At 38.4% G+C, this 59791-nt stretch overlaps 2 protein-coding genes across 5 annotated transcripts; one reads left to right on the top strand and one right to left on the bottom strand.

Moving 5' to 3' along the window:
- Positions 1 to 9749: 9749 nt before the first annotated feature.
- Positions 9750 to 37082, bottom strand: CUTC (cutC copper transporter). 4 transcript variants are annotated; one of them, XM_047702373.1, is made up of 10 exons: positions 36880 to 37028; positions 35677 to 36032; positions 33355 to 33426; positions 29976 to 30035; positions 25378 to 25587; positions 24428 to 24463; positions 21298 to 21431; positions 13024 to 13051; positions 11037 to 11142; positions 9750 to 10247 (listed from the first exon to the last, which is right to left on the bottom strand). In XM_047702373.1, the coding sequence occupies exons 3-10, from the start codon at positions 33404 to 33406 to the stop codon at positions 10133 to 10135; spliced, it is 741 nt and encodes a 246-aa protein (XP_047558329.1). In that variant the 5' UTR covers positions 33407 to 33426; positions 35677 to 36032; positions 36880 to 37028; the 3' UTR covers positions 9750 to 10132. The 4 variants fall into 4 exon arrangements, with proteins under 4 accessions (XP_047558329.1, XP_047558326.1, XP_047558327.1 ...); XM_047702370.1 differs by lacking the exon at positions 35677 to 36032 and adding an exon at positions 36457 to 36589 and having other exon boundaries at positions 36880 to 37021; XM_047702371.1 differs by lacking the exon at positions 35677 to 36032 and having other exon boundaries at positions 36880 to 37082.
- LOC125084702 (cytochrome c oxidase assembly protein COX15 homolog) lies at positions 37078 to 51088 on the top strand. The gene is made up of 9 exons (XM_047702369.1): positions 37078 to 37320; positions 38521 to 38711; positions 40372 to 40494; positions 40990 to 41176; positions 43302 to 43469; positions 46328 to 46409; positions 47900 to 48054; positions 49540 to 49653; positions 50680 to 51088. Exons 1-9 carry the CDS (start codon positions 37231 to 37233, stop codon positions 50809 to 50811), a joined length of 1242 nt encoding a protein of 413 aa, XP_047558325.1. The 5' UTR covers positions 37078 to 37230; the 3' UTR covers positions 50812 to 51088.
- Positions 51089 to 59791: the final 8703 nt, after the last annotated feature.

The following is a 59791-nucleotide window of genomic DNA, read 5'->3' as shown; positions in this document are numbered from 1 at the left end:
TTATGAGGTAGGGAACACTGGAAAAAAGATATATGTTCTGGCAAGCAGGTCTGACTAGAAGATTTCCAAGATTTTATGATACAATGTATATGCAATTTACCATCAAAGAAAAAGGAGTGTGATGATTCCCTTTACCTGAGGATATACTGTAGGATTTCTTTAAATCAAGCTGTCTTAGTGCCCTGAAGATGTGATCTGCATATGTCAATACATGCAAGTTTGCAGGGATGCTCCTATTCTATCAGACGAGTGTTCTGTGGACTCTCCTTTCGTGTTATCATTGATGTGTAAAGACTGTACTAAGAATTATTGCAGGATGGAAAGCAGTCAGGAAACCTGGATCCTGGCCTTCCCTCTGCTGGTCTTATGTAAAATGATCTCTCCTGAATCTCTTCTTAATAGTCTGTAAATGTCTCTTTTTTTTCTCTTCTTTTTCCAAAATTTAATTAAATTAATTAATTTATTTCAGTTTTTCAGTGTTCTAAGATTCATTGATTATGTACCACACCCAGTGTTCCATGCAATACGTGCCCTCCTTAATACTGGTGCAAGGTGTGTACACTAAATTCGTTGCATAGAGATACTTCAGTTGGAGAGAACGTTTGACCACAATGACCTGGCAAAAAAAAAGAGAAATGCTGTATCATTTTTATTTAGTAAGTAGATGTTAAGTTATAAATGATTACATTACATAATTTCGAAATATATGCAAAAGTTCAATGTTCAGGATAAGCAAAGAGTCATATACTTTAATTAATGATTACAGATGAACTTTAGAAAGGTTTTAAAACAGATACTGGTATTTAAGTGGTAACAGTAAAAAGATTGCTTTTTCCTTCATATTTTAAAATGTGGTCTAGGAATTCATGTTCCTATAGCAAAAACTAAAAACTATAATTATAAAGTAATAGGATGATTACTCCCCAATTCTCCCACCAAAGGTAATCTGTATATTTTTGTACTGCTAAAACAAAAATCTTTTTAGAATAACCAGAGACCAAATAGGATGTACAGAAGATTAAATTAGCACTAATTTTTAAAATACCATAATTTATTATAAACCTATACTCCTTTTAATTATTAAAACCTGAAATATAGCAAAACTCTTCCAGAAGAATAAACAAATTGCAAATAGATTTAAATAATGAATGAACTCATTGAATTAGACTTAAAGCCTCCCCAAAAAGAGTCATCTACTAAAAAATTTCATATAGTTTTAAAAAACAGTATATACTTTAAAAAATAGTAGATGTTACTGATGGTACAGAATAAATGTTCCTAGTAAATTCAAAGGATAATCTTTTAACTTTTGATAAGCTACAGAGAAGTAGGATGAATTGTTAAATGTTTTTTGGACAGCAGAATATTAATATAGAAAAGAAGTAATTAATTTAGGTCTTTATTTCACATCATCCCATAATGTATATTCTTTTTTTTTCTTTTTTTAAATTTAAATTCAATTACCCCACTTATAGTACTTCATTAGTTTTTGATGTAGTGTTCAATGATTCATTAGTTGTCATAACGTACATTCTTGGTAGGCCAGAAGACAACAGAAAAAAGTGGACTGGCATAAAAAGATATATGGTAGAGAGAAAAATACTCTTCTGAGTCCTGGGGCGGGGGGTGATACCCAAACATACAGAGATGTTTATATCACTTTTTTTTTAATTTTCAAGAGAATTTTATAAAACAAATATTAATATGAAAGCAATCAAACAGGAAATATATCTGACAAAAATAGTAATTATTACACAGGAAATCACATAGTTTTACCAGCAATTAAATACAAGTAAATTATAAAAATTTCTGGAAGTATATACAAGGAATTGTTAAGGTTGCTTTCAGGAGAACTTGAGGACTGAAGGAAACAAGTGAAAATATATATAAGATGTTGAATTCTGTAGAACACTGGCTCCCTGAAAATAGCACCAAAGCAATCTGTTGATCAAAAGAAACTGTTGATAAGAAAAATCTGAAGTTATTCTTATCAAGGTAAGAGAAAGTACTAACATATGTTGGCCTTCTTACTATGAAGTTGTTTAAATTCATAATACCAAATGCATTCTTGTAATTTATGGTTGGACTATTACCGTTATTGGCAGTTCTGTGAATTGAGAGCATGAAGAGGGCCAAATTAGTGGGCCCAAGAAAATTTGCTGGATAAATACCTTTAAGTCTACTGTAAGACTGTAAAATGCATTTCTCTGTGTGTTTACATATGTCCACATATACATGTAGCAATTTTGGGAGAGTGCTCTTATTCACACTTGGCTTTTTTACTTATCATTTGGGGACATATTTGAGAAGGGCTACCAAGTGGTTTGCAAAAAGAGTTTGAAGAGGCTCATATTTTAAAGGAAAAATGTATGATTTCAATCGTATAATGTCAACTTTAAATTCTTTTACTGTTGAGGCTGCATCTATAGAACAGGAGTTACAGTGCTGGACAGAGGCTAAATAAATAAAATCTGCCATTCTCATAATAATGACTTTTGACATGACAGGCAACTGTTTCCCTTTGATCTATAAAAATGGAAGGGCTATCTCTTTGGCATCATGTGAATGGACCCTTGTGAGTGGGTTGAAAGATCTCCAAATAGGATGGCTTTATAAACGCCTTATTGTCACAGAAACAATAACGGACTACTTCAAAGTATGTAAACACAGAGAGAAATGACATACATAAAATATAACAAGATAAAATATATGAATGAAGAAAAAAGGATAGAAAAAGATGAAACGAAGGACAAACACGTTGCACAAAATTCATTCAATATTATCTTGTCCACTTGCTATAGGTGGGATGCAAATTTAACTCTGAGGTTCCTACATGTAGATTAAAAGAGAAAAATGTACTTAGTAACCGTATTAGCTATAACTCTTTTGCTTACAAGTGTTAGATCCAAATCAAACTGTTATTTTTTAAAAAAGGAAATGTATTTGCTCATCTAATAGAAAAGACCATCAATGGAACTATCTTTAGGCAGAGATGGTCCAGAGAGTCGAACAATGTCCTCAGGACATTGACCTCGGTGTTAGTTTCATTTTCAAACTTGATGGCAAAGATGACTACAAAAGCTCTAGGCTTACAGGGTTGTTACAGCCCATAATCCTAAAGTAAGGAGAACATCTCTTTTCTCAGAGCTCCAGAAAAAATCCTTGGTAAGATTCTGAATGGCCCTTGTGTTCTGTCTGGATCAATCATGTGGACAAAAAAATGAGGCATTCATTCCACTGGCCAGACTGGGTCATGTGCCTTCTCCCACCTGCAGGGGAGGTGAAACTGTATGATTGGCAATCCCACCAGGAAAGTATCGTCTTTCCAGGGTAGCTTCAGAAAGGAAGAGTTAGGCAGACAAGAAAATAATGTCTTGATAGTGACATGATTCCATATACATAAAATATGAACAAATTATTTGTTTAGAAGCCCAACTACTCTTCAGACTAACACAGAGAAAAAAATCTCCTCCAGGGCCTCAATAACACACCTATATGAATATTTTATACAACTGTTTTCTATCACATCTCCAATATAGACCAGTGGCATAATTCCAACATGGTTTGAAATTAAAAAAAAAAAATTCTATGAGGGATCAGAGCAACACAATCCAAATATGTAATTTCTGTACTTTTACCCAAGGATGAAACTTAGCATCTATACAGGAAGATGGAATGTGTATTCCTCAGGTGTCTTGGCCACAACTTTTGGTGGCAGGTACAGGAAGCCATTCAATTTAGTGTAGCCAGCTTATCAAGATGCAAACTGAACAGAAAATGAACAAGAAATATTTTGTTTCCACCGTTTTCCTCAACCATACTGTATAAAACCTCTCTCCCTGCCCTTGACCACATCTCAGGCAGATCCTACAGCTTTTGGGTCTTCTTCAGGCATTAAAATAAGTTACTCGAATCTGAAACTCACATTTTAAAAAGACAGCTTTACTGAGTTATAAATTATATGCAATTCACCCACTTAAAGCGTACAATTCAATGGTTATGCTACTTCAGTGTAATCAATTTTGGAACATTATCATCGCCCACAAAACAATCTCGCATTCATTTTAAAGCCACCATTTTCTTGGCTTGATGACTTCAGTGACTGCCAGGGAGAGAGAGTCATTCCTTTTATCATTTTTTCCTTGTTATTGAATTCCTTGCCATCTAATTTCCAGGATTGCGGCTGGGATGTGAGAACTGAAGGAAAGAGGCAAAGGTAATTTTACTGAGCTGATAGGGTGACTGAACTTTCCCAGTTTGCCTGGCAATGAGGAGATCCCCAAGCAATGGGACTTTCCAATGCGAAAGTTGGAAAATTCCAAGCCACTCTAGGAGCTGCTGGTGTTTGTAGTTTACTCTTGCTTCATCAGCGGCTAACCTCACTTTGTTACAGCTGCTTTGCAAGTAGTCGGGCTCTTCCTTGAGGCACATTGGAGGCCTCCAAACTGTCATTCCTAACATAGGTTGTGCACTCTGGATGACCTCTTCCCCTCTCAAATTCTTTCAGTACTACACTCTCCCCTGCTAGTATTATTCTTTGTTCACTGGATTAAGTTGATGACCACCCGATAGCTCCATTATAACGTTAAGTGCTTACTTATGTGAGTAGCAAATAATCTATGGGATCTTCAGCTCCTACTCAGCCTTTTACCTCATGGTTTTAGAATTGGTGGTCTTTAACTGATTTGTCATTAAGGATGGCAAAAGGGTTATGCTCTAATTCTAGAAGATGAATGATGGTGCTAATAAACATTTGGATACAACTTTTTGTGTGAACCTATTTTCAATTCTCTTGGGTATATACCTACGCATAGAATTGCTGTGACATATGGAACCTCTATGTTTAACATTTAAAGAAACCCCCAGACTATTTTACAAAGCAGCTTCATCATTTTGCATTCCCACCAGCAGTATATGAAAGTTCTAGTTGCTTCACATGCTTGTCAACACTTGGTATGGTCAGTCTTTTCCATTATAGTCATTCTCGCGGGTGTAAAGTGGTCTCTCATTGGGGTTTTGATTTGGATTTCCCTAAAGATTAATGACACTGTGCATCTTGTCATGTACTTGTTTGTTGGTCAACTGTGTGCTTTCTTTGGTGAAATGTTTATACAAACCCTTTGTCCATTTTAAAATTGGGTTGTCTTATTGTTGAACTGTAAGTATTTTTTTAATATTGTGGATAAGCCCTCTATCAGATATGATTTGCAAACATTTTCTCCCATTCTGTGGGTTGTCTTTTCACTTTTTTTTTTTTTAAAGATTTTATTTATTTATTTGACAGACAGAGATCACAAGTAGGCAGAGAGGCAGGAAGAGGGGGAGTGGGGGAAGCAGGCCCCCAGGCGAGCAGAGAGCCCGATGTGGGGCTCAATCCCAGGACCCTGGGATCATGACCTGAGCCACCCAGGTGCCCCTTTTCACTTTTTTTTTAAAAAAGATTTTATTTACTTATTTGACAGAGAGAGACACAGTGAGAAAGAGAACACAAGTAGAGGGAGAGGGAGAGGGAGAGGGAGAAGCAGGCTCCCATCCAAGCAGGGAGCCCAATGCAGGGCTTGATCCCAGGACCCCAGGATCATGACCTAGGCTGAAGGCAGACGTTTAACTGACTGAGCCATCCCAGGCGCCCCATCTTTTCACTTTCTTGATGTTATCCTTTAAGCATAAGTTTTCAATTTTGATAAAGTCCAATTTACCCATTTTTTTTCTTATGTCATTTGTACTTTGCCTAACCCATGGTCGCAAAGATTTACTCCTGTTTCTTTCTCAGAGTTTTATGTTTTAGTTCTTTTATTTAGGTCTATGATGCATTTGAGTTAATTCTGGTACTTGATGTGAAGTAAGGTCCAACTTCATTCTTTTGCATGTGGATATCCAGTTGTCCCATCACCATTTGTTAAAAAGACCTTTCACCAGTGAATTATTTTGGCACCCTTGTCAAGAATCTACTGACTGTAAGAGTTTATTCCTGGACTCTCAATTCTATTGCATTAAGTTATACATTCATCTTTATGTCTGTACCACATTATCTTAATTACAGCAGCTTTGTAGTAGGTTTTAAAATGTAAGTCTTCCAACTTTATTCTTCTTTTATAAGATTGATTACTCTGGGTCTCTTGTATTTCCAGATAAATTTTAGGATCAGCTTGTTAATCTCTGCAAAAAACACAGTTGGAATTTTGAGAGATTGCACTGAATTTGTAGACCAATTAGAGAGTATTTCCTATCTTAACAATATTGTCTTCCAATTTACAAATACAGGATTTTTGTTGTTTTGTTTTTAAGCTAGGGAGAGGGGGAGGAGGGGTAGAGGGAGAGAGTCAATCTTTACACCCAGCGCAAGGACCATCTTGGGGCTCAAGCTCACAACCGAGATCCTACAACTGATTTTGTATATTGACTTCATATCCTGCAAACTTGAACTCAAATTTAACTTTTTGTGTTTTTTTTACCTCTTAGAATTATCTACATACAAGATCATGTCACTAAAAACAGTGTTTTGCCTCTTCCTGTCCAATCTGTATGCTTTTTCTTTTTCTTGTCTAATAGCCCTCACCAGAACCTTCTGTACAATGTTGAATAGGAATGGTGAACGTGAACATCTTATTTCCTTTTTTTTGTTGTTTTGTTTTACTTATTTACTTGAGAGAGAGAGTGAGAGAGAGAGCAGGAGAGGGGACAGGTCAAAAGGAGAAGGAGACTCCCTGCTGAGCAGGGAGCCTGATGCGGGACTCGATCCGGGGACTCCAGGATCATGACCTGAGCCGAAGGCAGTCGCTCAACCACTGAGCCACCCAGGCGCCCCTTATTTCTTATTTTAAGTAAAATATTAAGTATGATGTTAGTTGTGTGTTTTTGTTTTGTTGCAGATATTCCTTTTGAGGGTGAGGAAGTTCCCTCTATTCCAAGTTTGCTGAGTGTTTTTATTATGAAACAATGTCGAATTTTGTCAAATGCTTTTTCTGTGTTGAGTAGTTTGTGTGATTTTTACGGCTTATTCCATCAATGTGGTGTTTGACTTCTGATGTTAAACCAGCATTGCATTCCTAGTATAAATCCTACTTGGTAATAGTGTATAATAACTTTTATGTTGCTGCATTCAGTTTACAGAACAAAGAAAAGAGTGGATTTGGAGGGGTAAACCAAAAATACCCAGCATAGTTACCAAAGATAGTGATATAGTCAGGACCACCAATCCAGCACTCTTTTTCCACTAGCAAGGTAATCAATACTATGAGTATACAATTTGATGAGTGCAATGAGAGATATATAAAAATACAAAGACATGGTCCTTTAGCCTTCAAAATACTTATATTGTTGAGAGGAAACTTCTACATATGAAATAATCAGTAAATATTTAAAAACAGGACTAAAGTGTAGAAAAATAAAATCAAGGTAGGAATTACCTTATACTTCTTTTATATTCACATAGTAGAAGGCGAAGTGTTAGCTTCAATACTCAATGCCTACATTCCTGGGAAGAGCTTTTAAACTATCAAAGACTGATACTAGAAAGCGAAATTAGAAGAAAAGAACTGGGGTGCCTGCCTCAGTCGGTTAAGCGTTTGCCTTCGGTTTAGGTTGTGGTCCTGGGGTTCTGGGGTCCTGGGATTGAGCCCTGCATCTGGCTCCCTGCTCAGCGTGGAGCCTCCTTCTCCTTCTCCCTCTGTTGCATGCTCTCTCTCTCAAATTAAAAAAACAAAACAAAACAAAACTTTAGAAGAAAAGAACACTCAATGGGTACTCACTATGTATTTGGTGTTTGAATATATCATTTAACCAGGAACCATGGTTTAGTTATTATTCCTGACTTACAAATGAGGGAATTAATATTCAAAAAATTAAGTCAACTTTCTCATGCTTAAACTGGAAATAGGATATCCAAGATGTATCTGATTTTCCTAGGAGTATTGCTCTCTGTAGCACATCCACATGCCAGAAACATCTTAAAGCAGAAGACCTGAAGGTTAATAGCCTAGCAGTCAAGTCTCATAAATAATATTGATTTTGTTAAAGTTTGAGCAATTCATCCTACCTCTCACATCCCTAGTTAATCTGTATTTATAAAAATGAGATGATAACATGACTTGCTGTTGTCTTTGGGAGATCATATGGTAAAGTCCAAGCATGGGGGAGGGCCGGGCCAAAACACTAAATATGATTATGTGTGTGTGTGATACTTATATATCTGTATCTATAACATTTAAGTCAATAATGAAAACTATTTTTTGAAATATTTATTATCTTTACTGATAATCTGAACAAGCAAGAAAAGAAATAACTGAGGTCATTGTTGGTTTTTATTTTTATTTTCATTTTTTAAGATTTTATTTATTTATTTGACAGACAGAGATTACAAGTAGGTGCAGAGACAGGCAGAGAGGAGGAAGCAGGCTCCCTGCTGAGCAGAGAGCCCGATGTGGGGCTTGATCCCAGGACCCCAGGATCATGACCTGAGCTGAAGGCAGGCTTTAACCCACTGAGCCACCCAGGCGCCCCACATTGTTGGTTTTTAATAGTTTGCCTCTCCTTTTTCTTAAATTACCCAGCAAATATTCCACATTGAAATTATACCTGAAAAAGTTGGGAAAGAATACACAAGTTTTAAAAGTGAGGTAAGGGACTCATTTGAATAAAGGCAAAGCTCCTGCCATACACAGTCATTAGTACCCAAGTCTATGCACACTATTCAGAGAGACCACACTACTAACTTTCTAAGGGCAAGCTCTTCATACTATTCTTCAGTTACTCTCTTAAAATAGAAATGACAGTTCTATTACCAGTGTGTTGTTAATATAAAATGAGATTATAAATATGAAAGTGATAAAGCTAGTGATGAACTTCACAATTTGGGACCCACTCCAGGAAAAGCCTCTTTCATCACTAGAATCCATTCTCCCTATCTGTGGCCTCAGTTCAAAGAAACAGCTATTTTGCTAACATCAATAACCTCCCCAATTATTACTATAGGTCTTTGTAAGTTGTTAGATGAACCTTACGGCTAAGTCACTTCTCCATCTAGAGGAACTAGAGGACTAGAGGAAGAAGTAATCTGGTAAATACTAGAGATAACTTTTGCCTTTATAAATCTGAAAATATTTGTATCCTGCTTCCCATGTATTGAAATTTTTATGCTGAACCATTTTACTCTGTATCCTAGTGTCTTGCCCATCTAATGAGTACATAATAAAAGGAAAAAATGAAAGAAAAAAATCTTCTCTTTTATATCTGGCTACAGACTGTATTCAGTGGCAATGTCCACAACAGACAAACTATGGAAAGAGCCCAGATGTCCACTGACAGATGAATGGATAAGGATGTGGTATATATATATACACAATGGGATATCACTGAGTGCCAAAAAAAGGAAATCTTGCCGTTTGCAATGACATGGATGGAACTAGAGGGTATTATGCTAAGCAAAGTACAGAAAGACAAATATTATTTGATTTCACTCATATGTGGAATTTAAGAAACAAAACAGATGAACATATGGGGAAAGAAGGAAAAATAAAATAAGAACAAAGAGGGAGGAAAAACCATAAGAGACTCTTAACTATAGGAAACAAACAAAGGGTTCCTGGACGGGAAGTGAGTGGGAGGGTGGGATAACTGGGTGATGGACATTAAGGAGGGCACTTGAGCACTGGGTGTTATATGCAACTGATAATCACAAAATTCTACCTCTGATACTAATAATATGCTATATGTTAATTAAATTGAATTTAAATTAAAAAAGACTACCAGAACAGAATGGAAATTTTTATTTTACAAATGAAAAAGCAAAATACTGCTATTAAATTGACCCTGAAGTCACACTCTAAATTCATACCTTACAGTCCAGTTTTCCCAGTTCATCAATTAATTCCACAAAACAGACTAACCTCTGTCTGTGGAAGAAGCATACACCACATTTAACCATGATAATAGAGATGGCTGGCAAGATTAAACAAAGCAAGTGATTGTAGCTTTGCTCGAATTCTTTGTCTTCTTGGGAACGCTCTCCATGGCCATGTGAGACTCAAACTGTGACAGTCCTGGCCAGTGAAGAAGGTTAAAGCTGTGTCATAATTACAGACTACTCTACTACCTTCATCTTGTGATATCCATGTCTCTCAGAGAGGTCTGGCTAAACCAGAATATTCTTTGCAATAGCATTCAAAGTCCTTACTTGTGCCACATCTGTTACCTTTTGAGAATATTCTGAGCTAGAAAGAGAGGCTCCCATGGCAACAGAGAAATTTCTGCAACAGAAATAATAAAAAGACAGATAATTACATAAGTTGTTAAATGAGCCCTCCTACTGGTGCTTCATTTTATAATAGACTATTTAATGGTTCAAGAACATGGGTAGGTCAAGAATACTGGATCCCCATATTTCATAATTTTTATTAATTACTTGAAACATCTAGTAACCAAATGTACCTAACAATATACTTGATGTTATGTCTAAAAATGTAGTTCTAAGGCTCATGTTTCTTTTACATCTCATTTTCTCCAATTCGAAATAGAAATAATAAACTACTAACTATTAAATTATAGGAGTCTTCTAAAGCATAATAAGAAAACACTCAATAGTTTAAATTTCTTAATGGTGGTATAGTTTCAAAGTAACTAAAAATAGCAAAGGTGAGAGAAGACTAAGTATTAAAGGTAGGAGGGATAAAAATGACTATGATTCTTCGATCCTTATACCATAGTTATTAACTCTGCTAAAGGAAATCACAGTTGAATGGACATCCATACATATCTGACTCATTTGAAGCTCAGCTGCTGAATTAAGGTTTATTATTAAGTGGCCTAAGTTCAGCAATGACTTAAAAATATAAAGTTCACCTATGTTCAGAAGAGCCTGCTTATGTGAGGCAGGATAAAACCATTTTGCAGTTGAAAAACTGCAAAAATGACTGCAATACTTACATATTATTCAAAACATTCCATTCATTAATCATGCCATCAACTAAGGTTTTCCTCTAACAATATATAAAGATTAATCTGTCCCTTCTTGTATGAAGCAAAGAATACAGTTTTACCGAAATTTCATTCCTGAATCTCTAGCAGACCGAGCAGAACAGTGAAATTCTGTAGCACCTGAACCCTCAAGGATCCTTTGTAGATTTCTGTCTGTTATACCACCCCCTGTTGGAAGAATAAGTAATACATTAAGTCAAACAGAATTCTGTATAAAATTTAATGAATAATAGTGACTGCTTGCTCTACCTGAAATTTCCATACCAAAATTTCTCATTGACTCAAGAGTTACTCTCTCCCTACTAAGCTAGAATGAGATTAGAAAAAATGATAAAAGACATAGGCTACAGGTTCTGGAGAACAACTAATAGGGTCATAAAACCTTATGATGGAACCATAGAACTTGTATGATAGTATCTTCTACATCCATTGGTTTATATAATAACATCATATGATCCTGACTTTAAAAAGGTTGTTCTAGGGCAAGGAAAAATCACTGAGCGATCTATCCCTGCTCCCCTTCAATTTAAGCAAAATCAAATTAAAACAAAAAGTAAGGATACGTTTGAGGATGAAGCTACAAAAGCACAGCCTGAGAGATGTGTCTGAAAGACACAAGTTCTCTCTTTAGCCCAAAAACACACAGACTTCTTTGAAAATTGGAGTAATGCAAGGTGTTACACAGTTTATTCATTACAATATCAACTTTGTTTTTCACAGAAGAATCTGATTCTACTTTAGTAAAACTGCACAATCGGTACTTTGTAATGACTCATTTGTTTCGTTGAATAATCTCTTAATTAAATATTTTTATATAAACAATCACATTCTGAACTGATGCCAGATTAAAAATATAAAATTACTCATCTTTATATTCTTCTTTCCTAATATACAGGACATATTCAATAAAGATTTTTTAATGACTGATTAAAATATGTACTTGGTATTTCAACTATTCAAGTTGCTGAAGTAACTTGACTTTACATACTCTTTTGGACTCATTAACTTGTTTGTTTTCTTTTTTCGTAGTGGTACAGTAATATCACTGAGCCCTAAGAAGCTGAAAGAACAAAGACTTTTTTTAACGTGTGTAAAGATAAAATGTCATGACACTTTTCACTTTAAAATGCCTAAGGGTAAAAAACGACAACAATTGTGGCAAAATGTTAAATTTGGGGAATGAATATATGAGTATTCATTATGCTATCTCTAACTTTCTTGTATGTTTGAGAAAATTAATTTGAAAAAATTAAGATTGTCTTTCTATTTGTCTCACTCTGATTCTAGATCTCCTTATTAATTCTTTAAAAATTGTTCATCTTTAGTGGTGCCTGGGTGACTAAGTGGGTTAAAGCCTCTGCCTTTGGCTCAGGTCATGATCCCAGGGTCCTGAGATCGAGCCCCGCATCGGGCTCTCTACTCAGCCAGGAACTTGCTTCCCCCTCTCTCTTTGCCTGCCTCTCTGCCTACTTGTGATCTCTGTCAAATAAATAAATAAAATCTTTAAAAAAAATTGTTCATCTCTAATGAGCCAGTATGCACTGAGTTGATCTTATGGTTATCATCAGGAGCATATGCTCCAATTGTTCTGGCTTTAAGGAAGAATTTGGTGATCAGAGATTTTCAAGAATCAAGTGAGTATTATATTTGTCCATAGATATTGCCTAAACATTGGCTTATACTTTGATAACAACTAGGATATTTGGCCCTAACTCATTATAGCAGTATCAAACTTGGTGTGTCTTACCAGAGATGAATATCCATATTCACAAAATTCTATACTATGGGAGAGCAAACATGGAGAAACCCCAATCCCAAACAATCTACTTCCCTATTTGCTACTCTCTGAGCTAATTCCTGGTAGAATGTTTTCCTTATCTGAAGTTTTAAATTCCAGCACAGATCTCCCATCTTAAATTTTTAATCAAATTACATATTCTTCTCTCTGAATATCACATATTAATATTTTCTCCCATATTGTCCTGCCTCCTTTGTTCTTCTTTCATTGCACCTCAGTTTACGCTAACAAATGGAGAGATAATTAAATACCTGGCATTACCACAATCCTCCCTTTTGCCTGAAAAAAGAAAAAAAAACAAATTTTAATATCTTTCTCTCAAATGGAGTAATAAGGCAGTGAGAACAGAAGCATGAGTGAAAGTATGTTAAATTTTAAAAACGAGTACTAGTGTCTAACTTTCAATAGTCATCTCTATTTCTTTGGGATATTGATTACTAAGATGTTTAGCACAGTAATTCTTTCTATCGCTTTGAAGACTTGTACTGTGATGAACACAAAGAATAGGGGACTACAGTATAAATACTGAACAATCACATAGCTTTAAGAAAAGTCATTACTGAAAAATAACACTAATTCTGAGTTTTTTTTTTTAACTAATTCTGAGTTCTTAGTATGGAGTGGAATAAAAATTGAATTTAAACAAGATTTTAGCAGGAAAAAAAGAGCATAGTGTAACAGTAAATTACTGGGGGAAAAAAGCAACCTCCTCAAATTTTGTATCTTCAACTACATTCCCTAGCTTATTATATCAGTTAAACAAAGCCACAAGTCAACTTAACTGGATTTTAAGTAATAAAATTAGACTATATGGATTAATTTCTGATAATTCTGGATGATAGGTGTTGAAATTCCCTTATTTGTATTCAAATGTTCATTATATTTCCTAAATAAGTTTTGGGGATATACTCTGTATCACTGAGAGTCGAAAGGATATAAACCAAATGCAGATTTAGTAGAACTACTAGTAATAGGTAGGTAGTGATGATAGAATAAAAATTATACATTATCCACCAACATTTTTCACAGAGCTATAACAACCAATCCTAAAATTTGTACGGAGCCACAAAAGACCCTAAAGAGCCAAAGTAATTCCAGAAAAGGAAAAAACTGGAAGCATCACGATTCCAAGCTACATAACAAAGCTGTAGTCATTGACATGATATAGTACTGGCACAGTACAAAAACAGACAGATCAATGCAACAGAACAGAAAACCCAGACTTGTTGTTGGACTCACAACTATATGGTCAACTAATCTTCGACAAAGCAGGAAAGAATATCCAGTGGAAAAAAGACAGTCTCTTCAACAAATGGTATTGGAAAAACTGGACAGCAACATGCACTAGAATGAAACTGGACCACTTTCTTACAACGCACACAAAAATAAATCTAAAATGGATGAAAGATCTAAATGTGAGATGGGAAACCATCAAAATCCTACAAAAGAACATGGGCAGAAACCTCTTCAACCTTGGCCACAGCAACTTCTTACTAGACACATCACCGAAGGCGAGGGAAACCAAAGCAAAAATGAACTACTGGATCTTCATCAAGACAAAAACCTTCTGCACAGCAAAGAAATAGTCAACAAAACTAAAAGGCAGCTTATGGAATAGGAGAAAATACTTGAAATGATCTATCTGACGAAGGTTAGTATCCACAATCTATAAAGAACTTATCAAACTCAACACCCCAAAAACAAAGAACTCATTTAAGAACGGGGCAGAGAATACATGAATAGACACCTAACAAAGACATTCAGATGGATACCAGACACATGAAAAGACGCTTGACATCACTCATCATCAGAGAAATATAAGTCAAAACCACAATGAGATACTCCCTCATACATGTCAGAATGGCTAAAATTAACAACACAAGATGCAACAACAGGTGTTGGTAAGGATGTGGAGAAAGGGGAACCCTCTTGCACTATTGGTGGGAATGCAAACTGGTGCAAACACCATGAATAACAGTTGGGAGGTTGCATGAAAAGTTAAAAATAGAACTACCTATGATCCAGCAACTGCACTACTAGGTATTTACCTAAAAGATACAAAAATACAGATTTGAAGGGGAATGTGAACCCTGCAGCATTATCAATAGCTAAACTATGGAGAGACCCCAAATATCCATCAACTGATGAATGGATAAAGATGTGGTTTAAATATACATCGGAATATTACTCAGCTGTCAAAAAAGAAACCTTGCCATTTGCAATGACACAAATGGAGCTAGAGTGTATTAAGCTAAGTGAAATAAGTCAGTCAGAGAAAGACAAATACCATATGATCTCATTCATATGTGGAATTCAAGGAAGAAAACAGATGAACATATGGGAAGGGGGAAAAGAAAAAAAGGAGAGAGGGAAACAAGGGACTCTTAATGATAAGAGAACAAACTGAGGGTTGATGTAGGGATGTAGGCGGGGGATGGGCTAGATGGGTATTAAACAGTGATGAACACTGAGTATTATATGTAAGTGATGAATCATTGAATTCTACAGTCCAGAAACCAATATTGCACTGTATGTTCACTAAAATTTAAATTAAAAATAATTACATGCTATGTCAAGCTCACTAATTTTTAGAATGAAACCATTGAAACTGTATGGAAATTGAATTTCTTCATGTGTGATTCTTTTTTTCTATTTTTATTTTTTTATTTTTTAAATTTTTATTAATTTTTTAAATTTCTTTTCAGTGTTCCAGAATTCGTTATTTATGCACCACACCCAGTGCTCTATGCAATATGTGCCCTCCATAATACCCACCACCAGGCTCACCCAACCTCCCATTCCCCTTCCCTCCAAAACCCTCAGTTTGTTCCTCAGAGTCCACAGTCTCTCATGGTTTGTCGCCTCCTCCAATTTCCCCCAACTCCCTTCTCCTCTCCATCTCCCCATGTCCTCTGTGTTATTCCTTATGCTCCACAAATAAGCGAAACCATATGATAATTGACTCTCTCTGCTTGACTTCATGTGTGATGCTTGAGATGAGTCTTTAATACTGGATCAGCTAATTCTGTCCCTCAAAACAATTCCAAGTATTTTGCCTCAACTATGCAGCTTATGCTCTCAGGGTTGGGTACATAATCTTTCTTCTACTGGGTGCTACTGAACTATAAAAAATTTCAATAAAGAACTACATATAGCTTAGTTTCTTTTTCCACAGAAAAAATGAAACAAATGACTAATATATTCAATAACTACAATTAATGTTGAGAATACTTAGTTCTATATCATGTCCAGTTAGGACAAATAAGAAAACAAAAAGATTGGCTTAGTGTGGGGAAGGGAAAATGGGGAGAAAACAAAAAGAGGTAGTAGCATGCCCAATGTGACAAGAGGGACAGAAAATGAAAGGAAAAAGAGGATATGAGAGGACAGAAGAGAAAGAATGGAGTAAAGTAAAAAATTAGCGAGCACTAGAAATAACAAATGCAAAGAAGGGAAGAGAAGCAGAAACTCTCAAAAGCAATGGTAGCATAAAGACAGTAAAAAGGAAAGGTAATAAATAGGGAAGACGATAGACATTATTGTGAGTAGACAGAGAAACAGACATTCCCATACTTTTCAGACAACTTACAGATACTTTAATGAGCTCTAAGTAACTAGCAGTGTAAAGTTAAGATAAGCATTCATTATGATTTTTGAGGATCTTTATGTAATAGCAACATACTCTAAAACAGCTCCAAAAAGCTAGATACATTATAAAAGTTATCTTGTGAAAAGCATTCCAAACTTTTTTAGTTAAAAAATGATACACTGGTGCAAAAAAGGAAATAGAGACTGATGAATTAGTGGCACATTATAATACTTTAAGGTGTAAAAAAAAGTCTCTTTTGCAGATCTGAGGCAACAACTCATACTCTCTAATGAGGAAATCAGAATCCCCAGACTAGTATTTAAGTAACAGGGATTCAGTAAAATAATCAAAAGTGACCTTAAAGTCCAACTACTGGCACATTTGTCACTGAAAAAGCACATAATTTTTCATGACAGCTGAATTATATCATTTTGGAAAGGTAGCTCTGAAGTTACCAAAAAGGATTAGATTCTTTTTCCATAGAAAAAAATTGGTAGATTGCAATTTTGTAAATTTTTCAGAGAACTTCCTTCTGATTATTTTTTTTAACCCTAATTAAACTGATCTATCATAAAAGTGTTTATCAGTGTCACTTTACTCACTCATCCACCCATCCAACAACTATGTATTAAGTGTCTACCACATTATTAAGCACTGTTCTGGGTATAGAGAATATTGTAGTTGAAAGGACCCAGAATATGCCACTGTGTCATAAAAATGATTTTGAGCTGAAAACATTTGAATTCCTGAAATTCTTTATGTGTCCTAAAAGCAAAGCCTCCCAAAATAACTTAAAAAGAACTCAGTTGTCAAAAATCCCCTCTCTGGGAGCAACTCATTAGTACCACATCCAAACAGACATTGTCACAAAACTACAGTATCTTCAATTTATTCTCAGTAGGGTCCATCTATTTATCTTTCCAAAAAGTCTTTCTCCCCAACCCCATAAATGCTCTTGTCTTCCTTTTTCTAAATTCCTAAGTGCCCTTCTCCCCACTCGTCTTCACTTCTTGGAAAGATGTTATATAAGATCCAAATTCTAAGCACCTCTGAGTTACATTTCTTTGTCAACTCCAATACATGTACATAGTTGATTAAAATCTGTTTTTTCTCTCACTGATCTGTATTTTGTATTTTGTCAGTTTACTTCCTAAGCCCTCAAACACAAAATCTAAGAAGGCAAAGAAACAGACTTTCCTCCTTGACATGGTAAACAAGAGAACATTCCTACTGTCATGGAGTTTACATGTTCATGGAAAGTAGACAACAGATAGGTATATTTATATAATAAAATTTTAGGTAGTAATATGTACAATGAAAAAACTATAAAGCAAGGTAACGAAATTAGAGAGTAAAAGGGGGAAGGGGCTAACTCATAGAATTTAATAATTGTTCAGAGAAATAAGTAGAATAAGACCATTTGGTATTCTCAAATGTATTAAACCAAAATATTACTATCTGGAATACTGAAATGATTTTAGGAGAAAAAAAATCACATTTAACTCTTTCTTCCAAGTGAAAGCTTTCCAAAACATGAAATGAAACCACCACTTTTGGGAGGGGGCTGGTTTCCATAAAAGATTATTGAGAACTATATGCTTACCTAAAGCTATCAAAGTGATTAACAGTATAAAGTACTTCCTACGTATCAGACTTTGTGCTGTTATCTGAAGTAATCCACAACTATTCTAGTTGGTAGGTGCTATTAATATGCTAACTTTGTAGAAGAAGAAACTGAAGTTTAGAATGGTTAGGTAATTTGCCCAGAGTTCTGTTAGTAAGTGGCAAAGCCAGGATTTAAGCACAGACCTTTCTAAATCCAAAACCTATGTTTTAACCAGTATATTACATCGCTAGGTGATTGCTTCAAAAAGTAAAGTTGGCATGATCTCACTTATATGTGGAATCTAAAAAAGTCAAATACACAGAAAAAGAGAGTAGAACACTGCTATCAGGAGTGAGGGGGGGAATATGGGTAGATATTGGTCAAAGGATACAAAGTTGCAATTATGCAGGATGAATAAATCTGCAGATCTAATATACAATATAACTATTGTTAATAATACTACAGTGAATACTGAAAATCTGCTAAGACAATAATATTTTGGGTGCTCTTACCACATACAAACACACAATGAACAATAACTATATGAGGAGACGGATATGTTAATTAGCCTGACTGTAACCATTTCACTAATATTAATATCAAAATATCCCATATATCCTAAATACATGCAATTTTTATTTGATAAAAAAGAAGTAAAGTTAGTGTATGAGAATATTTAACCCAGTGCTTCCTGCCAACCAATGATAAACTACAATTCACATATGCAACACAGTGATTATGAAATGCAAGACACAACTATGACATTATATCTACCTTATTGTCTCCTCCATAGTAACAATTTCAAAATGAAGACCTGATTCATCAGCTCTTCTATTTTAAACTCTTCAGACCTCCCCACTGCCCCAAGGATAAAATTCAAACTCTTCAACAGTTTTCAAGGCTCTGGACAGTATTCTTTTCTTTGTATCCAACATTCTGGTTTCTTCAGTATGTCAGAAGTCATGCTTACTTTTTTTTCCGGGCCTTTGTATGTACTATTTCTTCTGCATGAAGCAGTCACCTACTCTTTCTACCCATTTTTACATAGATCACTCTTAACCATCACTTGAATGGGTAAGACACTGCAATGCGTGTGATGTGTCTTCTTCTGGAGAGCTAACTACTGCTAACCCCATGCCCAAATTTCTCAAATGTGCCCCCTGAGCATCTTCAAATTTGTTTTATTAAGTAAACTTTATCTCCAACGTGAGACATGAACTCATGACCCCGGGATCAAGAGTTACATGCTTTACCGACTGATCCAAGCCAGGTACCACTTAGTACTTTTCTTTATAGCACTCTATTAGAATTGCCTAGTCTATTAAAAGTGCCTGTTGTACACCAAACTGTAAGGGTAGTGACTACACACACACACACACACACACACACACACACGATGGTCATTACCATAGACAAATGCGCTATAGCTAATATATACTTAATAAATATTTACAAAATCAGTAAGTTCCAGACTAGCAAAGTCACATCAGATCCTTAGCTGAAATTTCTGAAAATTATTTTCATGCCTATAGGAAAGTGAACATATCAGATTTCTACACAGGAACACTAAAAAATATTAGTAACAGCAGCAGTAATAATAATGTAGCAAGATCTATTATACGTCAATCACTGTACTAAGGCTCTTACATATCTTATCTCTACCAATCATCAGAACAACCTTATAAAGGAAGTAATAAACTTATCTCAGTTGCACAAACAAGGGAATAGAGGCTTAATAATCTACTCAACATTACACAGCAAATAAGCGTCTGAATCTTAAATCCAGAATTTTCTTGTCTCAAAGTCTGTACTCACTAACTCAGGATGGTGCTGGACTGGTGTCAGAAAAAAAGACGTACCACAAAGTCACCTTTATACTGCTCTACAAATGATGCTAAGTCATCTTGGAAATTCATACAAGAGAAAAATATATTTCTTCCTATCTTGATAGGGAGAGATGATAAAATACAATTTTGTTTTAGAATTCACTTCCAAATGTTAATTATTTCAAATTTTATATGGATCTCCTGAGTATACGTAGGCTGACAGTGAGATGATATGGCTTAAAACTATGAAACGCTGAAGGCAGACAAAAGGTAAAATTTTCTGTGGTTATCCAAGTTAGGTTAAATCCTTAAGCACTGTCTGTAATTTGACCTCAAGAGCCTTAACCACTAAAAACACTCATTTGAAAGAAGGGCGCTTCGTTGGCGCAATGGATTAATCATATGACTCTCGGTTTCGGTTCAGGTTGTGATCTCAGGGTCTTGAGATCAAGCCCTGTGTTTGGCTCCGTACAGATTCTGCTTAAGACTTTCTCTCCCTCATTGAGATACCACCTTACACCAGTTAGAATGGCCAAAATTAGCAAGACAGGAAACATGTGTTGGAGAGGATGTGGAGAAAGTGGAACCCTTTTACACTGTTGGTGGGAATGCAAGTTGGTGCAGCCACTTTGGAGAACAGTGTGGAGATTCCTCAAGAAATTAAAAATAGAGTTACCCTGTAATGCTGCAATTGCACTACTGGGTATTTACCCCAAAGATACAGATGTAGTGAAAAGAAGGGCCATCTGTACCCCAATGTTCATAGCAACAATGGCCACGGTTGCCAAACTGTGGAAAGAACCAAGATGCCCTTCAACGGACGAATGGATAAGGAAGATGTGGTCCATATACACTATGGAGTATTATGCCTCCATCAGAAAGGATGAATACCCAACTTTTGTAGCAACATGGACGGGACTGGAAGAGATTATGCTGAGTGAAATAAGTCAAGCAGAGAGAGTCAATTATCATATGGTTTCACTTATTTGTGGAGCATAACAAATAGCATGGAGGATAAGGGGAGATGGGGAGGAGAAGGGAGTTGAGGGAAATTGGAAGGGGAGGTGAACCATGAGAGTCTATGGACTCTGAAAAACAATCTGAGGGTTTTGAAGGGGCGGAGGGTGGGAGGTTGGGGGATCCAGGTGGTGGGTATTGTAGAGGGCACGGATTGCATGGAGCACTGGGTGTGGTGCAAAAATAATGAATACTGTTATGCTGAAAAAATAAAAAAAATAAAATAAAAATTAAAAAAAAAAAAGACTTTCTCTCCCTCTCCCTCTGCCCCTTCCCCACTTCCCCATCTCTCTAAAATAAATATATCTTTAAAAAAATAATTAACACTTATGTTAAAGAAATGAGAATTATATATTACTACCTGATTGCTTTTCTGTATAGGGGAACTATTAAGTCAGTAATATTTAGTTACCTAACCTAGCTAAACAACAGAATATCAGGAGCAACCACAACAGAGTTAGGAAGAAAGGAAAGAAATTATGTATACCTGATCTATGAGTCGCTTTATTAAGGGTAGCCCTTCTAGTGCTGAACTGTCACAGCCACTGGTCAATACTCGTTCAAATCCCAAGGTTAAGAGGGTCTCTAGAGCGGCCATTGGATCATGCACCATGTCAAAGGCTGAAATAAATAAAATTGATTTGAATTTTGTATAGATATCCTCTAATACAGTGCTTTTCAAAACGGAGTATACATACAGTGGTGTGCTGGACTTAGCTCATACTGGCAAGCCAAAGCTAATTGTTAAATATTCAGGAGTTTTGCAAGCACCATTTTTAATCCATTGACAGCTTGAAATCAGTCAAGGTGGGACAATTTAAACCACAGAAATCTACAAATACTATATATCAGAGCTCTTTTTGTCCAAGAACAAATTTATCAGCATACCACAGTCTGCATACCATAATGGTATGCATTTTAGATGGTAAACATTTTAAATAGATTTAAATAAACACAGATTTAAATAGATGTATTTACTTAAATACAGATTTGAAGTGAAACATTTCCATTTTTCATGAGTTATAAAAGTCTCTCTTTAAAATAATTCACTTAAGATTTTATTTAAAGAAAATTATTTTTTTTAAAGATTTTATTTATTTATTTGACAGAGAGAGAGATCACAAGTAGACAGAGAGGCAGGCAGAGAGAGAGAGAGAGGGAAGCAGGCTCCCTGCTGAGCAGAGAGCCCGATGCGGGACTCGATCCCAGGACCCTGAGATCATGACCTGAGCCGAAGGCAGCGGCTTAACCCACTGAGCCACCCAGGCGCCCTTAAAGAAAATTATTAAATAAATTTGCCACGTAGCACTCAGGTATGGTAAAACTATAAATATGATACACAAGTGACTCAAATTTGGAAAATTCTGTTTTAAGGCTTCAGATAAACTGGACAAACTGGACCTCAGACAAACATTATACTGACCAGTTCTAAAAAAGGCCTTGGTTCACATTCTCATTATTGACAATATTTTATGCTACCCCATTTACCCCAAATACTTAAGGCTCACAGTATAAGGACAGTTGTTTATAATAGTCTATCTATATTCACAATTCCATTCTATTTTCTAAGAGACTTTTCTCCTCCTCAGAGAGGAAAGTGGCACTAGGAACCTCAAAAAGAAAAACTACTGCTTTGGTTCTCAGCACTGCTACATAATATGGAAGTTCTAATCTACAGTGGATTAGGTGCTTAACCCCTTTACCCTTCAGTGTATACAGACAGCTAAATGTACCACAGAGGCTTTTCCTTTTTTTGTAGCAGTGCCTCACCAGTGATTAAACTATCATACTATCTCATTAAATACATTAGTGAAAAAAAATGTAGAATCCAGGACAACATGAAAACATGAAAATATGTTTGTTAAATGTATTGAAGGAAAAGAAATTTGAAATGATTTTCTTAGTTTAAAAACAGAGAAAAATACATTCTACATGACATCTTTACTTTTTAAATTATTTAGCATGCCAAACTTTAAACTACATATTTTTCAGAAAAAAGTTTGCTAATTTAAACTATTTTTCATATTTAATGATTGCTTATTGGCCACTCTCAAGGTGCTGAATTTTAAACACTCTAACATCTTTTAGTTATTGCTAGTTTATGATAAACATTACTAAACAGCAAGTCAAGAAAACAGTTATCTGGTGGCATTATTCATTTCAAAAAGAAACAAGGGTAACAAATGTTTTATCTCTAATTTCTAAAAATAGATGCAAATGCCAGTGCCCACCGTTATACTAATCTTTGAATGCTCACTCAAAAGGCCAGAAAAACATTCAACAATTTCTCAAGCACGTATCATCAACTTAAAAAAAATGACTTAAGACTTCTTTCTTTTCATGTATAACAGAGTGCCCTCTTCAGGCAAAACTGTCACTTGTTCCTATGTTTTACCAACCAAGGTTTGACAAAAGTGTACAGAAATTAGAACTACCTGATTTATAGGTAAGAGGTATTTTTTACATGAAATTATCAGATACTTTTTAGAAATCATTCTGATGCAGACAATTAATATAGTTTTATGCGGGACAGTGAACATCTCTTCATTGATTCTCTCCATCTGTTCTGTCTTTCCTCCTTCCTAATAGTATCCAATTCTTATGTAGATATCCACCCCTCTCTCTGCCCATAAATCTTATATTCATCTGAGAAAGCTGGCTGTACCACTAGCTCCTAGAATGGTCTTGTCTGGCTTAAGCCATTCATTTCACTGGCCACAGTGGGTTTGGTGGTTGCATGTGGTCTAAGGAAATCCAATAAAAATGAACCTCAGGGCACCTGGCTGGTTCCATCCAAAGAGCATGTGACTCTTGATCTTGGGATTGTGAGTTCAAGCCCCACACTGGGTGTAGCGGTTACTTAAAAATAAAAAAAATCTTAAAAAAAAAAATGAATCGCAAAATTCTTGCTTGGACAAGTACATATACTTGTAGCCAATTCCTAATCTCTCCCTCTATTATAATCCACAACCACCACTACTACTTACTTTTAACAACTTTTCATAACGAAGCTTCAAATTGTGCATCTCTAAATTTAAAACAGTCTGTCCCAAGGTCAGAATAAAGAAAACAACTGGCTGGGCGCCTGGGTGGCTCAGTGGGTTAAAGCCTCTGCCTTCTGCTCAGGTCATGGTCCCAGGATCCTGGGATAGAGCCCTACATCGGCTCTCTGCTCAACAGGGAGCCTGCTAGCCTGCTTCCCTTCCTCTCTCTCTGCCTACCTCTCTGCCTACTTGTGATCTCTGTCTGTCAAATAAATAAATAAAATCTTAAAAAAGAAAAAAGAAAACAACTGGCAATAGTGTAATACTCCAGTATTATGTTCCATAAAAAGGTTATGGCATTTGGTGAAATTAGAAAACTGACACCAGGGACGCCTGGGTGGCTCAGTTGGTTGGACGACTGCCTTCGGCTCAGGGCATGATCCTGGGAGTCCCGGGATCGAGTCCCGCATCGGGCTCCCAGCTCCATGGGGAGTCTGCTTCTCTCTCTGACCTTCTCCTTGCTCATGCTCTCTCTCACTGCCTCTCTCTCAAATAAATAAAATCTTTAAAAAAAAAAAAAAAAAAAGAAAACTGACACCATTCAACAGAACTTCTAAAATGGAAATGACTCACCTCGGTGGAAAGTGACTGGTAGAGGACGGCATATAGCTATAAAAAGAAAGCCAAATAACAATATAAATGAAGAGATCATCACTGATTACTATACACAGAATTTTCCATGTTAGCTGGGACTTTATTATACTTTCCTTTCTTAGGAAGTAAAGAGAGTGAACTAAAATAACAAAATTGCAGCCTTCCAAATTCAGAATTCCTATGTTTCCATTAATCTCTGATTTTCATACCAAAAAACAGTCATCCACTCCTTAGCTAGACCAAATAAAAATTATGCGATCTGGTGAGTACAAAGGCAGCATTATATCTATTACTTTTACCCCTCTGAGAATCTTCAAGAAAGACTTTGCTAGTAATATAAGTAGTATGCTTCTATCCTCTCCACATCTCCCCATCCTCACCAATTGCAATAGCTTTTAAAGTTTTTCGTGTAGTGTTTAAAGGAATCAAGGTAAACTTCCCTTAAACCTTTGAGGAACAGGGGCGTCTAGGTGGCTCAGTGGATTAAGCCTCTCCCTTCTGCCCAGGTCATGATCTCAGGGTCCTGGGATCGAGCCCCGCATCAGGCTCTCTGCTTGGTGGGGAGCCTGCTTCCCCCTCTCTCTCTCTCTGCCTACTTGTGATCTCTCTCTCTCTGTCAAATAAACAAATAAAAATCTTAAAACAAACAAACAAAAAACCTTCTAGGAACAGTAACAGAACTTGATCTATAACAACTTAAACTTAGGAGTCATAGGACTAGAACACATATACCCTCTGCCCCAAACATCTAGATAACTACTGCTTAAAATAGGTTAGCTTAAGTGCCTGCAGGTGTGACTGAAAAGCCAGTTTTCAGAAAAACTTGCGTTTTTCTTTCTTTACCTTAAATCTGAGATGACACACAATGTTATATTATTTTCAATATCAGGAGGATTAAATGCAATTATCACTAGAGGCTACATTCTTACCCACAAGGGACATGCACAACTCTTTGTCAATGTTTCCATCTTCAGTCAATGCTCCAAATACCAAACCATCAGCACCATAAAGCTTGGCAAGACGAATGTCAGCCTTCATCACCTCGACTTCACGATCTGAATATAAAAAGTCACCTCCACGTGGCCGAATCATCACAAAAACTGGGATCTGGACACATTGCTTCACTACTTGAAGGACACCTAAAAGAATAGAGAGCAGACTAATTAAATTCACATATAAGGGATGCCTGGGTGGCTCAGTGGGATAAGTGTCTGCCTTCAGCTTAGGTCATGATCTCAGGGTCCTGGGATCCAGCCCTATATTGGGCTCCCTGCAGGGAGCCTGCTTCTCCTCCCACCCTGCGGCTCCCCCTGCTTGTGCTCTCTCTCACATACTCTCCCTCTCAAATAAATTTTTTAAATCTTTAAAAAAAATAAAATTCAAATGTGAACTAACAGCTCAAGGAAGTCAATAAAATTTATTGGCCTTTTACATTTGCTCTTGTGTATCACTTCTACAAGAAAAGGAAGCAATGCTGAGGAAACCAGAGAAAGGAGGATCTAAAGGGAATGACAACATTAATTTTAAAATGTGTATATAATAGAAGTTAAGTAATAAGAGAATCAAGGGTAAAAAAGAGCAATTTAGTAAAAAAAAGGAATTTACTGCATTTTTAAAAGCACTTGTCAGTTGACTAAAAAAAGTCTTTTTCCTGGGGGCACCTGGGTGGCTCAGTGGGTTAAGCCTCTGCCTTTAGCTCAGGTCATGATCCCGGGGTCCTGGGATCAGGCCCCACATCGCATCAGGCTCCCTGCTCAGCTCCCCCCTCTCTCTCTGCCTGCCTCTCTGCCTATTTGGGATCTCTTGCTCGGTCAAATAAGCAAAATCTTTAAAAAAAAATCTTTTTCCTGGTATAAGACGTTTGAAAGTGTAATATAACAGGCTCAATATTCTGCCTGTGTATTCCATAAGATTTTTCCTTTCTGATTGATTATAGCTCTATTTAGAACTTACTAGAGATGTTTATATAGCTCTAAAGTTTATGACCCTTTAACGAACAAAGAAATTTATCAAACCTTTTTTGAAAATAATATAAAAAAGAGCAAAGTTCTACTTGTGAATTTATGTAGAGATCTATGAACAAAAATACCTAAATGACACAATTCATTGCTAGCTCAGAAACCCTCAATAGTAAAGATCTTCCATAACTTACACTGCAATTACATCTTATACTATAATTACATTACATTCTCTTAAGCTGAAAAAATCCTAGTCAAAATGCCTTTAATACACCTAACGTATTGAACATTACAGCTTAGGCTAGCCTACCATAAACGTGCTCAGAAAACTTACATTAGCCTACAGTTGGGCAAAATCATCCAATGGAAAGCCCATTTTATAACACTGTTGAATATCTCATGTAATTTATTGAATACAATACTGAAAATGAAAATCAGAATGGATATGTGGGTACAGAATGGTTGCAAGTGTATCAGTTGTTTACTCTTGTGATTGCAAAGCCAACTAGAGCTGTGGCTGCCCAGCATCATGAGAGTATCATACTACAAATGGCTAATCCAGGAAAAGATCAGAATTCAAAATTCAAAGAACAACTTCTACTGAATACGTATTACTTTCATACCATCATAAACCCAAAAAGCCATAAGCCAAACCACCATGTATTGGGAACCAATTGTATATGTTTTGTGACAGGCACGATGGATTTACTTCTTCTTCCTTCCTAAAAGAACCCCAATTTTGCATGGGACAACAATATGCCCAATACCAAGCAATAAATCATGATTGCTGTTGTAAAACACAGATTGCACTCAAATTTAGGTATGTTCTAGAAATACCACAGAATGGCCAGGGAATGCTCTCCTTTAGTGAGAAGATTCCAAAGAGCTATTGCATATATAATCCCTTTATACTAAATAATGCTATTATCAACTTTAGAATAACACAGAAGAGTCAAAAATTCATACACAGACTTCTGCTTTTGACCAAGACAGAGTAACAGGGACTCCCACCTATAATAACCAAAACACATATGAATATGAAAAATATATGAAACAATGGTTTGCAAGAGATTTTGTGTCAAGCAACAAAAAACAACGATGCCTGAAAGATGGGAAACAAACGAAGTCAGCTCTATAACTGGCCCAAATTACTACCTTGAGGATTTTCTTTCTTACTTTCTTTCTTTCTATCTATCTATTTAATGTCCTTAAGGGTTTTCCAGGCTGCAGCATAGAAAGGGGGAACCCAAGTGGAAGCCAGAGAATTCCAAATTGAAGAGACAAAGCTGAGAGTCCAGGGAGACCAAGTGACTGGAGTTCCCAGGAAAGAACCCCAGGGAGGACAGAAAGAAATTTTGGAGATTTGCAGAGAATTTCCCTTCAGTATTCAGCTCAGTATTATTGAGTGCATATATACAATGAATCGTACAAGGCCAGGGGACAATGCACTAAAAGAATTAGAAAAAAATAGTGCCTTTCATTCACACCTGTCAGGTCAAAAATAATACCCATTCCCAACAGGCAGATAGGAAAAATTGAAGATTCATAGGGCAGTGGGTACAGTACACAGAAGGATCTTTCTTCAGTAGTAGGAATAATTAACTCTAGACTGACCACTGTTTCAGACCGGCTTAACACATTTTAAAGGCAATACCCAAAAGGAAAAAACTGTTTCCAAATAACCCAACTGCTTCAGAGTGTTTATAGGAATACAAACATATCCAGGATCCAATAAAGCAAAATTCATGTCTGGTAACTAATAAGAAATTATCAGGCAGGAAACTAAGATGCATCATGAGGTGATAAATCATTGAAATGAAACCAACCTAGAACTGATACAGATGTTAGAATTAGCATCCAAGTCATTAAAACATCTATTATAACTTTATTCCAAACCTTTAAAAGAGTTCAGAAACAAACTCCTAAAGACAAAAATTATAATGTGTGAGATGAAAAATGTACTAGATGGGTTTAATAGCAGATTGGACATTGCAGAGAAAAGATTAGTAAACTTGAAGACAAACCAACAGAATCTATGCAAAATGAAACAGAGAAAAGGGAGATTAATACAAAAAGAGGGGTGCATGGTGGCTCAGTTGGTTAAGTGTCCGACTCTTGATCTCAGCTCAGGTCTCGATCTCACAGTCATGAGTTTAAGCCCCGAGTTGGGCTCCACACTGGGCGTGGAGGCTACTTAAAAAAAAAAAAAAAAAAAAAGAGTAGTTCATCAGTGAGCTATGGGACAACTTCAAGCAGCCTAAAACAAGTATAACTCAAGTTTCTTAAGGAAGGGGTGGTGTACACTGAATGAGGAAAATTTTCCAAATGTGATGAAAACTACAAATGCCCAGGTCCAAGAAACATGAAGAAAACTATAATCAGGTATATCATATCATATTGCTCAAACCAGGAATAAAGAAAAAAATTTTAAAGCAACCACGAAAAAGAGCCATTACATAGAAAAACAAAGAAACAAAGGTACAGATGATATTTCATATGAGAAATAACACCAGCAAGAAGAAGACAGTGGAGAAACATCTTTAAAGTACTGAAAGAAGGAAAAAAAAAACACATACTATTGATCTAGAATTCCACACCCAGCAAAAATAACTTCCAAAAAATGGGGAAAGATGTTCTGAGATATATAAAAGCTGAATGAATTCATCCCCAGCATATTTGTACTACAAGAAAAATGTTAAAAGAATTACTTCAGACAGAAGGAAAATGAAATCAGATGGAAATACGGACATACATGAAGGAATGAAGAACATCAGAAATAGTAACTACACATAGGTAAATACATGATTGTTTTCTTATTAGTTTAATCTCTTTAAAAGAGATAATTGATTCTTCTTTTTTGGAATATTTATTTATTCGAGAGAGAGAGAGTGTGAAAAAGAGCACTAGTTGGTGGGGGAGGGGCAGTGGGAGAGGGAGAGAATCTCAAGCCAATTCCCAACTGAGTGCGGAGCCAAACATGGGGCTCAATCCACAACCCTAAGATCATGACCTGAGATGAACTCAAGAGTCGGATGCTCAACCAACTGAGCCACCCAGGTGCCCCAATTGGCTCTTTAAACAAAAATAATGGGTGTTATATGCAAATAATGAATCATGGAACACTACATCAAAAATTAATGAAGTATTGAATGGTGACTGATATAACATAATTTTAAAAAATGCAGTGTGGAGTGTATGTATTTTTAACATATACAGAAGCAAAATGTATGATAACAGCACAAAGACCAGGATGGGAGAAATGAAGACAAAAGTCAATATGCTGAAGATGCCAGGATGAAAAGATAACGTTAACAGTAACTATCTCTCAACTTTTTGATGTACAAGGATCTCATCTTTGAAGTTTATTTACAACCATAAGCACCTGTAACTAATTTAATATCTACAGCATTGTTAACATATCTAATATATATATATATATATACACACACACACACACATACTAACTAATGTTAACATTGTTAACATTAGTAAAGGATCTCAATGAAACATATTTTCTATTGTCTCCAGGCTCTATAAACTCCTACCAGAAAATAGGGAAAACACTTAACCCATGCTGGGTGTGGTTCCTCCTTCCAGTAAGCCAGAACATAATTCAATCCGACCAGCACCTATGTAAAAAAAAAAAAGGAATTGCTCAATACAACTTTTAAAAAATTAAGAAAAATGTTAAGAAGCACTTCTCAGAAATTATCATCCAAAATAAACATTTATGAAACAGTAAACTTAACATTTTTTCCAAATATAGAGCAGAGTCTTAGGAACTGAAAGAAATCAAATTATAAAACTAGACTAAAACTTTTCTTTTAATCCCAACTATATTCTGCAAGTCATCTGGTGTTACTGATATCAAACTTAAGAGTTAATTCAAGTTAAGCTTGGTCTCTTGAAATTTTGTATTACAGGGTTTCTTCTCCATGTACAAGGATGTGACTCAGAATAAATATGGTCTGGATTGACAATAGTGGAACCCTGACCTTCACGGATAATCTTTTGCAAGAGTCTTTATTATTCTAAGATATATAAAAGTACAAGGTAATTTTAAATAGCTTACATCAAAATAATTTCAAGAATAAGTGAATGCTAAAAGCAGATTAGCCATCAGCCTACAGGGTCATGTCAAGAGAGTCTCAGGATCCAGGCTGAAGAGGCTCGTACCAGTCAAACATGGGAGAATCAATAAGAAGAATAACTATAGAGGAGTAAAACATATGAAATATGTCTAAATCTAAATTCATGATGATAAAACAATTCACTGGGATATAGAGAATAAACTCATTATCCAAAAATCAGTAAACTGGAAAAGGAGCAAGCATTTATCCTGCCTTTCTTCTAGAAACTCAACCTCAAGATAAACAGTTGATGAGGAAAAGTTCTTTATAGAAGAAGCATACTGCTAATAAGTGAAAAGTAAATGTTTGATGTAATATAGTACAAATTTTCAAACCCTACTAAAAGATGCAGTGCTAAAATTATTAAGTAAAAAGATGAAAAAAACCTTATAAAGAATGGATCAGGCTGACAATATCTTAATCCACTGCAGGCCAAAGGCCACAGCTTTTTTTGTTATGACCTATAAGTTAAAAATGTATTTGTTTTTTAAAAAATAAAAATCTTTATTGCTACATAATTCACATACCATATAATTCACCCATTTAAAGTATACAATTCAATACATTTAGTATACTTACAGAGTTTTGTAGCCATCACCACAATTAATTTTAGAACATTTTCCTCATCCCAAAAAGAAACCTCATACCCTTTAGCAGTCACCTCTGTTCTCCCATGCCCCTCAACCCTAGGCAACCACTAATCTACTTTCTGCCTCTAAAATTTGCCTAATGCTGGGCGCCTGGGTGGCTCAGTGGGTTAAAGCCTCTGCCTTTGGCTCAGGTCATGATCCCAGGGTCCTGGGATCGAGCCCCACATCAGGCTCTCTGCTCAGTGGCAAGCCTGCTTCCCTTCTTCTCTCTCTGCCTGCCTCTCTGCTTACTTGTGATCTCTGTCTGTCTAATAAATAAAAAATCTTTTAAAAAGTAATTAAAAAAATAAAATAAAAAATAAAATTTGCCTAATGTGAGGGGCACCTGGGTGGCTCACTGGGTTAAAGCCTCTGCCTTGGGCTCAGGTTATGATCTCAGCGTCCTGGGATCGGCCCCACATTGGGCTCTCTGCTTCACGGGAAGCCTGCTTCCTCCCTTTCTCTTCTGCCTGCCTCTCTGCCTACTTGTGATCTCTCTTTCTCTGTCAAATAAATAAATAAATAAATCTTTAAAAAATTAAAAAATAGCAAAATTTACCTAATGTGGCATTTTGTACAGGTGGAATCATATAGCATGTGGTATTTTGTGACTGTTTTTTTCCATTTATAATGAATTTCAAGATCATCTAGGTTGTAGCACATATCAGAACTTTACTCTTTTTTTATTGCCAAATTAAGAACTGTTTTTACATTTTCAGAGGATTATTTAAAAAATACAAAGAATATTCCACGAAGACCAAATGTTGCCAGTAAAACTGAAAATACATACCATGTGGCTTTTTTTTTTAAATTTTAAGATTTTATTTATTTATTTGACATAGAGGTCACAAGTAGGCAGAAAGGCAGGCAGAGAGAGAGGAGAAAGCAGGCTCCCCGCTGAGCAGAGCCCCCCCCCCAACGCGGGGCTCCATCCCAGCACCCTGAGATCATGACCTGAGCCGAAGGCAGAGGCTTTAACCCACTGAGCCACCCAGGCGCCCCTACCATGTGGCTCTTAAAAAAAAATTATTTACTTATTGAGAGAGCATGTGCATGCACACATGACAGCAGGGGGAGAAGCAGAGAGAGAGAGGGAGAAAATCTCAAGCAGATTCCTTAATCTGAGATCATGGCATGAGCTGAAATCAAGAGCCAGATGTTTAACCAACTGAGCTACCCAGGCACCCCTATACTATGTTGCTCTTTATAAAAGTGTCCTGATTTCCTGATATAGTTGAAATATTGGCCATGTGCTGAAACTAGCAGATGCTGAGTGATGAGTACATGGGGATTCAATATACTATTCTACTTTTGTATATGTTTGAAATTTTCCATGATAAAAAGTCTTTACAAATTTCTGACCCTGAGATGAAGGGAATGTCTAAATTTCCCCCATTAAAGCAGGTTCAGAATGCAAAACAAACCTGGAGGTAAAAGAGATAATGTTAAAAAAAAAAAAAAAAAGATAATGTGGGCACCTGGTTAGCTCAGTTGGTTAAGTGTCCTCCTACAGTTCAGGTCATGATCTCAGGGTCCTGGGATTGAGCCCTGAGAGCAGGGAGCCTGCTTCTCCATCTACCTCTGCCCCTCCACCCACTTGTGCTCTCTCTTTTGCTCTCTCTCAAATAAATCTTTTTAAAAAGAAAGATAATGATAAAAGTCTTGATGATGAAAATGGCAGCAAAACTCTTAAATCATCTTTAAGTCAACAGTTTGAAAAAAAATGAAGTCTTTGCTAAGTTCAATTGAAAAAACATGAAGTTGGTGAGTAAGCACTATTATGGACACTTGACTCAAAATGTGATCTATTGGAGGAGTAAGATTAGAAGATGATAAAGATGATAATTTTCCAGTATGTTTTCCAGTTGGTTGGCTGTTTTCAAAAAGATTACTAGGATCCTTAGAGATCACAAGGGCTCCCAAGATCAGTTCATAGGATTCCTTTTCAGACTGTTTTTTTTAGAGGGAGAGAGAGGACAGAAGGAGGGGCAGAGGGAGAGGGAGAGAGAATTCCAAGCACGCTCCACACCCAGCGCTGAGTCTGACCTGGGGCTCAATTTTACAATCCTGAGATCATGACTTAAGCAGAAATCAAGAGTTGGATGCTTAACCAATTGAGCCACGCAGGCATCCCCATTTTCAGACTTTTAGAAGGATTGCCAACTGTCATTCATTCTCTTTTGTCTTACCTCCTCGTTCTGCATTTACAGCTGACTCTACTGAATCAACACACACTTCCATGAGAAATCCATTTGCTGTTCCTAAAACACATAGAAAGCAATGCAATTCATTGATGGTACTATCCATCCAGACCAATTGACAACCATTATTTTATATTTTGCTGCCCAAATCCAATGTCCAATAATAGGCAAGTAGGTAAATACACTAGAGACCATGAATGCAATAAAATACCATACTGAGTATTAAATCGGTCTCTTAACTATGAAGTAAGTACACAGACCTATGTATAATAAATTATGCTGAAGAAAATATACACTGAATGCCAAATTAATCTTCCTAAAACATAGCCCTCATCATCATATTCTAAGTCAGATTTTTTCAATGTTTCTCAATGTTTTCAGAGTATGTTTAAATGTTTTTATAAAGATATGTTTAAGAACAAGGATGGACTTCAAATCTTGGCCCCACTACTTATTTGTGTGATCCCAGACAAGTTACTTAGCTTAAGTTTTCTATAAAACAGAGTAGCTTTTAGAACCTACCTCAGAGTAGTGAGGACTAAATTTAATTAATGTAAAGTGGAGAGTACCCATTGTGTATACAAAAAGTTATCATTAACAAATGACATATTATTTCCTCTATAAACCTCCAGTTGCCCTCAATTCTCATCTTTGCTCTTGCTTATACCATCTCCCCAAACCACAAAGTCCTGCCGGCTCCATCTTTGAATGGTAAAATCTTCCAAGATTCATATTGAATCACATTTCCATATCTCCTCTCTCCCAAAGTAGGGATCTCCCTCTTTTGAACTCATATAACTCTTCATAAATTATATGTTCCTCTTTAAAACACTAATTGTATCTTCTTAAAATACTAATTACTTTCTACCTCTTATTATTATGTATGTAGATAGGTATCTGTTCCATTTTACTTGACCTAAAGTTCCTAAGGTTTTTATGTGAGAAATCTTCATTATCACCTACAACAAGCACAGTGTCTACCTTGGTACACAGTAGTCATGCAAAGACTTACTAAAGGCTGAATAATATAAATTCACAAATTTCATTCATGTATTTACACTAAAAGTGTGATGAAAATATGTTTGGAGTTTTTCTGTAAGTTGAATACGTAAGTTTTTTGTTTTGCTTTGCTTTTTTACAATTAAGAGTATTAAATGTATACTCCATGCAGTAATACCTAAAAGAATCACTACGTGCTGATAAAGATGGCTACTATGTGGTAAGATTTGGAATTACTTTTACTTTCCTCTTTCTACCTTTTTTTTTTTTTTTTTTTTTTAAGTAGGCTCCACTTAAAAAAGCCCAGCCTGGAGACCACTGTGGAACCCAAACGTCAGGCTGAGATTAAGATTTGAGCTGAGATGGAGAGTCTGATGCTTGGGGGTGCCTGGGTGGCTCAGTTGGTTAAGCAACTGACTCTGCTTCAGGTTATGATCCCAGGGTCCTGGGATGGAGCCCCACATTGGGCTCCCTGCTCAGCAGGGAGCTTGTTTCTCCTTTTCCCTCTGCCGCTCCATCTGCTTATGTGCTCTTGCTCTCTGTCAAATAAATAAATAAAATCTTAAAAAAAAAAAAAGAGTCTGCTGTTTTACGAACTGAGTATGGGTCCTCCTCTTTTTACTTTTCTATGTTGCTTTTTTTCTACCCAATATTGCTTTTATCATTTTTTAATAGGCTTTTTTTTAAAAGATTTTATTTATTTATTTGACAGAGAGAGATCACAAGTAGACGGAGAGGCAGGCAGAGAGAGAGAGAGAGGGAAGCAGGCTCCCCACTGAGCAGAGAGCCCGATGCGGGACTCGATCCCAGGACCCTGAGATCATGACCTGAGCCGAAGGCAGCGGCTTAACCCACTGAGCCACCCAGGCGCCCTTTAATAGGCTTTTTATAAAAAGATTTTATTTATTCATTTGACAGAGAGATCGAGAGAGAGCACAAGCAGGCAGAGCAGCAGGCAGAGGGAGAGGGAGAAGCAGGCCCTCTGCTGAGCAGGGAGCTGGATGTGGGGCTCTATCCCAGGACCCTGGGATCATGACCTGAGCCAAAGGCAAAGGCTTAACCAACTGAGCCCATCCAGGTGCCCCAAAAGGCTATTTTTAATTTGAAAAACAAACATCTATCATCTGCTTACATCAAACTGCAACACTCTCACTTATTTAAAAGAAGACTGTCAGTCTCACACTGTTAAGACTTAAGAGCCACTCTATGTTCTTAACCAAGAGTACTGCATTCACTCCAAGTTTCCAGAGAGCCACCCACACCAGCTGTCCCATCAGTCTAACTGGACAGTGCTGCAGAGGTACCACTTGCCTCACAGGAGGAAGGACTTTGGCCAGGAGAGGAGGGAGGCGCACAGGGGAGGCTCTGGCAGAAGGCAGAGTAAGTCAGCTGTCCAGGAAACAGTTATTTGTAGGAATCAAAGGCGTCCATCTGCTCCACAAAAGGTATCTGTTTGGAGCAGCAGTTCTCAAAGTGTGGTAGTCCAGTTAGCTGCCGGGGCCTTTAAGACCCTCTCAGAGTCTGTGCCTTTACAAGCATTTTCATAATAATACTGAGACTTTATTTGCCTTGTTCACGCTCATTCTCTCACAAGTGGCGTGGAATTTTCAAGCGGCTCCCTGACAGGTCAGATTGAATGCAGAAGTAACAGTTCCATTAATCTAGATCTTAAAAAGATTTGCAAAAAAAAAAAATAATAAAACACTGGCATTCTATTTGTTTGTTTAGTAAGAGAGTTATTTGTCACACACTCACAATGTGATTTGTGCTGACACGTAATGGGTTCCTAATTAATATTTTAAATTTTCTGTTTTAACTTCGTATAGGAGCAACACCAATAGACTCAGCCTATATAAGTAAAACGTCTCTGAGGTTCTCAATTAATTTTTAGGAGGGGAAATGGGTCCTGAGATCAAAAAGCTTTCCTGGTCCACAGGAACCAAGAGTTCAGGTGCGGGGTGGAGGGGGGTCTGCCAAATCCCCTAGCACCTGCCACGCCGTCCCGCCTGGCTCAGCAGCAAGCACTCAGGACTGGGGGCAGTCACAAGCTCCGGCACCCGGCAGCTGTGCAGCTTTGGGGACAGTCCTCACCTCCGCCGCAGCAGCTACAGGTTACCAAGCGGTCACAGGGGTTGGCACGGAGCTCAGCGCTCGGCATCTAACTGTCCCAACGACGCCTCGGGGTGGGGACTGGTAGCCTCGCGTCGCGCCGGGGAACGTGAGGCTGAGAGAAGTTAACCAACTTGAACACGGTCGCACTCTAAATGTGGTGGCGCCGGGATTCGAGCCCACACGCCTGGTTCCAGAGCCCGGTCACTCTCGCTACAAGCCCTTTCTCAGGCCCTCGGCTTCCCCACATTTAAAGCCAGAACGACAGAACGTGCCCCGCGGCGAGCTGCGAGGGGGTGGGCGAAGTGCTCGGAGAGAAATCGCGACATCACTGGCCAGAACTCCCGCAGGCCCGCCCCGCGCTGTCAAGTCGGATGACCGCCCCCTCCCCGCCCCCTTCCGCACCGGCTTTCCCGGACGGTATGCGCGCCCGTTTCCGCTCCGAGGAGGCCCCCTGCCTCTTCATGCTCGACGCGTTCCTCTCTCCTGCGTCTTCGGTTTCTACGGAGTCGGGGTTCCGGCGCGCGCGACCAAGGAAGCGCGCCTCACGGCTGCGCGCACCTCTGCGCGTCCCCGACACCCAGACCCAGCAGCCCCCGCGAGAGGAGAGTCGCTGACGCAGTCGCAGTCGCTTCTTGCCCTCTGAGAAGGAGGGGTCACGCTGTATGACCCGGAAGTGTCTTTTTGTTCAGTGGTGGAGAAAGGAGACCACAGGGAGCTGGGGTTTGGACGTGGTTTCTTTGCACGGTCTTCAGTATGCAGCGATTACTCTTTCTGCCCGTGAAGGCCTTTGTGGGGAGCCCGTGTCTCCGGCTCCTTGTTCCCAGGGCGGCGCCTAGAACCCAGGTATTGCACCGCAGAGGACTCGGTCGCGGAATCGTACAGGAGTCGAGAGTCAGGAGAAAGATAACAGATAACCCCACATCACATTCCCGTAGTTCCTTTAAATTCACAGCGCATTTCTTTGTACCCAGAGTCCCTGAGGTAGGATCCGGACCTGCCACTTACTGGCTATATGGTATTAACCAAGTTAAGTAACCTTTCTGTGCCTTAATTCCTTCCATCTGTGAAATGGGAATAGCAATACCTACTTCGTACAGTTGTGGTAAGAGTTAATTAATTTCATATACAGCAAGCGTTTAGCACATAGTAAGAGCTCAGTAATTTTTACCTGCATATTTGGTTTTTGCTAAAAGTCCCCATGTAGCCAGGTAAGGAACTTATAACCCCATTCCACAGAGAAGGAAATTGACGCTTAATTTAAGTTCACTGAAGTTAGGAAACAGAACACAAATCTTTAGACTCAGGGACAGAGTCAGAAGAGGACTTGCATTCGCTCAACAAATAATTATTGAGTGATTATTATGTCTTGGGAGCTGGGAAGCAAAAGATAAATAACAAAAGGCTCTTGCCCTGGAGGAAAGCACAGTTAATACATTTGTAATTCATTTGTCAAATCTTTATTAAGGTCTTGTTATGTAAGGGAACTGTGTTAGGAACAAAAGTGTCAGGAGACAAAGAGCCAGACTGACCAGACACTTCTGTCCTGCAACTCAGCTTAGTGGGAGATGGAAACAAATAAACCTGAAGTACATTACAATGTTTTAAGGGCTGAGATAGGAAAGGTACAGTGTGCTGGGGGAATGACCTGTTGCAGACCCAGGAGAATCTAGGAATATTTCCCAGAGGAGGTGGCATCTGAACTGAGATGTATTGTAGATATTCTCAGTAAGGAGGCAGGGAGCATCCCAGTCAGCAAGAAAGAAAATAATACATATCTAGGTGTAAAGTCTGGGGGAAGTATGCAGAGACCAGAAGGGTCATGTAGTGTGGGAATGTATTGGAGTGAGGCAGAACTAGAGCAGAGCCAGTTGTGGGCTGGATGCAGTAATCCAGATAGGAGATGATGATTTACTAGGGCAGAAGCGGTGGAGATGTGGCCATACAGGGTACTCCAGTCTAGACAGAGTGGGATTGTGTTTGAGAACAGTGGACTGAGGCCTTTCCCTCTGTCGCCAGTTGTAATTTGTCTGTCTTGATCCTTAGTGTGGTTGCAGCTGTGGGATCAGGCGCTCCCTGAGGCCAGGGCAGTACAGCACCATCTCTGAAGTAACTTTGCAGTCTGGAAGGGGTACAGTGTCCCTTCCCTCAAAAGCTGCTGAGCGGGTGGTAGGTCGATGGCTCCTGGTCTGCAGTGGAACAGTGGCTGGAGCAGTTATTCTTGGTGGAGTGACTAGGTGAGTAATTTGCTTGTAGCGAGTCAGCTCTTTGGGTCATCAGTAGAAGCACAGGATGACCAAGGGGGAAGGGACCTTGGGAATCATCTAGTCTCACTCCCTCATTTTATATATGTAGAAACTGAGGCCTAAAGTGGGACATGTCTGAGGGCTTGCCTGCCATAGAACAGTTTATAGAGTTATTATTGGGAGCCCTTCATAAAGCCTGGTTTAGGTCTTACCTGTTTGCTGTGCATTATTTGTATATATTTTCCCTCTACAAACAGTTTTCAAGTTTGTCTCAAAAATTAAAAAAAAAAAACAGTTTGTTTGAATTAAATGCACATAAACAGATCACAATTGTATTGTATGCCTCTTGGGTCCCTTTAAATCTGTAGATTCTTCTCCCTCCCTCCCCCATTTCATGTAGTTTTTTTTTTTTTCTATTAAAGAAATGTAACTGATTGGTCCTATGGAGTTTCCCAGTCTGGATTTTGTTAACTGCATACTTGTGGTGGTGTTTAACATGTCCCATTATCCCCAGTATTTCCTGTAAACCACTTTTTGCTTGATCAGATTCAGGTTGGGAGCAGGGGGCAAAATACTTCATAAGTGATTACGACATTCATAAATATCTGGTGTCCATTAGAGATGCCAACAGCCATTGATGATCATTGCCTAGATCCATGATTTTGTTACAGTTGCAAAACTGTAATATTTTATTAGCTCAACTCTAAAGAAAAACTTGCCCTCATCAACAATTTTGTTATTATAAGGTACAGTTTCTATAAGAAAGGCAGGATAAATACTTGAATCTTCCTCTTAATTTACCAGTTTTGAAAGTAAGAAGTTGGATTCCAAGCATCCTCCAAAGGTGATCAATAAAGGGCTTGGGTTTTAAGTATTATAAGTTCATAGGTTTAAGTATATTTGATGTTTTGATCCATTGCCCTGATGATTTGGTCAAATTGTTCCATCTTTAGTCAATGAGAGCCTCTTCAAATTGCCTCCTGAGTCTTTTTGACAGAATCCTAGTAACTAAATTCTTTGCTTTGTGGATAAGATATTCCAGGTTCATCTTATACATTTGCTGCTTCCGACCTAAATCTGGCTTTCACTTTAGAGACACACACCTTTTGGTGAAAATACCTTCTGGTGTTAATACAGTATGTGTTCCTCAAATTCTCTCCACATTCCCTGTACTCTTATTTCAAAATACCGTATGTTATATAGACTTATGGGAAATTATGACAAATTTAAGTTTTATTAGCTTTAAATTCACTCAAGAGTCTAAACTGTTTTATATCTGCAACAAATCTCTTTTCCCTCTGTAAATAATCCCTCTGTCACTTATTCATTGAGGGCACATGTCTTTGCTCTAAGGGTTGATTTTACCTGTTAAAGAATGCTAGTAAAAGAAAAAAGTAAAAAGAGCTGAATTAAAGGATCGAGAGAACAAGGAGTAAAGAAATTTGTATCTGATGGCAGCTGTTTCTGGTGAAATTTTAAGTAGTAAGAAGAAAGCAAGGTGTCAAAAAAGAATACACTAAAATGATGTGTTTACCTTTAGAGGGGTTAAGTTCAGATCCATTTGGTTCTGTAAACCATTTATGAGAAGTCCGGCATTGTGTGTGCACGTGTGTGTGTGCATGTATCACACACACTTCTTTCTTATCTTAAGGTTGACAGAGTCTGGCCTTTCAATGGTAGACTGGCATTTGATAAAGGAGATGAAGCCACCTACTAGTCAAGAGGAATGGGAAACAGAATTCCAAAAATATCAGCAATTTCCGGAATTTAAAATGTAAGTATAGGGGCCTCTGGGTGGTTCAGTCAGTTATGCATCTGCCTTCGGCTCAAGTCATGATCCTGGGGTCCTGGGATTGAGCCCCATGTCAGGCCCCCTGCTCAGCAGGGGAGTCTGCTTCTCTCTCTATCCCCACTAATGCTCTCGCTCTCTCTCACTCATTTTCTCTCTCAAATAAATAAATAAAATCTTTTTTTAAAAAGTAAGTATAATAGAAAATCAAGTAAATATCCCACTAGGCCCTTTCAATCTTTTGCTTATTTAAACATTTTAGTATGGTGAGATTCCATTGTTTCTCGATATTTGCTTCAGTTAATGTTTAGTGAGCTTCCTACTCTAAACCTCCAGTTCCAAAGTGATCCTGACATCACTGATGAGGAAGAAGGCAGACCTTTCATTTCAAGCTTTGAAACTGAGAATGCTCCTGCATTCTGTCTGGAAATAAAAATCAGGATGTTTCTTCTTTCTATTTTGATTTCCCTTTTCACCCAGCTTGAATCATGATATGACACTGGCTGAATTCAAGTTCATCTGGTACATGGAGTACTCACACCGAATGTGGGGTCGCCTTGTGGGCCTCGCATACATCCTGCCTGCTGCCTACTTTTGGAGAAAGGGCTGGCTCAGCCGTGGCATGAAAGGACGTGTTCTTGCCCTATGTGGGCTAGTCTGCTTCCAGGTAAGATTTATTCAAGTTTGGGAAGCCAGAGATGCTTCCAGGAGCTCCCTCGTTGGGATTGTTTTTAAGGAAGGAATCTGAGTCTGTATAACAGAGTAGAAAAGAGGATGAATTTTAGTGTTACAGGCATGGCCCAGCCCTGTCACTTAGTAGGGCAAGTTCTCTATCTTCTGCAGACAATGCTTTCCTTACCCTTAAATAGGGATAATAATAGTGCCTACTAGTTAGCTTGTATGACTTAAATAAGATAGATCATGCATATAAAGTAGTTAGTTTAGTGCCTGGAATTAGTAAGCACTTGGTTAATACATTTTTAAGTCACAAGAGGTTCTTTCCTCTCATGGCTCTCTTCCTGGGTTCTTGTCTCTTCTTTTCTGACTTGTCTGCTAGATGGGGAATGGAATCCCTGTGCTAGAATGGCTGAAGAAGCAAATTTGAAGATTCCCACAGTTAAGGGGTTTGCTGAGACTGAGATCCAAAAAAAGGAATATGAGAGAAGGTACATACGAGTATTTGGGTCACAATTAAAGGCCCTCAGAGAGCATCTTAGAACATTAAAGAAACATCAAAATTTGACCAGGAAGAAGCTAATTGTTTAATTGAGCTCAAAAGTAGTAAGAACCAATTGGAATTAAAGAGGGAGATGGAAGAGAAAAAATAGAGACCATAGAAAGAGATAAAGAGACATAGTAAAAGTCTAACAATAATTAGGGGAGGGTTGGTTAAACAAAGTGAAAGTTTATTTTGGAATGAAAAAAAACAAAACCAAAACCACCCTAAAGCAGACTCCCAGGGAGGCAGCAATTTGAAGATGGCACATAGGATTATGGGAAGAAGAAAGTGAAGCTGGCAAATCACACTATATACTCCTTTGTCTTCCAATGTCCTATGCAGATGGAATCAAGCTAATTAGAATCCAGGGTAATCACGAAGGGGGCAAGAGATGCCCTAAAAGATTTCCTGAGGAGATCTATTAGAAGAGGTGGGAAAGCTGTGAATCATATAAGACTGATGATTCACAGACCTGTACCCCTGAAGCAAATAATACATTATGTGTTAATAAAAAAAAAAAAGAAGAAGAGGAGGTAGGCGAATCCTACCTCTCTGAAATGCTTCTATTGACTTGGGAGGGCAGTGTTGAAAGGGCTGTATCTTATCTGATACAAGTGAAACTGACATTTGTATGAATTGAAAAAAATTAAAGCAGGGTATCAGAGTAATACATACCTTGAACTTTTAAGCTTAAACATGTACTTACATTACTTTTTTTTTTTTTTAAACAAAGAACTAAGGCCTGTTCTTTGATTTCTCTGATTGGAGTTTAACTTCCGATCTCTTGCATCCCCATAAACTACCATTTCATTTCATTTTCCTTAAAAGAGAAGTGGGAACTTAGACATTTGCAAAGCCATCTGCCAGCAAAGCCTTACAGACTTTTATGATTCCTCCCCACGCAAGACTTTTTTTTTTTCTTTTTAAAGATTTTATTTATTTATTTGACAGACAGAGATCACAAGTAGGCAGAGAGGCTGGCAGGGAGACAGGAGGAAGCAGGCTCCCTGCTGAGCAGAGAGCCTGATGCGGGGCTCGATCCCAGGACCCTGAGACCATGACCTGAGCCAAAGGCAGAGGCTTTAACCCACTGAGCCACCCAGGTGCCCCAGGTGCATGCAAGACTTTTATAATTGTCTATTCCTACTAACTCAACAGTAATTGTTTTTAAGCAATTATCTTTATCAAAGCTTTTCCAAAACACTAAATCTGGTTTTTATAGAAAAACTCTCCTTTTTATTCTTATATTTTACTTACATTTCATTTTACATAATGTTAAATTATATCAAGTATTTTTAAGGTTTTGCTTGTAGATAAGCTTCTGTGTACTTTTCTACATTTGGCTTACACTTTAATAAAATATTAATCTAAACAGTGGTTAAGCATTTATGGTGCTATATGTGAAAATGTGGGTAGGATATGACTCCTGAGGTACTGGGGATATGGGAAGGTATGGAAATGAGAGGTCAAGTGGGGAGTACTTCCGATAACTGACAACTCATTTTCTCACCTAGTACAGTTGAATGGACAGATCCAGCCTTGTTTTATTTGCCTCTTGTGTTTTTGGTTCCAGGGTCTGTTGGGATGGTATATGGTGAAAAGTGGATTAGAAGAAAAACCAGACTCCCATGACATCCCTCGAGTCAGTCAGTACCGCCTCGCTGCCCACCTGGGATCAGCTCTTGTTCTTTACTGTGCCAGTTTATGGACTTCACTCTCACTGCTGCTACCTCAGCACAAGGTAAAAACATCAGTCTATATTGTTAGTATATCTGCACAGATGCTGACAAGGTCAGAGGAACAGAAATTCTGCTTCTGATGGGAAATTATCAATCCACATGCACACATTCCTTTAGTAACATCTACCAATTTGCCAGCAATTAGGTATAACCAAAGATGACAGCAACATTGAACTTCGAGACTCTGGAAGGCTTTGGAACTGCATAGTGAAACGTACCATTATTCTTCTGAGCTGGAGCAACGCATTCAAAGGAAACTTAGTACAGGACCCAAATATCCTGTCAGCATTGCCTACTGGGAAAAGTGAAAACACGAACTTTAGGAATGGTGGGAAGGGGTTGCAACAAGAGCTATCCCCCCCGAACCACTTCTGACTCCTAGATGAATAGTGGCTAGCCGTGAGGAAGGCCAGAGTGAGAGCTGTTTCTGGACCTCTGAGGGTATACAAGAGCCATGAGAGTTATTTGTTCTTTGGGTGGGGACCTACCACTCATCAAGTCTGACAAGTCTGCTCTTATAATCTTGCCTGAAAGTATTTTCCTGTATGCTGATTAAAGGAAAATACTAGTCTTTCTAAAAATGAGTATTATTTTAGGTATTGAAGTTATGGTTGACCTGGATAACCTGTTGATGGAATGAAGTTTGAGATGACAGTAGGACTTTTAAGTAGAATTATCCAATAGGTACTTGGAGCCAGTAGCCTTGATTCCGGTATGGAAGGGAATTGTGCACTTGGCAGTCATCCCCACAGGGAAGCCAGATGGGGTCAAAACATTGGTATCGTAGACAATCTACATTGGAATAATTCTTATTTTCTTTCAAAGCTGGACTTCTCAAATGAATTGCCTAATGTGTAACTGTACTTGCTGACAACCCACTCTTTAAATTCTTGTCATCTGGCACTCCCACCCACTCACCTCTGTACATAGACACCCATGTACATGGTGCTCTGTACATGCCTACACATATACCCACACACTCCTAAACACTCTCTGTGGGAAATGGTACTGTGAAAGGTTGCCAATGACTTTTTAAATTATCAGCTGTTTTTCTCTTCTTATTTATTCATATTCCACTAATTGCAGAAAGGATTTGAGATGATAGTCAAACATGTAGTGCTGTGCTCTCCAACACAGTATCTACTAGTCACATGTGGCCATTTAAATTTTAATTAAAATTAAATAAATTTATATTTTAAAAAGCAGTTATTAAAGTTTAAAAAAAAATTAACTTTTGGGGCACCTGGGTGGCTCATTCGTTAAGCATCTGCCTTCAGCTCAGGTTATGATCCCAAGGTCCTAGGATTGACCCCTGCATTGGGTACCCAGCTCAGCGGGAAGCCTGCTTCTCCCTCACCCACTCCCCTGCTGTTCTCTCTTTCACTGTGTCTCCCTTTGTCAAATAAGTAAATAAAATATTAAAAATAAATTAAAAATTTTTTTAATGAAAAAAGTTAACTTTTTATTTAATTTTCAGGTGCAGTGGCCTCATTTCAGGTCCTCATTAGGCACGTATTGGCCACTGCAGATAATAGAACATTTCCATCATCATAGAAAGTTCTGTTGGATGGCAACAGATAATTGATAATAATTAATAATTGATAATTGCTTATTTTTAAAGTTCTGATAGATGGTCCTATGGTATCTTAGTAATGATAGCTCACTCTTCATATACTAGATTATAGACCATTGAAGGGCAGCACTCTGACTTAACTCCTTTGTATCTTTATGGTAATCTGTTTATAAAATTCTTAATAATTATTTGTTCACTGATTAGTATCAGAAGTTGGCTAGAGTAAAAATAAAACGAAATTTTGATCTTACGAAAACACTAAATGCAAGAATCTCTACCTTTGGGATTTCTTTTTATTTTTTATTTATTTATTTTTTTAAAGATTTTTTTATTTATTTGACAGGCAGAGATCACAAGTAGCCAGAGAGGCAGGCAGAGAGCCAGGGTGGGGAAGCAGGCTACTTCCCTGCTGAGCAGAGAGCCCGATGCAGGGCTCGATCCCAGGACCCTGAAATCATGACCCAGAGATCACAAGTAGGCAGAGAGGCAGGCAGAGGGGGTGGGGGAAGCAGGCTCCCTGCTGAGCAGAGAGCCCAATGTGGGGCTTGATCCCAGGACCCTGAGATCATGACCTGAGCCAAAGGCAGAGGCTTAATCCACTGAGCCACCCAGGCCACCAGGTCCCCCATTCTTTTTAAAGATTTATATATTTGAGAGAGAGTACGCACAGCAGAGAGAAGCAGGAGGGGAGGGAGGGAGACAGAAAGCCTCAAGCAGGCTCTGGGCTGAGCATGGAGCCCGACATAGGGCTTGATCTCATGACCTGAGATCACTGCTTGAGCTGAAACCAGGAGTTGGAAGCTTAACCAACTATGCCACCCGGGTGCCCCTCTACTTTAGGGATTTCATACAGTTTTGATTCTGACTATATTTGCTAAACAGGAAATATCACAAACAACATGAAAATCTAGTCCTGTATCTTAAGGCATATCATTTCAACCATGGTGAAGCATTTTTCCCTTGAACAACGCAAATCATTATTGAACAGGTATGTATTGAGTACTTACATACCAAGCCCTGAGCTAGGATTACTTCACTAAGCAGGACAGATGGCATTTCCTGCCTTCACAAGACTTATAGGATAGCAGGGAAGACAGACCGTAAATGTATAAATGTAGTAAAATATGATGCATGTTAGACCAGAAAATCTGTTGGGACTGCTTAACCTATTTAGGCCATCAAAGAAGATCTGACCTCAGATTGTCACTAGGGTTTGGCTTTGGAGATCTTTGCTGTCTCCCTTAGTCTCTACAGTATAGTTTATCGGAATGGTTTTCTTTTCTTTAGTTGCCTGAAACTCGTCAGCTCCTGTGGCTGAGGCGATGTGCTCATGGAACAGCAGGCCTGGTGTTCCTTACCGCACTCTCAGGTAGGACTCTTCACATCCCGTGTAGTCTAGTTTTGTTCTCCACTCAGGGTGGAGGGTGTCTCTTGCCAAACACTTTGTCCTTCACACTAGCCTTTCCATACCCATCATCTCCCTTCTCTGTTTTCTGTTTCTCCCTCCCTTCCAAAAACTCTGCTTCCCAGTCCTTTGAACACAAATATTGAGCATTTATCTGGATCCAGATTGCCTAGGTTCGAATCCTCGCTTTATCACCTATGAACTCTCTGACCTTGGGCAAGCTGTGTAACCTCCTGAGCCTCAGTGATCTCATTTGTAAAATGGGGATGATAGTAATAGTATGAGTGATACACGTGAAATGCTTAGAAAAGTACCTGGCATGTAGCAAAGGCTAGGTGTAAATCAGAGAAAAGTCCTTTCCTCAAAGATGGCCTAAGATGAGGAGCTCATTGGGGCAAAGAGACTGATACAGGTCTTTTTCATTCTTTAAATTACATCTCTACCCTACCTCTCTTGCTCGAGTACTATACCATCAAGTACATTAATCGCTAGCCTCACATGCCTGTCTAAGCTTAATTAAAATTAAATAAAATGTAAAGTTTAGTTCGTCAGTCACACTACGCACATTTTAAGTGCTCAGTAGCCACATGTGGCTAGCAGCTACTGTGTTGGCTGGCAGATATAGAACATTTCTATCGTCACAGAAAGTTCTGTTCAGTAGCACTGCTCCAATGAAAACCATCAAACCAGTGATTCACCTCCCTCCATTTTTGATGGAAGAACATGAATTTTGACTTTATATGTGCTATTTTTAAAAACAAGGAATGTGATCTAAACATCCCTGAGTCCTCCTTTGATCATAAATAATGGATCAGTCATCCATTAACTCATGGATACTTTATATGTTTATCCAATATTTAGTTTATAAATTTTTTCACTTCTGTGTTCACTCAACATTTTTTTGAGCATTTGGGGAAGACAGATAATAAACAATGAAAACATACGGCAGATGGTGTTCAGTGCTATGAAAAAAATAAAGCAGGATAAGGGGATAGAGGTGAGTTTAGGCAAGTGCTGTCTTACACAGGATCATTGGGGTGATCTCTTTGATAAGGTGACATTGAGTGGAGATGTTAGGAAATGAAGGAGTAAATTATGCAGGTATCCGAGGGAAGAGCCTTCCCAGAATAGATGGCGTTCGTAGTGGGATAAAGAGGGCATCAAAATCACTAAGGGAGTGTTTCCATCCAATGTGCCTTGCTCTAGAGCTTCTAGTTATGGGAGACATGCAGAATCTTCGGTGGGAGAAGGTGAGAATGCACTTGTGTTGTTTCGTTTTAAGTTCCCATGGTGATGCTGATGTATATTCTCTGTTTGAGAACCCCTTCTGTAGATCTTTTATATTCTCAATTCCTTTTGTCTAACTCTGGGATAATGACTTTTTCTGTGGCAGAACTAGTATTTGAGCTCTTTTCTATCTCATTTTAATAAATACCATTTACCTTGGAATATAGGGGCTTTTGTGGCAGGGCTGGATGCTGGGCTTGTGTACAACTCTTTCCCGAAGATGGGAGAATCTTGGATCCCAGAGGATCTCTTTACCTTCTCTCCCATCCTGAAGAATGTTTTTGAGAATCCCACCATGGTGCAGTTTGATCACCGGATTTTGGTGAGTCTGGCTGGTGGTTACCGGCTGCTGAGTCCAGGGAGCCTCTCCCAGGCTGTGGGGTGTCTGAAGCACTGATGGCAGCCCTGAGAGGGTAGAATACTGTGGGCACTAGATTTCCTTTGTTTTTTAGAAGAAATTTCCCACCGATTCTCTGATGGGATGTTTTTGTCCTAATTATCCACACCTGTTCCAGCCAAATTCTGGCTTTGGGGATAATACTGTCTTACTGAAGTTCACATGTGCCTTTTACCATCTGTCAAAGGATAACATCCCTCAATCCTACACACACAAAGGAGAGTGATTTTAGTGGAAATGAGGCTGAGTAGAGAAGAGAGGGCAAAGGCAGTGGTTGCTGAACACATAATTGCTGAAACCCCAGGGAGCTAAGAGCATCATAAATATTTCTCATCTTAATTAAGCTGATATTAAGGGCCTGCTGGGGTCATGTTAAGAGTGGCCTGGTAGCCTGGGCATGATACACTGGAGCAGGGCAAGAGTGGCAGCAAGGAGGCCAGCAGGAAGCAGAGGGGCCATTGCAGTAATGCAGGTGAGAGTGGTGGGGCTCTAGGCTGCATGGAGGAGAAGGGCTTGAAGAGAATGGTGGATCAGAGAGAGGCTCTAAGGAATAGAAGATTGGATTATAGAAATGAAGGTAAAGAAGATCCCAAAGTCTGTTCTGTGGCATGCTTGAGACACACCCAGACATGGGACTATTGAAATGAGCATCGGGCTGGAGATGGAGGGTGTCGCCAGATTGAGGTGTGTTGCGTGTGATGATTGAAGCACACCCAAAGAGGGGTCCAGAGGCCTCAGATCCCCAAAGGCAACACTGGGGCTTGGGCCAATTACATTGTTTGGGCTCAGGCCCCTCCACCAACAACATTTTGTAATAAGTAAAGTCCAGTTGAATTGTCATCATGAACAGCGCTGAAAGGAAAAGTGGATACAGAAAATGATAGAAAAACATTCTCCTTGACATCATGGAAGTGGGGAGGAGATCCTGTTGCCAGAGTGGGGAATGGAAATGAGACTTGGGCTTGTTTTTAGCCTAGTTGCCAGTACCACTACCTCCTCTACTCACAGCCCAGGAAGGTAATAAGCTTCATGTGCTGGGGTCAGCCCTGCTTTAAAAATACAAGATTAGAGAGGAGGTAAAATGAGGCATTAGGATGCAAATAGTGATTTCAAAGGTGAGGGCCACACCTGGGGGGGGCACCCACTTGAGAAGAGAGAGTGTGTAAAGCGATAGGTACAGAAACTGCTGGTAAAGCCTCAGGGAACATGAGCATTTAAGTGGCAAGCAGAAGAGCATGGAGGAGACCAAGGAGTAATTATAGGAGGAGCCACAGATGGTTCTCTGGGTCTGGGACAAGGAACCCTCAGGGTGACTCATTGGTCCTAGAGGAGAGATGCAGCGGACAAACAGAAAGCAGGAGGGTGGAGCATTTCTTCCTGATTCTTGATGAGAGGCCTTGGTCCCCGCAGGGAATCACTTCTGTTACAGCCGTGACAGTGCTCTACTTCCTTTCCCGGAGGATCTCCCTTCCTCGAAGGACCAAGATGGCCGCAGCGACTTTGCTAGCTTTGGCATATACACAGGTACAAACCACTTCTTTTTGGTCTTAGGGTGACCCCAAAACTAAGTTAAAGAAAGGTGACAGTCTAGGAGAAAATATTTTCAGTATTTATAATATTGATTATCTCTTTATATATCTTCTAATAAATTTTATGTATTATTTGTTTTATTTAAGATTTTTATCTTAATAAAGAATACTCAGAAAATAAAATGAGGGTTATCAGTATACACAGTTCTCACAGGAGGAACAATGAGTGGCCAATAAACATGAAAAGGTCTTTAGCCTCACTCGTTACCAGAGAGGAGCAAATTAAAACAATGCTTGCCATTTTGTGCCTGTCAGATTGGGGGAAAATTTTTTTTGAAAAGATAATCAGGTATTGGCATAGGGTTAGGAAAATGGTATACCTTCCTATATTCTTGGTGAGAGCATGAGTTGGTATAGTTTTTTCAGAGGGCAGTTTGACAATAGCTTTTAAAATGTTAACTGTATAATCCGTTGGTCCAACAAATTGACTTTCTTAGTGCCTGCCCTAGAAATATTCTAAGGCACAAAGACCTGTCTACAAAGTAATTTTCATGGTAGAATTGCTGTGATAGCAGAAAAACCAGAAACCACCTAAATAAACAACAATGGTACACACATACTATGTAATACTGTATAGCAGTTTAAAATAATAAGGTCTCAAGACATACATTGTTAAGTGAAAAAAAGCAAGTAACAGAACAACCCCATTTTTTAAAGCACAAAAGTATGTTTCTTTATAAACACAGATACAAAAGAACGAGTGTATGGAAACTGATGACTATCTTTGGGGAGGGTAGCTGGGCTAGGATAAAAGATTATTAAGGAGAATTTTAGGTTTATCTGTTTTGTTTGAATTTCCTCTGCTGTGAGTATACTTACTTGTGAAAATTTAAAAATACATATTTTTAATGTTTTGATGGGAGAATGTGGAGGTGTATGTACTTGGTTGTCCATGCCCAGTCATGTCAATTCTGAATTTGTGGTTCCTGCTTTTTTTACTGCATTCTCTCCTCTGGAACAGGTGGGCTTGGGCATTAGCACTCTGCTGATGTACGTTCCAACTCCTTTGGCTGCCACTCACCAGTCGGGCTCCCTGGCTCTGCTCAGTGTTGCCCTTTGGCTCATGAGTGAACTCCGAAGAGTCCCAAAATAATTCTCAGAGGATCAGCTTCCTAGGACTGAAATTGCTTTTGAGAGCTCATCAGAGAGCACAGAACTTGGGAGTTTTCCTCTTAAAAGGATGACCTTGGCATACCAAATTGGTCAAGTTATTTAAAATTCTTTGTCTGTTTTTGACAAAGTCACTGGATCAAGTGTCATTAAGTATGTTTAACTTAAGAGTCCTTTTAAAAATATTTGTAAATTTGGTTTTCTTGTTGAAAATCATGTTTAATGTACTAGATAAAGAAATGTCTGCCTTTGCTGCTTAATAGATTGTCTCAGATTTCTTAATGTTGGCAAACTTTTGATTCTACATGCACCACTTCATCTCCTTGACCTCCTGAGTCCTGAATTATGCCTAAGTAGAAGTTCTTTATGATCTCGACTTCACTTCCATCAGGTAAAGATTCAAAGGGAAGGACTGGCACACACCCTAAAGTAGCCAGAGAGCCTTCGGCAGGAAATAGTGTCTTCTGGTATCCTGATTTTCACAGTGGGGAAAGGGTGCAATCTGACAATCTTAATGTCTGTATGTAGCAAAATGCCTTATAAGTACTTAGAAAAGGAGAAAATCACTGGTAACCCACTTTGACTCATCAAGCACTAACCTAGTTCTTTTGATTGTGCTGCTACATCGCTAGGTTAGATGAATAGAATACCTAGTATGAGTCAGTTCCTGAAAGCGTTTCCAAACAGCCTCATGGATAATTAAAGTATGATCTTGATGGTATATGAAGTACATGGACATCTATTCAGATACGTAAACAAATTTTTGTTTAATTAATTGTTGTAATTTTAGTCTTTTGGTCTCTTGCTATTTCACAGGACTCTGTCTTATTCAACTTTTTTTTTTCATCAAGTTATTTTTATTTTATTTTATTTATTTATTTATTTTTATTTTTTATAAACATGTATTTTTATCCCCAGGGATACAGGTCTGTGAATCGTCAGGTTTACACACTTCACAGCATTCACCATAGCACATACCCTCCACAATGTCCATAACCCCAGCCCCCCAACTCCCCTCCCCTCATCAACCCTCAGTTTGTTTTGTGAGATTAAGAGTCACTTATGGTTTGTCTCCCTCCCAATCCCATCTTGTTTCATTTACTCTTCTCTTACCCCCTTAACCCCCCATGTTGCATCTCCTCTCCCTCATATCAGGGAGATCATATGATAGTTGTCTTTCTCTGATTGACTTATTTCGCTAAGCATGATACCCTCTAGTTCCATCCACGTCGTCGCAAATGGCAAGATTTCATTTCTTTTGATGGCTGCATAGTATTCCATTGTGTATATATACCGTATCTTCTTTATCCATTCGTCTGTTGATGGACATCTAGGTTCTTTCCATAGTTTGGCTATTGTGGACATTGCTGCTATAAACATTTGGGTGCACATGCCCCTTTGGATCACTATGTTTGTATCTTTAGGGTAGATACCCAGTAGTGCAATTGCTGGGTCATAGGGTAGTTCTGTTTTCAACATTTTGAGGAACCTCCATGCTGTTTTCCAGAGTGGTTGCACCAGCTTGCATTCCCACCAACAGTGTAGGAGGGTTCCCCTTTCTCCGCATCCTCGCCAGGATCTGTCATTTCCTGACTTGTTAATTTTAGCCATTCTGACTGGTGTGAGGTAATATCTCATTGTGGTTTTGATTTGTATTTCCCTGATGCCGAGTGATATGGAGCACTTTTTCATGTGTCTGTTGGCCATCTGGATGTCTTCTTTGCAACTTTTTTTTTTTGAAGATTTTATTTATCTAATAGAGATCACAAGCAAGCAGAGAGGCAGACAGAGAGAGCAGGGGGAAGCAGGCTGCCTGCTGAGCAGAGAGCCCGATGCGGGGTTCGATCCCAGGACCCTGGGATCATGACCTGACCTGAAGGCAGAGGCTTTAACCCACTGAGCCACCCAGGTGCCCCTCAACTTTATTTTTTTAAATTGGTGATTTGGATAAAGGCATCACAAAGATCAAATTTGAGGATGGAACAACCCAGCATTGCTAATGTAATATAGATGACAGTCACAACTCAAAACAGTTCCACGGTGGTACCAGCAAGATGAAATTAAACAGATTATAAATGTAACATCCTCATTTTAATTAAATAGGTTGTATAAGTTTGAGGTGGAGAAACCTGGCATCATATCATTTCATATAAAAAAGACAGGGATTTCAGTTGGCCACAGACTCAACATGCACCAACGTTGTGATGATGCTGATAAAAAAAAATCAGTGGTGTTACAGATTTCATCAATGGAGGTGTCACAGCCGCACTCAGAACACCTCCATGCAAGTGCTGTGTTTCATCATGGGTACCACATTTAAGGAAGACACGGACCACTAAATATGTATCCAGAGGAAGGGACCAGGATGGTGAGGACTCCAGAACCCTATACCCCACAGGGAAGACTTGAAGGAACTAGGGGTATTTAGCTGGAGGAGAACATTTGGAGAGAGCAAGATTCCTGCCCTTCAGAAGTTGAAGCTCTTTCATGCAAAAGGAATGAGCTTCCTTACGCTGCGGAGCTGGGAGCAGTGGGTAAAAAGAAAAACAGAAAGCTAGTTTCTTGTTTTGTACAAGGCAAGAGTTGGATCAAAACAAACACCCACTAGGGTATGGCTGGTGAAGACTGTGGCAAAGTGGAGAGCAGGTGCCCCAGCTAAGGGGTTAAACCATTGCTGGGCTCTGGCCTGTTGCTGCTATATAGGTCAAGTTGTCAGATCTGATTTTTTTTAAAGAAACAACATCTAGATTTTTATGTGAAAGCTCTCGTGGGTTAGCAACTAATTTCAGGGTTTTTAGAACATGATGCAGCCTAAACCTATCTGAGAGCCATAAATAGCCTAATGTTTGCCCATTTATAATCTCAATTAGATGATCTCAGTTCCCTTTCAAGTCCAATATTCTGTGAGTTTCATTGCGACCTACAGTTACCATGTTCAAGCAGTTCTTAGCAAAACAGAAGTTAGATTTTGTCTTTGATTTTTAAAAAAAAAAAAAAATTCCAGATCCTGGGGCTTATGCTATTGTTAGAAGTAGTCTCTTTTTTCACATTAGAATTTTTGAAAATCTTGAAGCCCAAGCCTCACCCAAGACTAATTAAATCATGATCTCTGGAAGCAGTAATAGATCTATTTTAAATATATCTAGGATCTATTTATAAATGACCTAGGTCATTTCAGCATGCAGGCAATTGGGCACCACTGGCCTAGGCCCTAATAGCGTGGGCACCTTAGAAAGTTTTGACTGGCTTATTGCCGTCCCCTCCAAATTTCTACCCACCCCCTTCTCATTTAATCTGATCCTACTAGTGTGTTCACAGGTTATCACCACCTCTTCTAGATAGAATTCTTTAAAGAAAGGAAACTGGTGACTGGGGCAGGTTCCTATTCATCATCACATGATTCCGCAGACTGAGGTTGTCCTTAGTTAATAACTGAGTCAGCAGAGAGCAGTCTGACCCAACCCCAAAAGCCATATGCTAGGGCTTCTACAGTTCCCTCCAACAAAGTGGCAAAGAGTAAGTTCAAGTTCCAAATGTTTTACTTCATTTTTCTTTTATTACAAATAGGTAAGTTTGGAAAAACAGATTTTGATTGCATTTAGCTATGTAACTATAGTGTGCCTATCGATGAGCTCTTGGTGAATGGAGATTATCTGAATTACTATGTTTGCATTATTCCCAGCTTCAGACATAGACCAAATACTGCATGAGTGAATGGAAAATGAACAATTACAGAGTGAGGTCCCAGATACTTCCTTCAAAATAAGTCATCATGTATCTAGAAGATTAAATGAATTTCCCTTAATATTTTTAAGTCTGTCAATAATTCTGTCAGTTTTTAAAACATCAAAGGAAATTAAAACACCTGGCTTTTTTAATCAGTCCAGAATTTTTTATCTTTAACTTACACTGACAAATGTCCATTGTAGAAGAGGTATTGATTAGCTATTGCCTGGAGTGATGCTCATGACGTCAGGATAACCAGCCGATCTATAGCATTCCTTCCACTTCTGGAACGAATGGTGGGTTCCATATTGGCCTATGTAACACATATACCCATGTCCCAGCATGAGGGACAATACATCTCTCTCTAATACGCATTGCACTTTTGTACGACACTGGTTTAACAGTATTTAACAGAATTTTAAGAACTATTGAGCAAAATTAGTTAATGTGAAGCATTAGAAAAACATACAGTCTTAGCAACCCCCCAAAGTGATGCAGTACAGGCAGCCTTTGGTTTCTTTGAAGCAAGAAGGGACTCTCTGGCTGTGGGTCATAATAAATGCCTCACAATACTGCAGAGTTCATTGTTGAAGGCAGAAGCGATGGAGGAGACAAGGCATACACGTCAGGGCTTCCACAAAAGGAGAACCATGGAATGAGAATTTCAAACACAACATAATGACAGCAATACCAAAAACCAGAGTGTTCGTCTAGGATCCTTGCCTGCAGAGAAAGCTGTGAAGCTAATAAGGTACAGAGCCTGCACCACTACCAGTTTTAACAGGCCAAACTCAGGAACGTCCTCCGCAGGAGGGGCTCCTCGGGAAAGCAGCAGGGCTACACCTTAATACTGTAGAAACAGAGTGGTAGACCGCCAGGGGGGCTGTGAGCCCAGGCACTACGTAAAAAGGAGAGGCTCAGGAGCTGACGTGTCCCCAGGCTTGCCTGAAATCAGCATGCATGGTTATAAACATCCTGTGACTCAGAAATGTTTTTCGACTTTGGTTTTTATAAAAATGGCAGGCCATGACTGAATACACTTTTAAAGTAAAAAGTCCTTATAGTATGAGTAATGACTCGATTTTACAAATTAAAGGCTCTTCTTAGTGCTCAGACTTTCAGAGAAACAAAATGATCAACAAATGTTGACCTCCTCTGTCCCTCTAATAATGGCACTGACAAACTGGAAATAATGAATTAGAGTAAATGGGAAGCACTTATGTAATAATACACGGGAAATCTGTTAGTATATAATAAAAGAGTCCTTGTTTTTTAGCAAGTATTTTTTGTTAACACCAACCAAATCCTCGCATGTGGCCCTAGTGGCCAGACTCTGAAACTACACACGACCTAAGCCGCTCATCTGGGAGAATCTGAAGGATCTGTGGCTAATCTACCTTAATTCTTGATCCCAAATGAAGGGACATCACATACCACAGCATACAGGGAAATTAGATACTAGTTCTGAATTAGTATGAAAAGAAGTTTAAAGACAACAGAAAGGAACAGCATTTTATTTCTGTAAGGGAGTCTGAGAACTGCCCAAGAATTACAGCCAAGTTCATTAATGAGGTAGATCTGATTGGCATTTACACCTTAAATAATATCAATTCTAACCATCAGATGAATTGCTTAGTTGCTGCGGTTAAGAAAATTGTACAAAATTAAGCAAATTGTTTAAAAGAAACATCTAAAATGTAAAAGTATTAAAAGAAATATAGAAGGTAGAATAAATGTAGTCACAACTTAGTGCTATTTCTAATGAAGTATTTCTTTTTTTTTTTTAAGATTTTATTTATTTATTTGACAGACAGAGATCACAAGTAGGCAGAGAGGCAGGCGGGGAGTGGGGGGAGTAGGCTCCCTGCTGAGCAGAGAGCCCGATGAGGGGCTCAATCCCAGGACCCCAGGATTATGACCTGAACCGAAGGTAGAGGCTTAACCCACTGAGCCACCCAGGTGCCCCTCTAATGAAGTATTTCTTTCATATTTTATTTCTGAATGTGAGCAAAGCAATCACAAATGAAGATCAGAAGCAATTCTAAAGATTGGGCCTGGCTACTTGCAGTCAGCTCTATTATAAAGAATAGATTCTGTTGAAATACACAATCTTACAGGAAGATTCTCTCAATGAGAATTTCATTGCAGCTGTCAAAGGTATGTATCCTTAGTTCAGAGAACAGAGAAAACAGAATCCAGGAGGCCACTCACTGTGACTTTGCACATATTAGCAGTGCTCTCGGCCTCAATTTCATCATCCATAAAACCAAGGGGGTTAACAGAAGACCTCTAAAATCCCAGTTGTAGAAATCTCATCTTCTGAAATTTACATATAATGATTGCTGTTGGAAACTCCATTCCCATCAACCTTAATGTCAGGGACAATGGATAAAGTAGGAGATGACCACTGGCTCCCTTGGGCAACCTGGCCTTTCAAAACAAAGACCAAAATCCACTTTCTAAAACTCTTATCACTTTTCTCCATTCTCCCTCACCTTTAAGCTCCTTAGCCCAATGGTTAGTCCCTTAGTCCCTCTGGAACCAGCCTCAGAGCATCTTGTCTAGCCACCTTGTTTTACAGATGAGAAATGAACCAGAGAGGGTAAGTGACTTGCCTGGAATACCAGAGCTAGTCAACGACAAAGCCAGGACAAGAAACCAAGTCTGCTGTTCCTGATGCCAGTCTTCTTTCCCCTAAGTCATACCACCCACTTGTCTTTCACTGCTGACAAGAAGCAAAACAAAAGCATAGGAATAGGGGTGGGAGAGCAACTATTTAGATGATACCAGTGAGAAGCAGAAGTTATGGAACTGGAGGGGATTATGCAAAATGAAATAAGTCAAGCAGAGAAAGACAATTATATGGTTTCACTTCTATGTCGAACATAAGCAATAGCATGGAGGTCATTAGAAGGAAAGGAAAAATGAAGGGGGGGATATCAGAGGGGAAGATGAACCATGAGAGACTATGAACTCCGGGAAACAAACTGAGGGTTTCAGAGGGGAGGGGATGGGGGGGGGTGGGTTAGCCCGGTGATGGGTATGAAGGAGGGCACGTACTGCATGGAGCACTGAGTGTTATACATAAACAATGAATCATGGAAAACTACATCTAAAGCTAACGAAGTGCTGTATGGTGACTAACATTAAGAAAAGAAAAAAAAATAGAAGTTATTTTATTTCAAAAATGTAAATATGGATGTGAAGGCATCACGCTCCCTGATTTCAAACTATATTACAAAGCTATAGTAACTAAAACAGTATGGAATTGGCATAAAAACAGACAACATAGATCAATAGAACAGAATAGAAAGCCCAGAAATAAACCCTTGCATTTATGATCCATGAATTTACAACAAAGGAGGCAAGAATACGCAGTGGGGAAAAGATAGTCTCTTCAATAAATGGTGTTGGGAAAACTGAAGAACCACATGGAAAAGAATGAAACTAGACCACTATCTTACACCATACACAAAAATTAACTCAAAATGGATTAAAAACTTGAATATAAGACCAGAAGCCATGAAACTTAGAAGAAAACATAGGCAATAAGCTTCCTGACATCACTCTTGGCTATATTTTTTTTTAGTTCTGACTCCAATGGCAACGGCAATAAAAACCAAAATAAACAAATGAAATTGTATCAAACTAAAAAGCTTCTGTACAGCAAAGGAAACCATCAACAAAATATAAAGGCAACCTACTGAATGGGAGAAGATATTCACAAATCACTAATCTGGTAAAGGGTTAAGTATCCAAATTATAAAAAGAACTGTATAACTCAATCTAATTTAAAATCTAATTTAAAAATGGGCAGAGAACCTAAACAGATACTTTTCTAAAGACATACAGATGGCCCACAGGCACATGAAAAGATGCTCTCAGAATCAGTAACTACCAGAGAAATGTATCTCAAAACCATGAGATATATCATCTCACATCTGTCAGGATGGCTATTAACGGAAAGATAAGAAATAACAAGTATTGGTGAGGATGTAGAGAAAAGGGAACTATTGTGTACTATTGTGAATATAAATTGGTGCAGCCATAATGGAAGACAGTATGGCGGTCCCTCAAAAAACTAAAAACGTAACTACAATGTGGCCCAGCAAGTCTACTTCCAGGTATTTATCTGAAGAAGATGAAAGCACTAATCCAAAAAGGCATATGCACCCCTCTGTTCACTGCAGCATTATTCACAATAGCCAAAACAAGGAAACAACCAAAGTGCCCACTGATGGATGTGCAGATACAGAAGACATACACAACCCCCCTCCACCCTGACACACACACAATAGGATATGACTTCAGCCACAAAAAAGAATGGAATCTTGCTATCTGTGACATGGATGGACCCTGTGGTATTACGCTAAGTGAAATAAGTCAGAGAAAGACAAATGTATGATTTCACTTCTATGTAGAATCTAAAACACAAAAGAAGAAACAACAAAACTCAGATCAGAGAACAGATTGGTGGTTGCCAGAGCGCAGGGGAGCAGGGAGGGTGGGCAAGACAGAAAAAGGGGTCATAAAATAAGTCGCGTCATGGGATGTAATGTTCAACATGGTGACTATAGTCAATAACACCAGTTGCATGTTACTTTAATTTTATATGGTGACGGGGAAAACTAGACTCATTGTGGTGATCATTTTGTAGTGTATATAAATATCAAGTCATTGTGTTGTACACCTGAAGCCAATACGATGTTATATGTCACCTACACCTCAACAACAAATAGGGATGTGATACTAAATGTTAATCCCTGAAAAGATTAGTTTAGCAAGTGCATGACAGACTCAATCAACCACATATTAATAATCACTGCCCAAGGCCTTTGAAGTTAAAGAAAGCTGTCAGGCTGAGGGAAGAGGAGGCGGAATGCTTTAGATAACATGAAAGATTAAGACAAGGCTATTGGAAAGTGACTAAATCCCCTGCACCAAGGAAAATCAATCCAAGGAGCTAAGATACAGAGACAAAGACAGTATAATTTGACCTAGAGTTAACTGCAACTTAAGTCAACATAATGCCATATACGTGGGTATTATACATATTTTCATTATGTTCTAGTGACAAGAATTCAGAAAAAGTGATGGGTTGTGCCACAGTAAGACTAATACAAGCATCACCTCTTATCTGACTCTGATTTTGACATTTGTGACCAGTCTTATTAATGATAAAAGTACAAAAACAGTTCACATTCATTTTGCTGTTATCAAGAAGACTGGTTGGTTAA

The sequence above is a fragment of the Lutra lutra genome, chromosome 14 (assembly GCF_902655055.1).
Source record: "Lutra lutra chromosome 14, mLutLut1.2, whole genome shotgun sequence".
NCBI classification, from domain to species: domain Eukaryota; kingdom Metazoa; phylum Chordata; class Mammalia; order Carnivora; family Mustelidae; genus Lutra; species Lutra lutra.
Note: the sequence above shows the minus strand (reverse complement) of the source record. Positions and strands in the feature narration are given on the sequence as shown.

Excerpts from the sequence above, each read along its gene's own strand:
- CUTC (XM_047702370.1), bottom strand. The coding sequence starts at position 36,523 with ATGCCGAGCGCTGAGCTCCGTGCCAACCCCTGTGACCGCTTGGTAACC. Across the intron at positions 13,052-21,297 it reads TAAAGCGACTCATAGATCAG|GCAAAAGGGAGGATTGTGGT; the intron begins GTATACATAATT and ends TTCTTTTTTCAG. Across the intron at positions 11,143-13,023 it reads GAGGATTGTGGTAATGCCAG|GGGGTGGTATAACAGACAGA; the intron begins GTATTTAATTAT and ends TTCTTCCAACAG.
- LOC125084702 (XM_047702369.1), top strand. The coding sequence starts at position 37,231 with ATGCAGCGATTACTCTTTCTGCCCGTGAAGGCCTTTGTGGGGAGCCCG. Across the intron at positions 43,470-46,327 it reads TGCTGCTACCTCAGCACAAG|TTGCCTGAAACTCGTCAGCT; the intron begins GTAAAAACATCA and ends TCTTTTCTTTAG. Across the intron at positions 49,654-50,679 it reads TAGCTTTGGCATATACACAG|GTGGGCTTGGGCATTAGCAC; the intron begins GTACAAACCACT and ends CCTCTGGAACAG.